The sequence below is a fragment of the Theobroma cacao genome, chromosome 4 (genome assembly GCF_000208745.1).
Source record: "Theobroma cacao cultivar B97-61/B2 chromosome 4, Criollo_cocoa_genome_V2, whole genome shotgun sequence".
NCBI lineage: Eukaryota > Viridiplantae > Streptophyta > Magnoliopsida > Malvales > Malvaceae > Theobroma > Theobroma cacao.
This window is the reverse complement of record NC_030853.1, coordinates 22,905,632-22,977,290: the sequence shown is the minus strand read 5'-3', so window position 1 is coordinate 22,977,290 and position 71,659 is coordinate 22,905,632. Positions and strand designations below refer to the sequence as shown.

Genomic DNA, 71,659 nt, shown 5'->3' with positions numbered 1-71,659 from the left:
ATGTAGTTCAATAATATAATATAACACAATAACAGAAATAAACAAAATGGAAACATATGTATATGGCAAAAAGAAGAGCAAATTGTTACCATAGTTAGACATCTCTGTTGGTATATGCCCTTGAGCAAATTGGATTAGTCAAGGAATATGTGTTGTCATTTAATGCATACTTAATCACATAACTATATGTGATAGAGGTTTTCCTTCATGTTAGTGCAATAATAAGGAGTTATTAAATACTAATTGGATGAAACTCATGAAACATAAAGGCCTTGTAAGAACATTATAAAATTATTACAATTATGATATCACTATACATCAAAGCCATGTTCCTAAAATTATTCTTGGTCATTGTATTGTCAAGACAAGGCATTGATAATGCTAAAAGACTAATACATGTTAAGCCTCCTTACTTGAAAAGTAAGTAATCGATCTCATATATTGAAGTATATGAGATACTTGAGGATAACATGTGGGTGTTTGTTAAAGAACAAGTTTACTGAACATGACTTACTATGATAACTCCATTTGGTATTTCACTCAAATGTCTATAGAATATGTTTTCATGTGATAATCATGCAATTAGTCCTCAGACTTGAGACATTAGATTATCTTGTATAGGGAATGACATCCTTTGATTTCACCACTACGGTTTAAAGGTGATTAGATGCCTAAACAAAATGTTTTTAGGCATGCAATGAAGCATGTGACTGTGAATGAGTGGTCAAGAAAGGATTCATCACCCTAAGTGATATGAAGGGATGTATCTCACTTGTTTTCAATTCTTGATTAACTTATATAAAGTCTTTGGGCAATGCATGATGAATTTGAGGAAAGTTAGTTTCCTAAATTCATAATGTTAGTCATGAATTATGAGAACTAATATGGAATGTTATAAGTAGATACTAAGTCATGCTTTATAACATATCCGAGATATTTGATGAAATGATTGTATTGCACTAAAACGTTTATCACTGAAGGGTTTTGTCAAATTCTTTAATTGACCCTTTAACATTTAGGTGGTTATGATGTATTGCTAAATGTCGCTCATGATTGATAAATATAAATTAATTATCAAATTACTATTTGATTAGGATTTGTATTTATTGTCAACATGTTAGAATTGTAATAGATCACACACATTAAGTGACATGATTAAAATTAAATAAGAATAATCAATTAAGTTGGACTTAATTGGAATAAATCAAAATAAACTGAGAAATTAATTAAGCTCACAAAGACTTAATTAAATTAAAATACAACTGTTGTATCTAGGATTACAACATAGTTTGGTTATCTAAATTTATTATATTAGCCAACTAAAACTCTAAGCCTCCAACCACTTCTTAGCAGTTTCATAAAAATAAGAAAAGAAAAATAGTCTTTTTTATATGACAAAAACAAGATTCGATAAGAATTTTTGGTTTTTTTTTTGTTTTGGAATTAAAACTTTACACGTAAAATCCTACCTTTGAGAAGATCTTATTTGGTCATTGTGTGGATTATTTTTAAAAGCCAAACATTTTTGCGACTGAAGATTTGATAAATCCTAAAAGTGAAGAAGCAAAGATTTCTCTTATCAGATTCATTGCTTCATCACAAGCCTTTTGGATTTAATTGGCTTTTGATTACCATATCTAAAGCAATGTATATAACTCTTAAACTTATGAGTGTTTATAATTAATTTGAAAATTACATGAAAAATACAAACATTAATCTTGTAAGATTCGATTGTTTTTTTGATTAAATGTTAGTTTATTTTTTTGTTGTGTTATATTTTTAATTTCTTAATTAATTTAATGTTTAAGCATAAGATCGAATCCCAACAATATCTAATTGTTGTGTAACAGTTTAAATTCCCTTAACATTTAGCTAAGTATAAGTCCTGCATCTAGAAAGTTGATATACATCATCTAACAAAAATGAAAACCTCCAATTCACATTTATTTTGTTTAATAATATATTTTTAATGAAAAAAAATTACTAGATGTTTAATAGAATTATTATCTTCTTTGGTTAAGTACTATTTTAAAATCATAAATGTAGAAGCAACTTTTAATTATTGCAACCAAAGCAAATAACTATCTTTAATTAATACTAGTTTATCTTTTCCTCTATCAACAAAAACTATACATTCATATGGTTGACTAATATAATATAGTTTTCCCTACAAACTTTTTTGATATATATATAACCTTTTAATTCATCTATTATATATTGCATTTATTTATTTATTTTATAATTAAGGGAGAGAAGATTCGAATCTTACTTTTTAAGTAAGAGAATAATGCACCACTTAATGAACCAAATACTCGAGTGCATATATTGTATTTATTTGATTATTGATAATTATATGGATGAGAATAGATAGGAAAGATAAAGGCAGAAATTGTAGGGTCAGCAAACATATCTCATATCCACATCTAAAATTATGTTTGATGTTTAGATTAGAGATGCAGGCAGAGCATATGTATAACAATAAAGTTTCCTCATTCCAAAATATATATAGTGATGCTTTATGGAATATAACTTCATAGTCTGATGCATCCTGTAATCTGCGTTAGTTACTCCACTGAACCAGATTGAGGATTTAGAGTTAATTTGGACAAAGCACCAACACTTAAAACACAGCATAAAGCAACTAGAATATTAACAGAGAGATTAATGGGATTTTAACCACCTAAGTATCCCACATAATTTTCGTCACGATCTTGAAATCCTCCCCGTGAGGCTGCCACCGAAGCATCCGTTCGGCTCCTGAAATCCAATGTTCTCCATGGCTCCGATGGTCTTAAACAAGCGCCTTTTGGTTAACTCTGCCATTACTGATCTGTGCAGCAATTGGCTACGTATGTCCACAAGTGAACGAATCTTGGTTAGCTTCCGCTGGTCATTTGAGTGAGAAAACCTCCATGAATTAAGTTGTGCATTCCTTTTTTTGTGGCTGTAAACACTCGTGCTTTCTGATGGACAGAATCTTGTAGCTTTGAGGGTCTTTGGAATGCAAGGGTGCTCTCCCTGTTGAGCACTCCATTCAAAGTCATCTTCATAATTCAAGCTAGAATATCGGAGCGAGTTCATGGAGCAACTGGAACTTGCATCATCATTGCTAAATACATCTTCTGCAATAATGAGCATGCCTTGTCAAATGTAGGACAGCAAAAGAAGACTGAGATAGCTATCTGTGTTATATTTTCAACCAAAGAAGCAAAATAATAGATTTTCAAGTGTTGGCCAAGCTATACCATACCTTGGGGCCAATTGCAACTAGAAGTCACATTTTTGCCATGACAAAATTGGGTTTCATAGGAAGAAAGGAAAGTTGGGATGGAAACTTGGGAGGAAGAACGGGAGGAGGTAGCATAGAAAGGATGGCGAATTCCGGTTTGGTCATCATCATCATCATCATCTTCTTCTTCATCTTCGTACTTGAAGCTGTGCTGATGATGGACTTGAGAGGAGCCCAAGTCCTTCCAAGTTGGAACAAGGGAAGATATCTCCTCCTCTATCATTTCAGCAATCTCCAATGGTTCCCAGTCATTAATTTCCAATTCTTTCACCATCTCCAAGGCAACATCAATTGCAGTGTCATTCACTACGTCAAAGGGAAAATAGATGTTCCGAGCATGACCTGTAAGAAAGGATCATTAATTGAGAATATAGAAGGCATACGGGATAAAAGTTTGCAGGCTGCTGTCGAAATTAAAAAATTTATATTAGTCCAACAAATTTTTTTAAGGAAGAAAGAAGTTTTTGATATTTAAGCCACTTAGGATGAAATTCTTCACTATGTGGACAATAGTACAAAAACATGATTACAAAAAGGAATTTCTCCACTACTTGAAGAGTTTTTCCCAATGTGTTAAAAAGAATCTTCTACAGAAGTCAAAGATAAACACCAAATCTTAGATTATCTCATATACACATGATGTTGATTGATGGCATTAATATGCACGACTTAGAAATAGATGCAATCACAAACTTCTGTTATCAACTTATCATATTAAAACCCAAAAGGAAGTGTGCAGCACAAGAAGTTTAAGGCAGTACCATCCTTGTCTGTAATCTGTACTTTGAGAAAAATAGTGTCATCTCCAGGATTCGTTGTGCCAGTTATTGACATATCGGTACTCCTTGTTGGATCAACCTCCACAGAAGGCGCCAGTTCTCTGACTGGGCCATCAGGAGTTAGCTTTCGGCTCGAGACTCTTGGGATTGGCAACGGACTTGCTTCCTCAGAGGCCAAAAATGGGTCAAGCAAGAGTTCATGGGCTGGCAACCTCTTGGAAACATTCTCCAGGCACTTTCCAACAAATCGCCGGGCTTCCTCATCTTGAATCCTGTAGAATGCCTCTGGCAACTTTCCCTGGAAGAATAAAGAAGCAATATAAATATAAAGGACTAATTTGGTGGTTAATATATTATTATTATTATAGTATTGAAACTAATGAGCTTGGATGCACTCACCGAAGTCACTTTCTTATAGATTTGTGCCGGATTGGAGCACTCACCGTATGGATACTCAGAAGTAAGCATTTCTAGTACACACATGCCAAACGAGTACACATCCACTAGCTCGTTGTAATCCTCCTCATATAGTTCCGGTGCCATAAATTCTGGCGTACCTAGTATTTTATGCAAGTTAAAGATAGATAAATATGCTAGTTAGAAATCAGAAACCTTTCTTAGGAGACGATGGAAATCGAGAGGTTTACCTATAACACTATGGGCATGTTGTGACCCACGAAGAATGGCAGCTAATCCTAGATCACCGATCTTGACCTGTCCAAGGTGACCATTGACAAAGATGTTATCACACTTAAGATCTCTGTGGATCACTGGAGGGTCATGGCCATGCAGATAAGCCAGACCTTGTAGAATTTGGCGAGCCCAGTTCTTAATTGCTCGCATATCCACAAGTTGGTACCTCTGTCTATACCTGTATTATATCTTACAATATATTAAAAAAAACACAACAATAGCAATTAATTAACTATCTGTTTAATTGACAGTAAGGTGCTGTGATTACTCTCTAAGGGTGCCAGAGGTGAACATCTCAGTGATGAAGTTGAAAGTTCTACGATCAATGTCTATCCAAGATGTGTAGAATCGCATGATGGAATCATGGTTGAGGTTCTTGAGGAGGTGAACCTCAGAGTAAAGTCGTTGCAATTCCTCTGGTGAACGGAAGACATCATTAAGCTTCACCTGATTCCACGCCACCTCCATTCCAAGGACCTTGTCAAATGCCCTATACACTGTCTTCATGGCTCCTTGACCAAGAATCTCTCCGAACTGCAAAGAAAATCTCTCGCATCATCACAGATTCAGGCATTTTAAAACTTAAACAATGCATAATTTCTTCATTTACATGTCTGCTTCACTAATTTGTTATGATCATGAAATTAATGGATCCTGTATCAGTATATTCTATGGAATCAAAAAATAAATTGCATGTCTCGGCATCTATCATATTGATAATTGAGTTCATCAACATTTATACTGAAAAAATCTACAAGATTAACATTATAATTTGTTGTCCGAATTTTCTAGGCAAATTGAAAGAATCTCTTCAGTGCATTAGCTAGATTAGAGTAACAGTGTAGTAGAGTTATTTACTTATTTTAGATATTACAGTATCTCACGACACCGTTGACCAAATCAAGTAGTTCAAATTTGGTAAATAATCCTAAACAAATCTATAATTATGAATTATGCTTATCAAGAAAATTACATGGTCAAGTTGTCTTCTTAAAAGCAGGCTAGCGTTTTACATTAATTAAAATAAATGAGCATTCATAAAAATTGTCAATATCACATCAAAGAATCAAAACCCCACATCTCCAAAAGAACTGTGCCAAAGAATTATTGTTAGTGAAAAGTGGGTATCCTCAAATCAATATGACCATGCAATTTTTCCATCATCATTGCAAAAGAGATTGGGATTCATTCCCACTGAAAAAGCTGATTTTGTGGGAGCCTTGAGCAAGCGAAAATCGTGTTCAATTCATATTCATGCATCAATCAAAAAGCAAAGATTAAGAGTCAAATGAAGAAAACTTACACGTCCATACCGACCAGATGCATCGGTTTCAACGTATCCAAGCTGGGATTGAACTCCATCGACACATCCTCCTAGACGTGTTTTGTACATGTCTGAGAGATAAGGCACCCTCAAAACCTCTCTTCTAGGTTCCAGTTTCTGGCTTACTGTAATATCCTCAAATCACTAATATACTTAATTATCTACTAGTATAATTCAAGAGCAAGGGGCGTACGGTAGGCAGGCAGGCAGAATTATAGATTATGGGCGAAATAAAGTTGACGGGTGGGTGATGTGCTAGATGATCCGAGGCTTTCCTTCATGATTTTCATAGGAAAAGACACCAAACAATAACCAAAAGAGCCTCGAGTAATCGACGCTGAGCATAATCCAAGCCATTTCCACAACTGCACGTGAGAAGTAGTAGTAGTCCTTGGAAATCATCTAGTCTTTGAGAGAGAGCGACAAGAGTGGAGAATCTATATATGCTGATATGCAGATACTGCCCAAGAAGATTTGAAGAGAGCCCCGAAGGAAACTGTTGAAAAACTGTTGAGAGGCTGGTATGTTGGGGAAAGGGAATATTTCGTGTCAGCCAATGGTAAAACAAAAGCTTTCTGTTGAGAGCAAAATCAAATCTGGTTTGTGGAGGAGAATCGTTTTCTGGGGAAAAAGATTAGATTTTCTACAAATTGAAAAGATTGTGATATGTGGGACTTGGGCAAGAAACTAGACTTCTAAACTTGAAGAACCTATGGCCACGCTTTGACAGCGCCATTTGTGGAGGAGAGTGCAATCTAAAGGATAGATTTCGGATGAGCAGAAGATCAAAGATTTGAGAGAGACAAAGTTTTTAGGATTGCAAATTAACAAGAAAAAACTGTGTCAAGGGAACAGATGGTGGAGGGCTCGGTGAAATATACAAAGAAGAATCAGAAGCTGATGATGGGCTGTGTTTTAGTTTTGGCTTTAGTTTGTATGCGGTGCGGTCCCCTCCAAATGACAGAGCTGATGCAATTTGACAGAGTCTTAATGACAGATTTAAATTAATACAAAATGAACGGGGTTAAATTAGAGTAGAATTAACTGTCAAGGTCAGGATTCAGGTGGCCTTGGCTGGCTGAGTTTATTAGCGATAATTAAGGCTCACATCAGAAGCCGGCTCTTTTATTTCCAAGCCATCGATGATTGAACCTGGATACATATATATATATATGCATAATATTGAGAGAAAGAGTTAATTTATTATGTTTGGTTTTAATATTAATTATGACATATCATCTAATAAAAATGGTCCACTCAACCTGCTATTGCCCTCTGTTTTTTTTCTCTCTTCTTTTTGGGTACATTTTCTTTCTTTAAAATGGTAATGGCATTAGTCATGGCTCTTAGGGCTCAATTATTAAAGGGGATCACAGTTTCCACCAGAAATCAGTAACTTAATTGGATGAGGGGACATCAGCTATGGCGTAGATTTTATGATCTTTACACGTTTTCTTTCCTGTGACAACAGAAAATCCATTGTTCCAGGCTTTGTTCACTTTTTGGCTTATCACTTTTTACACCAGAATGTTGCCTGCAATCTTCGAGAGACATCGGAGATCTCAATGGATACCCTTCTTTTCCCCAGAGATAAACTTTTTCGATCTTAAATTTAAACCCCTATGTTATCTCTCTATAAACATAAAAATAAACTTGTACAAAACAATTTACATATATATTAATTAAAAGAAAATAAAAAATATATAAGAAAAATTACAACAGTAGTTAATTAGTATCAGAAGCCTCATTATGTGTTTATTTTGTCTATGGTTAATTTTTTTTATTTATTGATTTATATATATATATATATATGTACATTTAAGAATTGTTCGAGTTTCTTTTATTTAGAAAAGTGAGATTCATGCACTTCTTATTGAATCAGGAAATGCAATATAATTGTAATTTCTATTCGTTTAGGTAATGTTATGAAAACCCAAAATTAGAGTGTTAGTATCAATTGTGAGGGTGAAAAGTATGTCAATAGCTGTTGATGGGCCTACAGATACCATGGCAATCGTTGACAAAAATAGCGGTCCAGAGAGGCAGAGACACCATAAATCATGATCAAATCTTCAATATTTGTCTGGAGAAGCCACCATCTGTCCCAGGTTCCAACTTCGAAGTACAGCATTAGCCATGAAGATAAAATGGAATAAATAAATGCGAATATTTTTCGTGTTAAGAAGCAGATGAATGAATATAATAAGAAAGATAAAATTGGGACAATTAGCAGCAGGCATATAGTATATATGCATTATTAGTTATTACGTGGTGTCAGTAATGGTAACCCTCCTCAAGTTCCTGCTAAATTGTTAAAGCGGAGAGAGATGAAAGAGAAAGAAGAAGCGTGCGATGTCCCATCTGGAAAACAGTACGGAGACATGATTGGTGATCCCAACCCACCCTCCCTTCGAGTTGAGTGATGTGTTGACAAAGATTGCAACCTTTCCCTTTCAGTTTTTCTCCCATTTCATTATACAAATTGCAAGCCTTTTTGAAGGAGTCCCACCACCTTTTTTATTCTTATCCTTGCCATTATCTCTTGCCATTGGTTTTCATAATACGCAATTTACATCATTATTTTCGTCACTTTTGTACAAGTGTAGGCCGTTGACCATACAGGCCCCTTAGGTATCACATACTACGTTTTTTGTTTTTTTTCTACAGCTTTGATTCTGCCATTTTCGTTTTTTGATTTGTCTCCTTGCCACATCAAATGCCAAATTCAAACGTTTAATAATATTTTCAGTTTCAATCTCTCCGATTATAATATTATTATTATTATTATTATTATTATAGTAAGTTAATGTTAGCCTCAAATCAATGGGTATTATCATATATATTATAATAATTATTTTGATTGGCAAGGAGTAATTTATTTTCTGATAATACAGTATCTTAGAAATAGTCATAAACTTTGATGAATTTAGACTTCCCATCCCCTCTCATCGGTTAGTTAGTATTATAATATGTGTATGGTGACAATAATGAATGATAAATGCATTAGAAGGGCCAAACCGATAACATTACAACCTACGTGCCTACATATGCTCCACTAATAACCCACAAAAGTTACGAGTGGAATTGCAAAAGAAATACGCCCAACCGCTGAGTTTGGCCATAGTCTACTTCATCTGCTCTGAGGGTATAGGCAGAAGCAAGGTAGAGATCAAATTGATTGAACACAACGATGGCCAGAACCAGAAAGGTGAAAACCATTAGAGCTGCTAAAGGAACACTATTTTGCAGTATAAGTTACATGAGCAATCAGCAACAACAATATCTGTGTCTACACTTTTTGCTACCAGTGGCAAAGATATCAAAACCTGGGAACCAAAAAAAGAAGCCATAATTCGACAATCCTATACATGAATAACTCGCTATAAAGTACAGCTACCAAGATTAAAGGGAAATAAATTAGCAGAATGTACAAATGCCTCTGAACTACACACAAAATAACGAACTCCATACATAGAGCTTTGGAATGGCTATCAAAGAACTATATTCACACAAGCTGAGGCTCAGGCTGGCTTGTTAGCATTAACTCTTCTATTCCTCCAAACTTTTCAACCATATAACTAAAGATCATTCCTTTCCACTGCTGTCAGATAGATAAAGGTGGAAAATCTTCTTCATTTTTTAAATGGTATGATCGTATAGCTATCCTGCATGTTAGAACAAAAAGCTCAGAGAGAATTGAATACATATTTACTCTGCTGCATACAGGTTCAGATCAAACACAAACCTGTCCTGTTCCACGCCCACAGTTGATTTTGACCGTTGCATTCCTGATGGTGGTTGACTTGCACTCAAGTTAAGAGCATGAGGGGAACCTGGATTATGTTGCATGTTACTTTCTGGAGAGGCCGGCCCCAAAGGTAGGGGCCCAATTGACCCAAATTCTACAACCCTTTCTGGATGATGCACTGAGCCGTTGGCATTAGGGTATAACACTTTTTCAGAACCAAAGTGGCGCAGATCTGAAGACCCAGATTTTCCACCACCCTGATGTGGCGACTGCACTTGTGCCAGCTCACGGCTGCTTCTCTCTGGTGAATTCGTCTCTGGGGATGTGATAGCACGGCTGTTGTTGCGAGGAGACCTTACTTGTACTTGGCTCCTCCCTCTTGCTGTCAAGGACCTATCTCTGTAATGGTTCTGCAAATATATTTAAGCATAAAACCACATTGAGACAAGAAGGCCCAACCAGAAAATTTTAACTGAAAAACAGAAGCAGCAAAATGACACCATGACGATGCAAGTTAGCCCCAGAGACTAAATTTTATATTCTCAGCATAAGTTTTAGAAGCCCAAATCCAAAGGCTTAGAATGAGTATACCGTGTTGTGATTGGGAAAGTATGTTCCTGTTCCTCGAGGCTTTGGCATTTCTTCCATTCCAAAGCCTGCAGCAGGTAGCATTGGTGGGTTCATGGGGTAGTACACTTGCCGTGGGACAACACCATTAGCATTCATTGGGGAAATTGCATTTCGCCTGAACTGCACTGACTGTCGTACTACATCCCATGAATTATTGCTCTGGAGCTGAGAAACCAAAGGTGTAATTGGAGAAACAGATGCATTGAAGGCATAATCAAAGCACCACCGGCCATAAGACAAACTACGTAAGTGACTATCATGATCCCCACAGAGATCTAAGAAGGAGCTCAAAGCTTCCTGACTTCCAGCAGCACTACTAGAAGTTGGATAACCAGAATATCCAGGATAAAGATCCTCTGATGACCAAGCTGAATTCACAACCAATGGAGGATGCTTTGATCCAACAGGGGACTGAACCCCTTGACTAACAACCAACTGATTCTCACGGTGATCACCATGTACATTAGTACCCATCTCATCACCAGTTGCTGGAAGAATACCAGAAGTCACTTTCTTTTCAGCAAAGCCAGAATTTTCTGGCTGTTTGCATTCTGCATTTCCATTCCTTATATCTCCATTATCCAAAGATGAGCTATAGAAATAGAGATGAGGTGCATGCCGTACATTATCTGATGGAGAAACATTCTCCTCTGAATTTGGATTGTAAGATTTATGTGCATCATTTGAAATTACAAGACCTTGAATTCTGGAGGTTGCCAGGTCTTTAGCATCCCCAGAGAGACGGATTTCTGAAACACCCATACCATTTGCAGAAGCTTGTGGTTCATTAAGGATTCTACTAAAATTTGTTTCCCTCCCAGAGACATTACCATTATCGACCTTGTGCAATGATCCCTCATTATCTGATCTATGATTCCTAGTCATGGTAATTGAATTTGAAGATTCTGTTTCATAAAAGGTTTGATCTTCTTGACATGACTCTGTACCTGAAACTGATGATGTTGCCCCAAATCCACTGAATCTAGACAAGGATGGGATACAATCTTGAACATCAGGCCTCTGTCCACTTCCATGCCTATCCAGAGTGTTTGAGAAAAACTTACGAAGTTCATCAGCCATGCTTTCTTCAGCCTGGGAAAGGATCTTTCCCAGCTTCCGAGCCCCATAAGTGAAAGCGCTTCTTATACGATAAAAGTTCCCTACAGAGGAAAAGCTACATTATGATTGACTTTTTAACCCTCTTGATCAGTCCAAGAATCACCAAATAACCATTAAAAGAAGCCTGAATATCCCTTTTGTCAAAATAGCTGAAGAACTATTTCTGCTATCCTCAAGGCTTAAAATGTTTTAAGTTAAAAATGAAAAGAATAATGAAATTTGCCTATGGAAAAGTGATTCTACCTTTGCTAACGCTGCGACCAAGATTATTGTTTTCTCTTAAGGGATCTACTATGTTTAGATGCTTTTGAGGGAATGTGCGTGAATTTGTCTCAAATCCCCTTGACGGAACTGAGAACATTTCCACACATTCCTTGAGAAAATCATTGCTAAGCAGTAAATCTCCCCCACCATTTTCAGGCGTCTCAACTGCAAAAAGAAAGGATCAATGACATAAGCATCTTAATCATGTATAGAGTAGAACAATAAAATCTGGCATGAAAGCAAAATGATGTTGCTCACCCACAACTTCTGGCAGGGAGGATATATGGATCGGACCATTCAAACTAATGCAGTAATTGTCCCAATCAAATTTGCTAAAGTAATCCAAAAATTTATATAAAACCTGCAACATATTCAATCAGTTAAATTTATGTCATCAATTGGTTTACACTGCCAAAACTCCTGCAGCACTCACCGCTAAAGGACCATCTAGTGATGAGTGGAATAGATGGAAAATGTACAGCACCAGAGTCTCCAACGCATATGTAGATATCAAGCCATGATGAGCCCCAAGAATACGGCTCTCATAGTAGCACCAAGCCTTAATCAGTATAATGCTGCGTTTAAATAGATGATCTTTTCCAATACAACGATCAACCTGTAACATTATCAGGGATTTCCAATTTTTTTAAAAAAAAAGACAAAACCAAACGCATTGCTTTTGATACCTAATACAACATAGCCACCCCCATGTGAGCTCTCCCAATATATGAATATATATGAAAAAGATATAATAATAGAAATCTTATGTCTGTACTCTGTAAATTAATATTAACATAGATCTGCAACGTTAGTACATAATATCAGGAAGGGTAAGAGTTGATTGCCATCTATTTCATGACAGAGAGAGATAATAACTGGGGGAAGTAGACACAACCTATTAATCAATAATGCTAAACAAAATATAAACAATTGCAGTAATTATCTGGTAACTCTCCTTACTTGACTTGGTAAGGTTTCAAAGTCTTAGAAGAATATATTCATCACTCAAGTTTCTCACTCAATCGCAATCGATGCACTTTTTCCTTCCCAAATGTGAAAAACAAAACATAAAAAGGCACCAAAGGGATCCCAACCAAGAAACTTAAAGAGGTGTGTCTGAATCAAAAAGGCTTCCAATATATACCAGCGATAGACACTGCAGATCAATTCTTTTTTTTTTTTTTATTTGCACATCAACTCAATTAACATGCAAGAAAAAGGCTTTCATTCACACCTGAATTCTCAAAATGCAGCCTACCTTCTCAAGAAAGCACAAGGTACATAGCCCCCCTAACTGATTGAAAGAGATATCTACCACAATGTTCTGTACTAGACACTTTACAAGCTTAACCTGCGACCAGAGAAGCGAAATTTTAAGATAAAAAGCTACATATGATATCAAATGGTTTCCAAATTGCAAATTGTTAATAAAAAAAATCATCTCAAATGATAAACATGAGGAGGATCTTATATAATGCAGGAGCAATGGATATGCAATCATTTCCATAATGCATACCAATCAAATCTGGGATGGTAAAAAAGAACATGCAGTAAAATTCTTGCCTAGTTAAAACACCAACATATTTTAATAAAGCCATGGATGTTTAATAATCTATTTAATGAGATTGATCTCCTACTCTCTAACATCACCAAGCTATAATCTGTTCATACTCCTCATGAAGCAAATTTTTCACTAACACCCTTGCTACACCTGTTGTTTACAGAGAAGGTTATTTAGTTGCTTCAATACTCTAGCTTACCCACACCTTAGTTCTTCAACATGCTGATTATTACTCCCAGAGTCAAGTTGTTCTGTTGCCATCTTTGTACTCTGACTTCCGATTGCTTTTTTGCTACTCTTCTTGTCTGGTAATTTCTATTGGGTTACAATGAGCAGGTCTGGGCTGCTGATTGACTAAGCTCCCTGATGCCTTTTTTGTTTGGTTTTGTGGGAATATCCAGTTTTCTTAATTCTGTAATAAAATTGTTTTTTCTTTTCATAAAAAAAAAAAGTGCTTACGCCATTTGAAAAGAAAAGTATAGACATCTGTCAATCAAACATGTGACAACTGACAAAATAACGTTTGAACTATGGGGAAACCAGGCAGGGATGACAAGATAATAATATACTTGTGAATACAATTAGAGCTTTCCTTTAAATGGGCCATACTAGTATAAAAGTAAATCATGCTAGGGGTTGTCTCTCCAATCACCTTATTTGTTTACTGAATAAAAGAAAATTCAAGTCAACTAAAGAAAAGAAAAGAAAAAAAAAACCTTACAACCCTCAAAAAATTTGCTCACTTAGAAGCTTCAGCAAGAGCAGTTCATGCAGAAAAAATTGTGATATAACATAGTCCATAAATTGACAAATAAGATCAACTTGATAAGCTGTAACAAAGGATATTTCTCTGGGGGAAAAACAAGTTCTTGGCTGCAAAAACCACTATCTAATCTTAATAAAATGAATGGTTGTAACAAATATCAGAATTGCACAAAAGATGAAGGGTTGAACTCTTACTAAAGCTTAGAGAAAGTATTTGCAAAAAAAATAAATAAAGAAATAAACTTTATTGATGGAGGATGCAATTATCCTAGTTGAGGGATTGAGTTATCTAGTACTTTATATTATTATATACGAATTTGGCTGTAATCTTTACATACATGTAGGCTATATTTTAGATGATCTAGGTTATTTTATATTAATTAATATTTTGTTTATTTTTGAAGTATTATGGTTTTAGGATTATATTTGCTATTTTGCATTTTATTAGGGTTTTGGGTTTATTACCTATGTTATTTTAGTTTTGATTAGGTTTTGGATGATAATTATTTGAGATTTTTTTATATTGATTACTGGGATTCTCTCCCTCTATTGATTCTTTCTATTTTTATCCCCTATGTTCTCCCACTGATTCCCTCTGTTCCTCCCAAATTGCACCTGTAGAGCATAGTAACATTTGCTCTAATCTACATCACTTAATAAAGGTTTTACTTCTGCTCTTGGGAAATTGAAATACAACTTGGAGACATGTATTTATAATTAATGATAAGACATGAGGCACAAGTTCCAAGGCAACATTTTACAAGTAAGAGCGAATGTTATGTATACCATTATTCATTGAATCAAACATTACTATGCTCTAGCGGTGAGCTTGTTTGTATGATTAAAAAGACCCATTTCTACCATATTCTCTGGCTCAAAGAACCTCTGGTGCATCGTCAAGGAAGCCAAAATACAGCCTTCACCAATCCAAATTTACAAGTCAAGTATAATGCCTTAGATTATTGTTGCCTCAATTATCTCTATACCTAAGTATTAATAGTACTTCAAATGCCTAGAATGAATTGATTTGCAACAACTATCTTTCTACTCTACAGGTGCAAAGAATGAAGGATTGTCCTTTGAACTTTAGAACACACCTCACCCTCTCTATCCATCTACAAATAACCCAGAATAATGACCCCATGCAAACAAGCTGGCAATGAGCTAATGCAACTACAACAGTCTGTAAGGTAAGTTTTTCCTTTGTCGATATTGAACTGCTCTTTCTACATTTAAAATTTTGGACCTTGTTTAAGAATGCCTTTTTGAACAAGGTTCAAAAACATACACGAAGGCATGAGAAGATTACTTGATCGTCAATTAACTTGACATAGGAGCTCCATGTAAGTATGCATAACTTCATAAGTTCAGAAAGATATTATAAGCAATGTTTGCAAATGTTCCATACAAACAGTTATCAGTTACATCAGTTGCCCCCATCAACCAGTCAAAACATCCAGCTCTCAATAATCAATTACCTCGTAGGTTCAACCCACCCAAATCAATCATTAAAGCCTCCATCAGGTGTACTAGAAATAGTTGTTACCCTCAACAATCATCAATAAAATGCTGCAGTTAGGAGAAACTGTTGAGCCGTCATCCTCCCAATTCCACCTATATAACTACAATTTCTGTTTAAAAGTAAACGTAAAATCTCCAAAACTCTAACCAGTAACAAAAGCAGAGATGACCAGACAAATTATGCACAAAGCCTAAAGTGGAAAATGTTAATGTGGTCTTCACGTGTATAACATTTAGTTGGTAGAAAATCTACCATGAGGATAGCATATATGTCTATCTGAGCATAGAAATCATTTGTCATTGTCTTTTTCCAGAAACAGCATTCATCAAAATGACAAAGGGAATACTTGTAGATGCATCAAAGTACTTTACAGCTCAGTTGACCAGGTAATAATGACACTAAAATAAATGGATATGGTGGGGAAATTCAAAATGCAGATAGATGTAAATGTCAACAAAAAATAAGGGATGACTAAAACGAATGTAAACAAGTTTGTCATTTATGCAAGCAGCAAATAAATAATTTGACTAAGCAAAGATCTGTAGAAACATATTAGTTGAAGTTAAAAACCTCTGCCCGAATTAATTGGACATCCTTCACCACAAACTCTGCAGCTCTGTTATGATCTTCTCTTTCAAGGACAGAACATACATCATTGGCCAGAGCCTCCTCAAAGTTTAGGCCACCAAAGGCAGTCAAATCAATATCTCCATCAGGAAGATAGGTCTTCAAGGGGACTGACCCAAAAGGAAATACCTGTAATAAATATAAGTAAGATAAATGATTAATATCTATCTAAACTGTTCACTAATTCATATTGAATGTTCTTACGTTCATGATCACATCAATAAATAACCATGAAACAAGAGACAAAAAAAAAGGAAAAAATTTTGAATATGAAATATATATTACCGTGGATATTATTGAAATAAAATGTACATATTACACAGTTATTAACAGCGAGGTTCCTTTCAGCTGCAAACATTAAATGATAACTTCCCCAATTGATCTTTACAATCTTAGGTAATTGCAACTAAGGGCTCTGACAACTTGAAGTGAGTTTAATAAAAATAAACACCCCCTTTATAACCTAACTCAAGGACTCAAGGAAAATGAACTGAGGTTGCCCAAAGTAATGCTATCACAGACATCAAATACTCAAAAGCACCCCACCAATAGCCTTTTCATTCCATCCCGCTCCCAATAGATGAGAAGTCGGCTAAATATGACAGTCATAAAATGGCACAGTAACATGATAGAAGCCTTATCAGTGTAACAGAATTCTCAAGTTCCACTTGGGTTAATATCTACAACAAATATTAGGCCTTATCAACAAACGTCAACTATAAAGGGCATTTGGTTATGACAGAACAATAGAGATTTACCAATGACATACACTCCACTTTCTACAAAATCAACTAATGGAACTTCACTTTGTCAGAAACCACATTACCTTACATCCAAAGAGAGGTTCTTTAAGCGTATTGAAACTGTTTCTTATAACAAAAACAAACCACCGCCATTCTTCATTTTAATTTAATCAATAAATACTAACCCTATTTTATCTTAAATTAGGTTTCTCTTTTCCCATTACTCCAAATTACAAAGAGTTCAGTTAAGCTCTACTCCTAAGTTCTTGCCCTAGTCAATATAGCAAATACGGTAGTAATTTCCAAGTAAATCACCAATTCAACAATGTTAACATTCTGTCACATAAAAATAATAAAATTATAGCACAAAATAATTGATAACTAAAAGCTTAAACTATGTTTGATCATCTGACCCCGCAACCAAGGTAATTCCCAATTAGTCTCTGAACGTAATCAATAACCGCTTTTCTTCTCTCTTCTGAAACAACGGTTGGCTGAACCTGGGCAATGATCCCCTGCGTCGCTTCCTCAGCCTTTTTCCAATACTCCGCAGCAATCCCCGCTTGATTCGACGATGAAGACGATGACGATGACGACCTCTCTTCCGAAGCGACGCCGTTTGGTTCAGGCGACCAATCTCGGAGATCGCCCATCAAAAACATCAAAAACGTCTCTCCTCCAATCGGAAACCAATTTCCCCCGTCACGCCCAAATAGAACGTCCGATCATCCACGCACTTCGATTCGCCGCCGCCCCAATCCAACGGCCCTTCTTGATCTGATAACGATTTCTTTTATTATTATTATTATTTTGGATATTTTGGTTTTGCACGATCAGGGTTTCAAAAGAAGGAGAACGGAATAAAACGGCAAGGGAAATTACTACAAAACGACGGTAAAAACTGTGGATTCTTTTTTGAATGGAAATTTTGGTGGTGTTAAAAAGGGCGAATCCAACGGGTGCGATCCCCCAAGTTATTAAAGATTTTTTAGGGATTTGTTGATTGATTGTTGAATGTTTTTCCTTTTCATACTATCATTTAAAAGTTTTATAAATTAACAATTACATATTGTCATTTATTTTTTGCAAAATGTTGCTATACATTTTTAATATTTAAAAACACCTTTGCTTCCTGAAAATTTCTACATTTTAAATAACTTTTCAAGAAAAAAATTATAGGAAAACGTTTAATAATTTATAAAAACACTATATAGTGGTTAAATAGAATAAAGTAATAGACAGTAACATCTTTTCAGTGTAAAACCTAAAAACAAAAAATTAATTGTGATAATATATATGTAGGTATAAACATCAAAACATACATATAAAATTTATTTTTTATTTAAAGAGATAATATACTAATCAATAAGTTAAGTACGTGAATATAAACACAAATAAACTTTTAATTTCATACGCTACAACAATCAAAATCACTATAGTCTTTAAGATAAAAATTCGGCATTTGTTCTTTAACTCATAATGTTCAAATATTTACCTAATAACTTTTTCAGAATGTTATTAACAACGTTAACAATATTTACTATTTTGTACGTATGGTACATTTTTTTTTTTGAAAAATTGCTAGTACATTTCTTTAATTTCTTCTTTCATTTTGGTACAAAATATTATTGTCAATCATTTATCAATTTAAGAAATCAACTTAACTTGTGATTTTTTTATTATATTTTTCTAAGGTATGCTCCAATATGAGTACAATTTAAAGTTAATTAAGATAATATTTATATTAAAAGCAGTAATCAATAAGAATATAATGAATTCAATATATTAAAAAATATTATATAATTTAATATGACAATCTTAAAAATTGTACTTACAACTCTGGTTAACAAACATTTTTTGTTTGTAACTAAATAAATACGTGTCAATCATATAAACATGTTTATAAAATTTACAAACTCCGTCATTAATGCATAAGATATTTTCCTTTTCTTTATCAATAAATATGAAGTTATTTTGGAAAGTAAATAAAAGATGAGTATCATTCGTTGAATAACTCAAACTTAATAAACTTTGACTTACACGTAAATAAAATTTTTTTATCCAAAATTTCACTTATTTAATTATTTTTTAAATTTTAATTTTACAAGCAATGTTAAGTTGTTGACTCAAATCTAGCAATTCTCAGTGCTTAGTCTCATCTACAATTCTATATATTTTTTTAAAAAAGCCTCACTAATACTTTATATTAGTTTTTAAATAAAATTTTTTTTCCTGCTCATTTAGTTGCTTTTATCATTGCAAACATATTTTATTAGGATAAAAAAGGTAACAAGACTTTAAATGTTACCATTTAAATGATATATCTAGACAATTAATCAAAAAGAATTCTTTTATTTGATCATGAAGCAAACTTTAAGTATCTCATAAACAATTTATGTTACACAAAAACTTCAATACACTTTTATTTAAATTATAAAACTTATTTACACTTTTATTTGAGGTGTAATTCACATGTGAATAATTTATTGGATCTTCATTTATTTTGGAAAAAATTTATAACATCTAAGCATACATTTAAAGGAAGCTTTAGTGTATTAATTGAGAGACAAGGGAAACCATTTTGGATATCAAATGCCTTGCCTTGATGGATATGGGTGCATTACATCGGGGCTATTGGGAGCACCAACGAAGTTAAAGTAGTAGCCATCTTTTTTTAATACTTAATTATTATTACTATTATTATATATAAAAAATTTAAAATATATAGTATAAGTTTTTTATAATTATTTTTTAGTCACCTTCATATAAAATCTAAATTCGCCACTAATTGGGAGGGTGTTTCATGGGGTGAAAGTTTTGGAGTGGGGTCCTTGACGGTTTTTTTTTTTTTTTTACATTCTTCTTCCANACTATTCTTCTTCCATTATATATATATATATATTTATTGGCTTTGACTTTCGAATTTTGTAATTTGAACATTTTAAAGAGGAAGATTGCTTTGATAATAGATTTATTTTCTTCATTTCTAATTTCATTTATTTTCTTATGTTTACAAAATATATTTATTATTTTGTTCTTTTTGCCTAGTTTTAATGTTTAAAAATGTATCATTTCTTGTCTAATTCTTTTAATAAATTTAAGAAAATGTATGTTAAGGATGTAATATGTTGGTGGAGATCCATTTGAAACCTCTTGTTTTCAATATATATGTGTTTCGATTGACTAAATAACTCCTGTGATCCCCAAACTTATAATGTTATAACTAGTAGAACCTTTGGTTTGCATTTTCCTCAAATTAGCCGTTAAATCCTAGCTTGGATGATAATGTGATTCTTAAAATACTGAAGTGATTAAAAAATTTGGATTTGTTAATTGATTTTTTGGAGTAACTTTTTGCTTTTTTAAATTGGTTAATAGTCAAAAATAGCATCAAAATCAATCCACAAATATAATATTTTTAACGGCACCCTTACACATGTTAGTATATTTGGACATTTAATCATTAACGATAAAATTAATGAATAAATAGGACAACCTTTTAGTTATCTGTACATATATTTAAAAGAAGTGCCAAAAAGCTTTTGCCTTGACATTTGATAAGATTTTGGCTTGACATGTGATTGGGATTTTGAAGCGTGAGCTTGAAAACCTAATGGAGTTAGGTTTGTGATTGGATTTTTGGGACGTAGACTTGAGGTTTGATGAGGTTAAGTTTGGAGGGTTCTGGACTTGACATGTAGTTGGGTTTTGAGGCATGGACTTGAAGTATGATGGGATTGGATTCGCGGTTGGGATTTTGGAACATGGGCTTGAGGTCTAATTGAGTTGGATTTGGATTAAATTTTTTTTTCTCTCATAAATGATGTTATAGATTTTTTTTGACTTTTCATACGTGGGACACATAATCTATTGAATTTATTGGCGGTCACATGCTTTCAGATTCTTCTCCATTTTCTACATCTCTCTTTCTCATTTATTTTAAGTTTGGAGATTTTATTTAAGGTTTTATTTTACAATGAGACTGCTTATAGGTGTGTTTTTATATAGAAGCACCACCACAAATATCACCATAATGGCTATAGTAATAGTAGTTATATATTTTGTAAAATAATATTTTATATATGTCAATATACACTAACAATTAGATATAATAATATAATTACTATTGCATATCTATTTAACAAAAAAAATGTCAATTCAATTAAAAAAAATTTCTATCTCGTACCCATCGCATGAGTAGAAGATTAATAACATTAAGAGTTTTGGGATCGATAAATAACTGTTGGAATTGTAAATACCATACATGATATATGATCCAAATTTTGAGAGCCATGGGTACTATTTACTAGTTAAAATTATTATAAATTCAAATATTTGTCAATTTAACATATTAGATCATAATAATCAAGACGAACTTAACCAACTTTTGTTGGCGTCAAAGAAGAAGAATAAAAGTTAAAATTTATAAAACTAATGTGCACTCGAGTATTTTGCTCATTGGTTTGTGCACAATCACCCTTCCTAAAGACTATGGTTCGAATCCACTCTCATCTAATTATAAAAAAAAAATTTTAAAAACTAATATGTTGAATTTAACCAATAATAAAAAAATTTATAATATAAAATAATTTTATGTAACATATAAATAAAAAAAATCAAAGCTTATAATAGTCCTTTAAGAAAGTTGTACTTGACCATGTTTCTTAAATTTAAATTCATCAATTATTGATTATATACTAAAAACATTCATTTCTTTAAGATTGAGTTTTTGATATTTTGATTCACATTACTATTGTACTTGAGTTGAAATATTGAGATTTGGTGGCTCAAGTGTAGGAAAATTATTGAATAGTTTGCATATTTTATTTTTAAAAAATTTATCAATTATTTTCAACTTACTTAGACATTAATCAAATTTGAAAAAAAAAATTAATCAATCAACTTTCAATATTCTTATTTTATTTATATTTAAACTTATAATATTAAATATAAAACTATAATATATAAAATATAATTAGTTAAATACAATATACAAGATTAATAATTTTTTGTTATATGATCAAGATTGTTTTAAAACTATATATTTAAGATAATTTTTTTTCAACTAAATATAAAACGTTAAACATATAAACAAATATATACTTAAGATAATTTTCTTTTACATAATCAAAATTAATTAAACATGATATATTTATAAAATTTTAAGTAACAGTATAGCACTACAATTTATATTTGATAATTACGTAATATTTTATTAATTTTAAAAAAATAAAATCTATATAATAGAAAAAAGAAAAATATGACAAGTAAAAGATAAAACTCACATATGACATAATAAAAAAAAAGAAAATATATAGTAATAGTTCGTAGAAATTTGGAGAAAAAAATCTACAAAAACTTATAACATATGAGCAAATACAATAAAAATGAAAAAAATAAACAAATATAATATAGTGATAGTCGAAAAGGAATACTTCTCTTTTATAGGCTCTAGCAAAAAAAAATTGAACAAAATGATGAAAGCAGAACAGTTTTGGGCTCCTGGCTAACCATCAGGCCCTACGGCCCAAGCGGATTCGATCGAAAAGAAAGAAAGGAAACAGGTGTTTCGTATGGGCAGCATTTGGAATTCCATAGCAGGGGAAGAACGAGAAGCTGGCGAGAAAATTGCACAAAAATGGCGTCTCTGCTTCTATTAATCTTTGTGTCATTTTCGCTTCCTTTAATCTCCGTTGCTTACAGGCCTGGGGACATCGTTCCCATGAGCAAGATGGGCCAGTACCACTCTGTTAGTTCTCTTTTAATTTCTTTTTTTTTATAAAATTTTAATCTATACTTGAAGTTGAGATCTTTCAATTTTGCGGTTTCAGTCGAGAACTGTTTGGCATGACGTAATTGGGAAACATTGCCCCATCTTTGCCGTTAATCGCGAGGTATTATTATTCCTTTTCTACCTTGTCCATTTTTTTTTCTTTAAAATTTTGGTTTACATATATAAAAGAATTGCAGGTGTTGATTCCTATAGCAAAGCCGACTGGTTACACGGGCGCTGATCCCTACAAAATGTGAGAATTTATTCAAATTATGACTATGGTTTATAATTTAAACCTTAACTTTTTAATTGTCGTAATTTGTAGGGTTTCGCTCCTTCGATAGTAAAATGATAATAATTTAGAGAAAGAGGAGAAGGGGTTATTGCTTACAATTTTTAGAGTTTAGCAAGAAATGAAACTATTGAATTCAATACCTCGGATTCAGAATGAAATATTTTCCAAAATGTTGTTTAATTCTTTGGTTTTTTTTTTTTTTTTGGAATAAGCCTTTTGCAAGCTGTGAATAACGAGTCTGAGATTTAGACTCTTGAGTGAACTTTTGAGACCCTTTTCTGTTATATTTTTATCCTCAGCTTTCCACTCAAAAAATGCTTTCATAAGCTTATGTTAACAGTTTGGCTAAAAACCGTACTTTGCTTCTGCATAAGATGATTTTTCTAGATCATGAATGAATAAGTTTGGGATCATTTTTTGTTTAGTTTCTTTTAATTATTGTAGTGATTCATGCCTTATAATGTTCGACTTACATGTAGATCATTCCAAGTTGGGAAGGAGAAGTTTCTAATTCCATGGCTTTTTTTGATAAATCGTAAGAGTTCCGAAGTTCCAATGATTGATATGCATTTGGTAAGATATCTTTGTAGTTTTAACCCCTTGCTTTTGGTAATTGTAACTTCCTCGAACATCATGTTTCTTTTGGGGACTGTTTCTGCCTATTTTGCATGATTTGACTTAGTTTTTGAACTTCTACGTCATGCAGAGGTACTCAGGTGGCGATTTGCATGGTGTCACTGCTAAAATAGTGGATATGCCTCATCACTGTATGTAATATTATCTTAATTTACGTTTCAATGTAGTACTAGTTTGCCAAGAAATTGAGAGATTTATCTAATCATGCTTGAAGATATGCTATTCTTCCCCTACTGAATTTATTTGATATGATTCTCTTGGGTATCTGTGGAACTTCATATGACCTGTCAAAAATAGTGTAGATGATTTTTACTTATCAGAAGTGGCATTATTTTTTCCTTTTAAAAGAACAAGAAGGCATTTGTCCAGGACTATTCCCAGTAACATAGGGCACAGTGTAGTATTTGTTGCTTTTTTTTTCTCCTCTATATGCTCTATTGGAAGTTAGAGCTTGTTCAGAATTTAAAATGGTTGCAACATTTTTAGAGAACTCGTGGTCAAATTTGTTCTTGGATCAGGAGACATGGGAGGATAATTGCTTTGAAAATAGATTCACAGCCTTGTTGTACTGTGCAATTTGGTTATCTGTGAATATCGAGCAAAGATTCTCTTCATATTTGTTAGTTTCAGAATAGCATATCCAGTGCTTCCAACATATAATAGCAGTTCCTATAATTCTTTTACAGTGAGTTGACCTGAACCTCTGATTATCTTTGTCTTCAACAGATGTTGAAATTCATCCAAATATTCGTAAACAATTCTGGGATCCTCAACATTGGCCTAAACATGTGCTTGTCAGATACACCTGGTCAGTATGTTTGTTGTTGAAATGTTTCTAACTTTTTCTTTTGTTAGGCTGGATTTGAAATTTAGTCTGCTTTTAAGTTTCAGAAATTTGTGAGGTGATACTTTGAAAAAGATATTATGATTTAAAGCAAAGGAGAGAGTATCTCTATTGTAGGTTAATATGCTTAACAATACCTGCTTTAACCTCAGAAACCATGACCATGTTGAATGACTAAACTGAAAGATTTAAATGCGGTGGAACACTAAGTTATTTTTGCCAAATTTTGTAATGTCATAATTCAATGATGCGCATGGGAAGCTCAATTACACATACCTTTATATGGAGTTGTTTTAATGTTACTCAGAGTTTACTTTTGGAACATTATATTTAGTATACCATGGAATTACCAGAATAAGTCAATACTTAGGAGGTAAGATTGAACTTTATTTTTTTCTTATTTCTAATAAGATGTAAGTAAGCTCCCATTGTTTGTTTTGAAGTGTGACATGGTTGTGATGGTTATATGGCAGGGAGGAGCAATCGGAGATAGATGTGGCATCTGGATTTTACGTTCTGTTCGGATCAGGTAAAATCTTTACACTTAATTTAAGACATTATATCTGTTTATTATGCTCTGTGCTGGTTGTGCATTCTAGTTCCTGAAACACAAAATGATCTGTTAAAATTATGAAATCATCTAAAATGCTAGCATAGCCATTTGTGATAATCTTTTTCTTAATAGGTTCCTCTCTCACATAGTAAGCTGTAGCCACAGCTAGTAGCAGCACTCATCATCACATATGTTTCAATTTAAAAGAGTTTTCACCCATATTTGTTTTATTAGTGTATGTGAGGACTCTTCTTTTTCCCTGTAAAAAGTGAGGCATATTATGATCCTAATAGCAGGTCATCAGTTAATGCTTGAAGAATGTCACCTTACTGAGGGGAAGCCTATGATAAGCGTCCTTTTTGTCAAGCCATGCTAATTTTAGATCTTAACAATGTATAATAAATGCCTGAAGAATGTGAGAAATTATTTGCACTACCGCCACTAATTCTTATTTTTGTGTGTGAACAGGGCTGATGCTATCTTTTATTCTCTCAATATATATCTTGCAGTCATCAAGAGACAAATTAGCAAGGTAACATTTTATCTTATATGTTGTTTATCTAAATAAAAAAATCCGTGTTCTAGGTGCAAATGGTTTCCAATTGAGATGGTCTGCTGCTTAATATCTCTGTCTCTGTCTCTCTCATTTCTCCTGAACATGATATATTTGTTTCCCAGGTTTGTAAGGGAGACTGTTGCAGAAAGCAGTGCGCCTGGAGTCGGAGTGGCAAAGGTTGAGTGATGGAACCTTCAAAATGCTGCAATCCTCCATCTTTGAGAAAAAAATGTGGTCGTTCGGAGATGCGAAATTATGAAGGCAACCAGGATGTTTAACAGCAAGGAGTTGGACCAAGGAAATGAAGGCTACTTGGTATCGGAATATTTATGTAGAAGGCAGTTGAGTGAATTTGGAATCCCCACCGGGCACTGAGATAATTAATTGCTAGCTGAATGGTAATTAGTAAAAAAACAAAGAGTACAAAGAGCTAATACTTTGTAGTTTTAACTATAAACTATTCACATGATGTATACCCCCAGAATTTTCTTCTCCTTTGGTTGTACACACTGTTTCAAATTTCATGTTGAATACCCACATTCATCCTGCCCTGGGTCGAGATAGAGTTGAAGTCAGTGAGTCATTGTTCAGGCTGTGTCCATTTTGTTGACTTTGTTCTCAATCGTTGATCTCTTAACCAGGGATCAAACAAACTCACCACATTGATCTCTTTTTCTCTCTTTGATCTCGCTATCATTGCCATGTTAGCACACCGTGTGTCAAAGTCTGTCCTTGTTGGGACCAAAATTTGACGCCATGAGTAACATGGTCAAAATGTTGGTACAGGGATCAAACACATACTCTCTTTTATTTCAAGGACGAGGCTGGAGATGTTTTTGGTTAAAATATTAAAGCAATGGAGAACACAAATTGTAATAAAAATTAACGAGAGTAGAGAGAAGAGAATACACAATCGATCTATAGTGTAGTTTGATCCTATACAAGGTATTTACGTTCAAGGTTTTTGGGAAAACAATTTAATACTTTTGATGCTTAATCTTTCCAATCTCATTTTCGAAGGCCAAAACAACATTTAGACCAATTTTTGTTATAAAAAATTGACAATTGACTCTAAGATGAAAATTTTTTACCCTTACAAGTTTGAGAAGACATGATAGTCTGCTCTGTATTTACTATTTTAATCATAAATTGATACATGCTCTTTCAAACACGTTTAAGGTCAATATTTGCTCACATCATTTTTTTTTCTTTTTCAATTAATTTTCATCTCTCTTATTAAATTTAAAGCTATTAAATTTCAACTATAAATTAATTTTAATTTATATTGATCATTTTCCGATGAAAATAGTGGATATCTTCACTATTTGAAAGTAGTGGAGAGGTTCATTATCCCTCTAACAGTCAACTCTTTGACCTGTAAAATGTATGCAACTGTTCTTGAATATTTTTTTCTGCATATTCTTCATCATTTCATAGGCAGTCGACTCTCCTAACTGGAATTGTAGTAGACTCTGATCACTGTAATTCCATCATTTCTTCACTTTTTCTAACTCAAATCCTTCTCTCCATACGTAGGGAGAGAACAAGTAAGTGAAGGGTGTTTGAGACAGAGGACAAAACTACAGGTGACTCAAAACAACACCATCTTCTTAATGAGTTTGTCATTTGTTTTTTCCTTAACAGAAGATGGATTGGAAGTTTGAGTTGTGACATTTTATTTTAAGTAATTAAAATTTTTTAGGGTTTTTATGCAGTTCATCCCCTAGAGTAAAATTGAAAATTACAAATGTTTTTAATTAGAAAATTTTGGTTAAATATGGATCTAAGGACAGCAAAAAGGAGGATTAATATCCAAATTGTATAATCTATAATTATCACCTCTAATGTTAGTAAAAAATTTCAAAGGGCTTATGCATCCTATAAGTGGTGAAAGGCCACCAAAAGGAGAGAAAAAAAAAGTGGTGAAAGGGCTAATCATGTGGAGACCATTTGCTGAACAAATCAGCTATTTAATTAATGACTTAAATTAAATAAGAAATGTCAAGTGCTTTAAATTAGTTTTTATTATCTTCAAATTGCGTGGAGAAATTAAAGCATTGTCGAAATAAATTAGCATAACCTCGTAAGTTTCAAAAGTTCTAATCATGTCATATGCAAAGTATTTTTCTCAATTTGCATAGAGACAGGATGATTGAGCCGAGCTTACACATAGGATGGATGAGTTTCTTTTATCAAATGATGAGATAAGATAAATTATAAATGGATTCTAAGCAGCCAATGGTTAGAAGCTATAGTGCTATACGTTGGCAAAAGCCATCATCATGCTGTTAAAGACACATTTCCTAGCTTTGAAAAAGAAGGAAAAAAATGCCTTGTCCCATACCATGCATCCATCCAACAAGAAATCACCTCCTCTTCACATTAATCACCAAATTTTGAATCCTCAAGCTTTACTTACGATCGATGCAAATATTACCTCTGAACGTGTGGGTCATGAAGCAACTTGGACTGCCATATGTACAATTATAAAAATAATTAGTATTGAGTTACACAATAAAAAAAATTCAATTTTCATCTCGTAAATTTTACTTTATTTATTTCAAAATTCAGATTAAAATCTTATATAAAATTATATCAGTTTAAGGACGTTCGCTACGACAAGAAAGGCAATAAAGAATTGTAGCAGCAACTAACAAGTTGGAGCAACTGTTTTTCGGTTCCCTGAGAGCATATGCTGAAAGATTGGTTGGTCCCGTAGGGCATCTTTCGTATAAAGGAGGGGGTCCTCAAGCCCTCCAAAACGTGATGGTCCCGATAGAAGGCAAACATGGGGATGGGAGGGGTGCAATATTTGAGATGGCACGCCTGCATGCGAAAAGTACGGCCATCTCTCATCTTAATTCGCTTTAATTTCTTTATAATTCAATGTCCGGAAGCAAGTGCAAGATTTCAGACACTTTGTTGCAATTGAAAATTCAGTATATAGGTTAAGCTGAGCATCAATGGATATCAAGTTGGACAAAAGGTTCATGAATGATTGTCAATGTCTCTATTCAATGGAATATATACGGAACCCCTTGTTGCCGAAAGTTACCAAGATTTTGATGGGGAAAAAGAGAAACAAATTAACATTGGAAATAAAATAAAAAAGAATAAAGGAAATGGCTTGGTCTCTACTCATGCTGTATTTTATCTTAAATGAGGGTGTTTTATAGGGCAATCGCCATCAGCTGCTTTTGGTTTGATTTGTGTCACTTCTCATTGGCTCCTATGTCAAAGTAATCCCCATATAATAATAGAGTTAAAACTAAAGTTGTCTCTTTCAAAGTGTCATGACATCCAACCAAGTCCTAAGACACTTGCCTGATTGAAAGTTTTGAAACTTGACAAATTAGGTGAGTGTAGGGGAAAGGCGGACATGGCCATTATCACCCATCATTCTGTTTCTTAAGCCCACAAATAATTGAAGCTGGGAGAACCAATGAAAAGGCGAAGCATAACCCCATTATCATTTACTTTCAAAAATAAAATTAAAAATAACAATAAAAATTAGCATTTCACATTTACCTTTATAGTTTCTATAATATTAGTTACTTAATTCCCATGACGAAAATTTCTCTCTTTGTAGAGGCTTTCAAAGCTTCAATTAGAATGCTATATATACACACCGTTTTGGAGAATGGAAGAGCCATTTTTAATAAAAAAATGCTTTGCCTCTAGCTGTCATCCTAGGTGGAAAGAAGCCACCAAGAAATTAAAGTCAGTGATTAGGAACTCAGTATTTTAATTGTTAGATCACCGATTGCATGATTCTGTATAACCTTTAAGCTGAATTTTAGAGCCTGAAAAGGTCTTCAACTTCAAAAAGCTTCGGCTAAGAAAATGATTTGATATGACATAAGTATTAAAGAATTAAAGCACCCACTCACAATCTTGATTTCTTCTTAAATTAAACCCATCCTTCAATCACAAAACAAGAAAATCTGACTCAGGACCATCGTGTAGCATATTATTAAACTAAAAAGGAAATGTACGAGAATAGAAATTATTCTCTATCTTTTTCTCTTGATAATTTGCCCTGTAATCAAAATTAAGTAATTGTCAACATATACATAAATATTATATCAAAAAATTTAAACAAATCTAAAATTAAACTAAATCCACACATAATAAAATTTAAATGTAAAATCTAAAAATTGAAAAAATTTCTTTCTACCTATGGTTTCTTGTCCTTTTTTTTTTTCTTGCTCAAAGGGTAGATAAAGTCACTACAACAAATTTGACCTAAGACAGTGTATTTTTAAAATGTGCTACTAAAATTATTTTTAATAACACTTTTTTTTATATCTTTTAAAATAATTTTATAAATCTAACCTCATTATATAAATTTTTAGATGCATTATAAATAAAATATAACGATAGAAATTACATACACTGACAAAGATTACATTTTTTTTATTACTACTAAATGTGAAAAAAGTGAAGCTAAAAGTTTAAATAGCTATATTTTTTAAAATTTTACTATAGAAAAAAATATATAACCTAAAGAAGTGTGATTAAAACTCAATTTTTTTGTAGTGAGTTTTACATTAATTTCAAATTCCTAGATTTACCCATAAATTGTATATAGATATTTAAGTGCTTGAAATTTACTCTCGTGCTTAACTAATATATACTATTTTTTGTACGTATATAACATGAGGAAAAAAGCAATGATAGTACGTAGAACAGCTAAGAAAGAACTGAAGAACACTGAAAGCCATGGTGGAATGTAAGAGCCACATTGGAAAAAGGTGAGCAGTGACCAGATTGACATTGAGGGACAAATTAAGAAATTAAATTAAGCAAACTGAATAGAATTAATTCTTGTAATTGGAATTATGTCAGTGGAGAAACGGTCTCTATTTCAGTTTAGAATTAAACTGAAAAAGGTAGATTATTTTTCTTAATTTAACAATTCTTCTATTTTTGTTTGTCTTTGCTGTTCCCTTCCCCTGGTGGTGGGCTAGACTTATTCATCCACTTCCGCTTAAATTATGATTTCCATAAAGTGCTAAACATTCTTGAGTTAGGTACAGTCGGCAAGTGGAATGCATGATTTGACTGCAAAGTAAAATTTATAATGCAAGTGTTTCGTAAATACTAGTGCTAGTAAAAGTTTAACTATATATATATAGCATGACGTTTCTGTCAACATTTTATCTTGATTTCTGGCTAACATATTTTAGGCCGCCTAAGAAACTTTTAATTCCACTCACGTCTTGTCATGTCTGGGGACAATAATTAAAATTTTGTTGCCAAATGGGTTTTAATTTATTTATTAAACTGTATAAAAATATTTAACCTCGGGCTCGCTTTCTGTTTTATGCTGATTATTCAGAGTGTGTCAACATTTTTTTTTCTAGATTCAAAGTCTCCATGGGTATTTGGAATTCCTGTCATTGGCTACATTGTCCTTGACAAACTTTATTTCAAACAAGCGTTTGATTACTATATTAAAATGTTTCAAATTATTGGCCAAAAAGAAAACCATGTTTATCATTTGTAGGTGACAAAACATGTTAGTAATTATGGAGCACCATCATTATAGGACTCTTTAAGGAAAACCAACCAAACTTTACCCACATCTATTTATAAACCATAAATCTTAACATCACATAATTTTTATTATATATGTTAGCAATAAAACTTGAGATTCTAATTTGAAGGTTTTACATGTATAAAAAGTTATATAAATAAATAATTTCTTCTTCTTTTTTGTATTTTTTCCCAAAATCTATAAATCATAAATCTTAACACTTGAGTTCTTTCTTGATCCATAAGTTGTAAATCATGTGTTTGAAGGAAATATTAAATGTATTCTTTAAGTACTTGTTTTAGCTATACATTTGCTTTTAAAATAATTAAATGCAACTAAGTCATTTATTTTAATTAAAAGCTTTTTTTTTAATCATGGTAGTAATTAAATTCAGGGTATGTTTTGTTTTTGCATTTATTTCATGCTTTTTGCTACTTGCTTTTTTGTCAAAAAAAAAATTAGCACACTATTTTCATAAATTCAAACAGGAATAATATTTTAATTATTAAATTTTTTCTATATATACCACTTAACCAATGCCTATATTAAAAGTTAACAAAGATAGATATATTGTGGAACCAACCTCAGTTATTATAAAAGAAATGAACAAATTACTAAAATTTAATATTAAAATTTAACGTAATTAACTCACTACAAAAAAAAAAATTAATCAAATTACAAAAGATGTAGCCGACGTCCCAACATTCATAAATGCCAGCAACTAGTATGAAAAGTGCTCTAGACTCTGATCACTTAGTGGGGTTTCTGTGAATAGCCCTAACTAATGCGGACCCCCTTGCTTTGTTACGGTGACTATTATATAGAAAATTAAAATCACATAGTACTATTTTATTTTTTAGATTCTTTAACGATGTTAATTTAGTTTTATAAAAATAAATGCATGTTTTGTTTTGTTTTTTTACTTATAAAAAGCATAATACAAGTAATAAAAACATACAAACTACATCTAAGAAAACTTATTAGTAAAATTTTCTATTACTTTTTCATATTACATTGCATACAATAATAATCAACTTCCAGAATAATATATATAAAGTAAGAATAAATCGATCACAATTCTCTTTTTTTTTTTATTCTCTTTTAATTATTTTTTATGTATTCATATACGTGCGTACACGCATATATATTTTAAAACAATTATATAATTAATTGTATACATTAAATTTTTTTTAAAATTATGTTTGTATGTAAGTATGTGAGTATGATGTTTAGTCATTCCTATGATTATCGTCGATGTAATGAGAGAAACTAAGGTGAAGAAAGGTGCACAGCATGTGGACTTGCTTAGAAAGCCTTTGGAAGTACCTAACAAATGAAGGGTAGGTTTTGTTTGTGATTATGTGGAGTACCTAACACAGAGTCAGCCTGTCCTTGTAGACGGAGGACTGTCTCATTATTCGACTCTATGGATGTCTTAACCCTTAACCTTTAATTTGTTCCCTTATTGAAATGCAAGCAAGCATCTTTTTTGCTTTTCCCACATTGAACTGTTTCCAAGTACACTAATGAAATTCCAGCACTTCCAAAAGTAGTAGGTAGAAATACAAATGATATTGCCATAATCTACAAAAAAAGAAAAAAAGAAAAAAATATAATCAAATGAAGCAAACCCAAGAAAAAGATAAAAAATCGTGTCAAATACCTCATATAACATGGTTTGATAAGACAATAGTTGAGCTTCTTGTCGACTTGTGTTCACGTGGTCTCTTGCACATACTAAAAGCACTAGCATGGAATATCCATTCTTTCAGTTTCTAATATTGCATGCACCTTGGATTTTAACCCTTGTTCAAGCTATATCTGTGTTCCCAATCCTTAAGGATGTTTAAATATGAAAAATCATAGCTTATATAGGGGTATACCCGCGGCAATTAAGTAGCAACTTGAGATTCCAATTTAAAGATTTTAAATATAAACATTAAAGAAATAAAGATGAGATTTGTAAATAAGAAATTATTTATAAGCTAAGATCCTCTATATAGAAATAAACTCCTCCTGTATTCTTTGTAGTTTCAATTTATGAACACGTACATTTCCCATATTTTAACTCTCGAAGCATGGACAAATAATGGCTAGGTCAGGTCTCCTTCTGATCTTCCCTTCACTCAATTTCTCACCCTTTACGAAAATGCTAAGCTTGAAACAGAAAGTAATGCTTGAAATGTGCAAACTGGTTATCATATAGGGGAAAGCAGAAATGACTTCCTCTCCGGGCCAAAACTCAAGAAGAAAGGAAGCCTACGCTCATAAACACGTATGACTCACATAATTTGAGATGCTTTGCATGATTTCGTTATCTGTTGCTTCCAAATACACTTGTCATTTGAGAACCCTACTACACTGAAGTGAACTTCACGAATCTACAAAGACATACACATATATATATTTCCAACTGATTAGCATGTAGCTTTTTAACTATACAATTTCGAGTAATAGGCACTTGATGTTACAAGTACATATGCGTGATTATTTAGGGTTCTTCTCTTTCTTTCTTAATTTCCTTCTGTTTTTATTTTAATTAGGTGAGTGATAGATGTCTCTCTATTTCTTTATATATACACAATTAGATAATACAGTAATAAAATAGAATGTCGTGTCAAGCACAAGGATTGATTATTAGAATAGATTGATTATATCACTAGACACCATTGTCGATAGTTTGTTAAACTTTATTAGGAGGGGGGGATACTGAAAAGGAGGCCACCACTCCACTGCGTTTGGTTCAAGAATTTCGTGAAAAGATGAATTAACATGCGTGTGTGTGTGCGTGTTTCCTCGTTTGACACCAATAGTATGTCGTGAAGCCCCAAAGGCAACGACAGCTTCCTTCCGAGTAAGAATTGAATATGAAACATCCCCCAAGACATGCGTCAAATTGCCACGGAATTGAGTCCCCACTCCACTTTCTTCATACTTATTTCTCTTCTTAGACTAATCGAATTATTTCCTAAAGACCTAATTGCTTTTATATTGATGTTATGCTTAATACGTCACTCGTTGCGTAAAAAATTGTACTAACTAATTTTATTAGGTAACACTTTTCCATTGATAGGCAATGATGGTACCATATGATATCAAAACCAACCTAAAACCACTAGCCACTACAAACTCCATAATATTCAAGAAGATGATACATTTATAAATTACTTTTGTTGTATACTCCTACTGCCCATATAGTCCAAATAATTTTTTTTAATTAGTTTAAGAAAAATAAAGGACTAAAAACCTCACTTTTTGACCTTATAAATATGTATATATATATAGTCTATATATTTAAATATGTGAATTGTTCTTCATGTGTGTGTATAATATATTAATAAAGGGTTGCTTTTTAGCGGTATATATAAAAGCTTTACTACATGTTAGGTCATATAATGATAATCTATCTCCGTTTCTATCATCTATTATGTATAAATTACACTCCCGGCCTTTTAAGATATTTAAACTTGAGACCTCCTAGTTAGAGTTACATATTTTAATAGTTGGATGCCTATGTGAACTTAACTAGGGTTACTTGTGTACTATAAAAACTAATTATTGAAATTGAATAGCTATTATTTTTTATTTGTACTTTTACGTACTACTTTTAAAAAATATCAATCAAATTAAGACGAGTGAGCTTGATTAAAATAAATCAAATAGAAACAAATAATTAGGAAGTATATGTTTATTGCACTAGTGTATATGAGCTAGATAAGATCTCGGTTGACTTCTTTAAACCTTAAACTTAAATTTGATACGATCATTGAAATTATATTTATTATTTAAATATTAAAAAATATTTCTATATTTTTCTCTACTTGCCCCCTTCTTACCCTAAAAAAAAAAGCACCTTGCGTCCTTGAACCGTATTAATATTTTTAAAATAAAAATGTAATAAAAAATTATTTATTAATATAACAATTTTCTCAAAGCTAATCAAAATCTAAAATATCATGTACAAACCCGCAATCTTGACGGGTAACCTCGCCCTTTTGTTGTCAAAATAAACTCAAGAATGCAAATTGTGTTTTGCAAGTGGAGGAGCTAGAATGCGTCCATGCATGAATGAGTGCATTAATTGAAGGTTTCCTATTTTAACACCAATAACAACAGCTTACTTACTCCCTTCTCTCCAATATATGAAAATGTGACCAAATAAACATGCATCACCTACTTTATGCTTTAATTTCTAATTAATTATTTCCATGAAGAGTCAATAAGTTTTGCTAAAAGAGAACATAACTTATATATATTGTGCTCAATTAGTCACAGACTACAAACAATTGTACTGGCTAATCTTTTTTTATTTAAAAGTTATACACCTTCTCTACCAGCCAGAAATGAAGGGCAACCCTTGCTGTAGCACGCGCCTTGGCCTCAACCCTGTAAAGCTAACTTGCACAGAAAAGAAAAAGGGAAGCACAAAAAAGTTCATTATATAGTCTAATGATAAATCTCATATAAACCTGTGTTACTCTCTGACAGATCAACTCGACAAACAACAGTTCCCAAGCAATGTCCAGTTTCTCAAGTTTTGCTTAAGACAATGGAACATGGGCAAGACTCAGCTTCCTTAATTACTTAACTTCAAAGGACTGATCAAATCGCAATGGAAAAGCTTTTCTTTTCTTTCTTTCTTTTTTTTCTGAACAAGCTGCTCATTCTCTTAACTATAGTTGGTGCAATCTACTTTTTATTATCAGACCAAATTTTTAGAGTAAATTGCACCACTATTAATCGAAATGTTTTTACAATTAATGTTTCATTTTTACTCATAACTGAAAATTTTTAATTTTTTTCATTTATTATTTTTTTAATTTATTTCAAATCAATCCATATCTATCTATCGATACGCATTTAGAAATTAAACGAAATTTATCAGATAAATGTCCATGAAAATACTATGGGAATATATGGATGAATATATAGATTTAGAATAATATCAAAAGGCTACAAATGAAAAATATCGAAATTTTAAAATGACAAGTGAAAATGAAATATAGTAAAAAAAGAGCATGGACTAATGATGTAATTAAGTTCAAATTTTATGGTTATTATTCCTATATATGAATATATGTGTTAAAGTAATTCTTAATTGCCTATAGTATATTTTATTGACCCAAGGAGAGAAAGAAGGGGAAAGAAAAAGAATTGTCCTACTTTCAGCAATCACTTTGTTATGTTCATTAATTTAATCATTCCTTTTCCACAAGCTGATTGACATTGCATAAGACAATAAAACTAGAGTCGTGGGTCGTGGGTCGTGGATCAAGCAAAAAAAGAGCTGGACATAACATTCAACTCGATCAGTTGGAAGAATGTATATATAATTGAAGTTAAAGGTGGAGGATTAATTAGTATTTGTCGTCCTTCTTTTCTGCAGTATATCAACAGTAGATATTCAGTGTCCATAACCCAGGAACAAACTCCAACAACAGCAGAGCAGTGGACGGCGCTCAGCCTCTGGGAAAATCAAGGTTACTGTCTATCTTCTTCTTATCATTATAATTATTATATCTCATTGCAGCACGAAGTGAAACAAGTATTTCTGCCATTGCATATAAATAAATGAATAAATATATATATGTGTATATGCATATATATATATATATATATATATATATAAATGCCACTTGGATATGCAAAACTGTGTGTATTTCTTCACGTTTTCGGTTGTTGTTGTGGAATTGCTTCTTAATAATTATTTTGGGGGTTGTTTTTGAGGATTTGTAGGTTTTGTTTTGGGCAAACTCTATCGGTTAAAAACATGTGCCCTGCAAGTGATATTGAATCTCGAGGAAGTAGTACTAGTGTAAATGGTGATCAGCACTTGCATTCGAGGAACTACAATGAGGAAACAATGAGAACAAGAAGTGCTGAGGATAAATTCATTCATGGGTTTTTACGAAAGATTCAAGTCAATCAACTTCTCAGATGGCTGCCACTGAACGAGACAAGAGAGCCTTTGAACCAGGCAAGCCTTCCGCCCCTCCCCTCTCAGTTTTTTTCTTTCTTTGTTCATCACTCTAATGTTACTGTCTCACCAAAAATCCTCTTGCATAAAAATGAGTTTATAGTCAGATTATCAGTGGGAGAAGGAATGTGATGTCCTTTTCTTCAGATGAATCATGTCCCACGTTCTCATTTCATTGGATGCATATTGGTTGTTGATGTTGCCAAAATAAACTTTTTTTCAAGTAAAATCTCGGACTTGTTTTCTTACTATTTCTCTTCTTAGGGAAAGATTGAGTTGTTTCCTTTCTACTTCTACTTTTTTTTCTTGGGAATAAACCAATGCTATTTGAATTCCTTATGAAAGAGATGCTTAGCCTGTTTATAGAAACCATTTACGTACAATGCATATATATATAACAGCATACTCAGGAGGTTGTCTTTTGGCTTTTGAATGTTAAGTGGACTGTGAAAGTGACCAGAACAGCTTTGCAAGTATTCCTTTCGTTTTCTTTTTCTTTTTTTTTCTCTCTTTGATACACACATCAGGAGGTCTAAGGTGAGAAGGATTCGATCCTTGGACATTTCCATCTTAAGAAAAAGGTAACAACCACTAGACTTAGTTAACTACAAAATTTACTACATTCCTTCTTTTATTCATTTCAAAACCACCACTTGCTTTGTTTTCTTCAAATTTATTGGTTGATTGTCACTGGATTGTGTTTTTCCTTTTTAGAAAAATATATCTTCATTTACCTTTGGGCTGCTGAATAGATTATAGGATCCACAATTAATTCCCAATTCCACATACATAAAGGTGGCATAATTTGAGAATTGTGTGTAGTAATTCTTCTCATAATTATTCTCATTGTGGAATAACACTAAATTTAGCACCACAAGCATTTCTTTTGTTTTTTCCCAGGAGGTATGGGGCCTGTAGCTTGTTTCACGGGATTGAATTTTGTAGCTTAATTATTTTAAGAAATATAAAAGACCAGCCTTTTATTCATACGAGAAATTTTATTTTGAGAATTTAACATTAAAATAAGGTGCAGTGGAACCCATTAATGACAGTCTAAAATTGTCTTAGGGAATTTATCCTTTTTCTAAAAGATTTCCGCTTTTCAGTAAAGTTGATGTACTGAAATTTTGTTGTATAGAATACCAGGTATAATAATAAAACTTCATTTTCACTTCACTTTTTGGCCACTTGCACTTTAATAACAAGGCAAAAGTTTAAAGTTGGTTTTATTTATTTTTTTCTTTTCATTTCCTTTTTCTTTCCCTCCCTTCCCCCAGCTGGCCATGTGAAATTTATAAACAAAGGAAAAAAAAAAAAAAAAGAAAAGAAAAGGGGGGCTTTGAAAGGAAGCTTAGGAGAATATGCACATGAACATGATAGAATTTGTGAAAAGCAAGCCAATGAGTGAACGTGAATTCCATGCAGGTGGGAGAGGAAGTGCTGTCACTTGGAAAGATTGCAGGCCCGATAATAATGACGACACTGCTGATACACTCCAGATCAGTTATTTCCATGCTTTTCCTGAGCCATCTAGGCAAAGAAGAGCTAGCTGGGGGGTCGCTTGCAATGGGGTTTGGGAACATTACAGGGCTCTCAGTCATCAAGGGCCTGTCCATTGGGATGGATCCCATCTGCGGTCAAGCCTATGGAGCCAGGAGATATTCAGTCCTCAGCCAAACCTTCCATAGAGCACTTTCTCTCCTGCTACTTATTTCCATTCCCATCGCCATCCTTTGGTTAAATGTGGAACCCATCTTTCTACGCTTAGGTCAGGATCCAGAAGCTACAAAAGTCGCCAAAGTTTACTTGGCTGCCTTCATTCCGGAACTGGTAGCTCAGGCTCTCCTCCATCCCATGAGGACTTTTCTGAGAGTCCAGGGCATAACCACCCCTCTCACAATTGCTGCCATATGCTCAGTCCTCCTGCACCCTCTGATCAACTACATTTTCGCAATATATTTTCAGTTAGGGGTAAAAGGCATCGCGTTAGCTCTTGCTTGTAATACATTCAATCTTAACCTGGGTTTGATAATATATATGCTCATGTCAGAAGCTCCTTTAAAACCTTGGCATGGGGTTACAATTCTCTCAATCTTTCAAGGTTGGCGGCCACTGCTAGCACTAGCACTGCCTAGCCTCCTTTCAGTGTGCTTGGAGTGGTGGTGGTATGAGATCATGCTGTTCCTTTGTGGCTTACTCAGCAACCCAAAGGCTAGCGTTGCAGCAATGGGCATCCTCATCCAAACAACAGGCTTATTATATAATTTTCCATTCTCTATAAGCGCCAGCATTTCAACAAGAGTTAGTCAGGCTTTGGGTGCTGGTCGTCCATCCTGTGCCCATCGGACAGCGATAACTGGCCTCCTCATGGCCTTTGCTTTTGGCGTCTCAGCCTTTGTTTTCATGACAGTCCTGAGATCATGGTGGGGAAAGTTGTTTACGGATGAACCACAAATTCTTGATTTGATCTCAACTGTGCTTCCAATTTTGGGGTTATGTGAAGTCGGCAACTCTCCACAAACAGCAGCTTGTGGGGTCTTAACAGGGACTGCACGTCCAAAAGATGGCGTCCGCATAAATTTATGTTCGTTTTACCTTATTGGATTGCCGGTTGCAATTCTCACAACATTCAAATTCAATTTCGGCTTTAAGGGCTTATGGCTTGGGCTTTTAGCAGCACAGATGTCATGTGTGTGCATGATGGTGTACACATTGATTCGAACAGATTGGAAGCACCAGGCTAAGCGGGCGGATGAGCTGACTCTTGCTGCAGGAGTCAAAGATGATTTAGAAACCAGCCTACTTACCACAGATCATTGACTTTCAAATACAAAATTGGTTGACAGAGTTTTTAACAGAATTTTTTTGGTAGACAAGATCATTTAAATCAGTAGAAGATATCCTTTTATTGAGAATTTGCAGAGCACTGACAGCTTAAAACTAAAACAAATGCTAAATTTCTACGTCATAAATCCTTAAATTATTTTATTGATTTTATTATCCAAAATAAATAAATAAATGATTCACTAAGCCCTCATATAGGATCGTTAAGCCTTCTTTTACGTTATAAAAGATATGTTATCTTCTAATTTGCATAACAACACCTGACTCAGAAATCCAGTCATCATTGCACTCAATATTATAAACAAGTAGCAAAATTACCAAAGAAAACAGGGGAAAGGGAGGAGGGTTTAGTATTAATAACAATGTGAAAAAGGAAACAATTACCTTGTTTAAGTCTTGATCACTACAGTAAGTTAGTAACCCATCCTGATAAGCACAGCAATAACAGAAAAGTTCGCCATGCTAATTGCCAACACGGGGATTAAAAGATGTAACGCGCCGAATTCAAGAAAGCCAGCCAACATACAGTTAAAAGAATATATCTTCCAAAAATATAGACAAAAGCAAGCAGATTGACAGTGTTAAAACAGAAATATCATGAAATAACAGGAGGAATGAGTCAGCAGCAATGAAACAACTACTAATGCCCTATGAATGATGATATATAATTTGGCCAGGAAAGAGACTGAAGGAGGTATTTTGTGTAATCAAGATGGAGAGAGATTTAAGATTTCCAGCCTGCTTAATATAGCAAGTAGTGGCACATATAAAGCAACTAAAGTCTATAATCTGATGTAGGACAAAATACTGTTTTGTGCACTACACCCAGTGTCACAGTCTTATTGTGGAACCATGTAAATCTCACATCGGAGAGCAATGCTCCCAACAGGTAGAGCCATAAATCCCACATCAAAGAAAAGCTCCTAAAGGGGAGCTATGAATCTCACATTAGTTATGTACTAGAGTGATATTGAATATTTAATGATTCACACCACCTTCAACTTGTAAAGCGCCTTTTGTTAGACAAAACAATGAAGCCAGCAGGCCAAAGTAAACAATACCTCACAAAAGTTGATGTGGACCGTGACACCCGGCCAACAAGTTCATAGGGCTATTGGATCAGAGATTTCCAGTTTTTTCTTTCCTTTTATGGACCTTAGAAAAATTACTATATATGAGGAGCAACCAAAGTAAGAACTGTGCTGGTTAATATACAAGATCAATCTGTGTTTGTAGATAGTAAGAAACAAGCTAAAATGCCTCTCGGTCACAGCAGGCAAATTATTTTTTTTTTCAATTTTATATATAATAAATAGGTATAAAAGTAAAACAGCAAGGAAAAAACAGATAAGCAGATAGTGAATTGATTGAGGATCAAGTATAAAAACTAAAAAGGAGTACGACACTACTCAAAAACAATCCAAAAACCTCAATGAGAGAGAGCAGCAAAACCAAAAACTTATCGGCCCAAAAGGAGTAAAAGAGAGTAACTGTGAAAATTTGATTGATAAACACTTTTCACATTAGTTGATACATTAGTAGGGGGGCAATTCATAATTTTCAATCAAAATTTCCATTATTTTGTTTAGTTGTAATGTTATTTATAATGTTCACTTGAGTGATTTTTCTTATGTTTTAAACTTGATGGTGTAGGAAATATTGGCAAAACATCAAGTCTTATGCTTGATATTTTAATCTCTTAAGATTAAACGCACACTAAAATAAATCAAGAATAAAATCAATAAACTAAAAAGTGATAATAAATCCCATTTTGAAAAAAAAAAGTAATATGGAATTAAGAAGATGAGATTGAAAACAATGCGACATTGTAAAAAAAAAAACCCTCAAAACGTAAAATGATATAAGCTCAAGAATGGGCCGCCAGAAAAAATGAAAACTTTGACAACACTAACAGGCTCAAACAAAAGAAAATGAATCAAGAATAAATCTATAAACTAAAAAGTGATAATGAATTTCAATTTGAAAAAAAAAAGTAATATGGAATTAATAAGATGAGATTAAAAACAATGTGACATTGTAAAATGTAAACTTAAATAAGTCAAGAATGGGCCACCCAAAAAAAATTGAAAGACTTTGACGACACTAACAGGCTCAAACTTTAGTATATATTAGTTAATTAATAATAGTAAGAACTAATTCTCAACCCACCTGCACTGCATTCTCTCAAGTATCATGCAGCTTTCATAATTGCATGTATATAGGGGAAAAAACCACAATTATTAACGAATTTAGCAATAGAAATCCACAACATAAAACCCTGCTCGCAGATGAATATATCTATCATACCCAAAAAGAAAGAGCAACAAGAACTAGTGTGATTGTATAAGGAGCAATCTTCCTTTGATTTAGAAATCCAAATTTAAATATTGTAAGTGCAAAGAATAGCTTTTGTGGCTCAGGATCTCAATCTAGCTTTATAAAAGCTAATTGGTGTAGATTCCTACAATACCAAATTTGAAAGACTACTCTTAGCTTTCTGCGAAAAATGCATACACCAACTACATATAAGTTAGTTACATTATTGAGATGGGTGCAACCATACAAGGAGTTTAGCATGACAACTCAATTTGTTCACTCTCAAATCTTAACCAAATGCGTTGTAATGCATGTTTGGAAGTGCTAAAGTTCAGAACAATTCTATACAATTTCTCCAACTCAACAACAAAGCACAAAAACCAGAAAAAAAGACAGACAGCAAGAGCCATGCCAATTTAAATGTGGTAATTCTTTGAGGCTTCTTACTGGAGTATGAATTTTTACTTTCATTGACCCAAAGAATGTTTACTGATTTTCAAAGCTCACCTGATTATTATAAGCCCATAAGAGGCTGCGACAAAACTACGCTGCCTCTTATGCACCCATACATCTATGAAGAAGTTCTTCAAATTTTCAATGAATTACCAGGCAGAAACTTATCAAGAACCCTCCAGGATTGGATAACCAACATCTGCCTCTCCAACAAATACTGCAGTTAATAAAAGCTTGAAACTCCGGTACCCAAATGACAAAAGATTAAAATGTCATAATGTAAAATAGTTAATTGCTATTAAGTGTTAACCTAGAGGTATGGATTGTGTGGTTGAAGTAGTAGATAAGTTATTTAAGATGGAAGGAATCAGGTGATAAAAATGGGAAAATAAAAATTTATCTATGAATGGCAACTTCCTGTGAGCAGAATTAACAACATTGATCGGTGGCCATTTCATAAGGAGGAGAACAATTGCATCCAAGATTGCTAGATGAAAAATACTTAAGTCAATACAGACAAGTTGAATGTAAACATTCTCAATAAACAATGAAAATGACAGCTAAAATCATAATTCTATTTTATTTGCTAACCAGACTTTTGTGGACTGCTTGAATTCTTACTTAACACCATGTGTTCCAATTTAGATAAAAGGTAATTCATGGATCATGGTTCTGCTTTCTTATATCTTAAGAAAGAGATGCACCTGTACTACTTAGTTTCATTACATGTGTAACACTCCGTCTTTGTTCCAGGGAATTCTACCATTTATATGAGAGAGAGAGAGCACAAAACCTGAAAGTTTATCTATGTGAGGCACTTGATTTTCAATATTCTAAACAAAGAACAAGCACCTTTGGAAAGAAACTGAACACAAAAGAGCTAAAATAGTTGAGTGCTACATTCTAAACATTGCTTATCTAACTGAATTATTGTAAACAGCATGCCCACTCAATCTCTAATAGCTATTCGGTCAATCTCAACCTAAAAAGCTTACTTCAATCAGAATTTTGGTGCTTATAGTTACCAATTAGTCACTTCTACCACTACTTAAATGTTAAATCAACTTTTTGGCTATTTCAACTTTCAGTTAATGATATAAAAAATCGGGATCAATACAATCCTCTTGTTTGATACCAGCATTTATATATCTTATTTAACAATGGATCCATTAATAAACTTAATCCTGGTTAGTCCCAACTTTTAAAAGATCTATGAATCCACATACGCCAGAAGTAAAATTGCATCTTGCTAGACTAGTATGAAGTATCTGTACCCAAGCACATAAATAGAAGTTCCTTAGTTTTGATGTTGAGAAGGTATAATGCATCAACCACAAATCAAGCAACACCAAAGCTAAAGAAATCACAACTTGTCCATCTTCATCAGATGAAACAAGACAACACAGCAGACCTTCTTCTTTGGCAACCAATGACAATAACTGAGAACAGATTCCTTTAATGGGAAACTTGAAAGTTTCCTTTGATCAAGTTGTATCACGATCTCTTTTTCCATTACAAACTGAACCAAATTCAATAGTTTACTTTTCTGTTTGGGTAAGTACTGAACTAAATTCATCCAGGCAAAGGGGAAAAAATCAAAAATAAAATAAAAAACAGATAAATATTCTAAATACTGCAACAAACTCAAGCAATTCTAACTCCACTATTTGCTTGCTTTATTGCCCCAAGAGCTCACTAAACATAAAACTGAACCAAACCCCCAATATTCTGGATCTGGAATATCTTCTCTAAATTGTAAACAAAATAAAAATAATACTATTAAGTCTCCACTTTGTCAGTTAAATTTTTGAAAAAAAAAAGAAAGATATTCTTACCTCGTAGTTTGACAGACATCTGAGAAGAAAACCCAGAAAGCAAGCCTGCAACTGATTGGGAATTGAAAAAAAAAGAGGTAAGGATAATGGATTTTCAAGCAAAATGTAGTTATTTAATCTTTTTTCTATTAGAGACCTATTGGATCTGCTTGATGCTCCAAAAGTGAAGAGAGAGTACTGGGTTTTCTAATGAAAACAGAGAAAACAAGCAACCTTCGATTTGGTTTCACAGCTGCAAACATTGAAGTTTCTGCAAAAGTCACATTCCAGAAAGAGAAGAGCAAAGAGATTAGATGATGGAATTCGAAACCAACCCCCTGCAACTGGCTTTCGCTTCTCTTCTCTTTTCTTCCACTACTATGTAGTGTGACTTAAAAGAAGTCCCTACGTGTTCATCCTTGAGAAAAGCTACTTACATATTAAAAAAAATTATGCAATTGTTCAGGTTTTTATATTTAAATATATTTATAAGAATTAGTAAATTAATTAATTATTAAACATATTAATTTTTTTTTTTCCAAATTATGCTTATAAGATGGCAACCCGTCAAATAAGGTTGTTGCCTTCGGGTTTCAATCACCTCAAGTTTAAGTAGGGTTCTAGTGATTTCCAAATCTTAATTATAGGCATTAGGGAATTTTTGATATATTTGAAATTAATTAATAATTAAATCAATTTTGGTTCTTTTTTGACATGTACAATAAGGTCACATTTGGCCTTATAAGATGAAAAAAAAAATCTAATGTAATATAAGTATTAAAAAATGTTCTATGTCAAATTTTCATTAATTCATATTATCCATTTGTCACAATGTTTAACATTCTTAAAAAATATAATTTAAAAATAAATAATTAAGCACTTGAATATTACATATCCCGTTAATTTCATGACAATAAATCGATATATGATACCTGACGTAGTTTGGTAAGTTGATACGTCAAACTTCCTTCTAAACAAAATTAAGAAAATGTTTAATATGCTAAATAAAAGTAAAGTTGAAATACTTAATTGAATATGTCTAAATTATAATTATCAAATTTAATATTTTGAATATAATTATGATATCGATTATGTAATTAATTTTATTACATATAAAAAGATTTTTAAAAATTTTAAAACAAAGTAAAAGTTCAAAAAACATAAAAACAAAAAATTTAAAAAAATTAAGGAGACGAGGGCCACATAACCCTTTTTTTTTCATCACGTCATTGAACTTATAAAACAACCTCGAATTTATTTTTAAAATTTTTCTTTTGCTTGAAAGAAAAATTAAAAAATTTGTAATTTAATGATCAAATTTCCTACTATCTTTAAATTATAGTTTTATTGGATTAACATTTTTTTTTTCATCCTCCATTCCTCCTTCAAATTAAAAAAAAGGTTGAATATGAAAATTATACAATGCACAAGGGCAAAACTTGACCAATAATAACAAAAGAGTACGAGCATGAAGGATGATGAGATGAAACACCCAACAAGATCCTCCAGGGACCAATGATTTTTGGGACCCACAATGCCCCGTTTTAAGACACTAAAACAAAGTACTTTTTGTGCTTTGACTGATCGGAGCCTACCTACAACTACAACAGTCTCTGCTCACGTTTTTGTCAGCTGAGATGGTCACATCAAATTCAAAGGTCCTCGCCGACATGTCGTCCACCTCCCCGGCCGAGCCCCCCACCGCCCCCCCCCCCCCCCAGCGTCTTCTAACCGGTTCCTTTTCCATGTGTTTAACCGGTTGTTCGGACTTTGGAACTTTGGGAAGGGAGCGATCAACCAGATATATTAACCACCTTATCCTTCCACTATTGCAGCTGCCTTATTGTCTGAGCACGTGTCACGATATTATCAGAACCTTTGCTCCTTGATCATGGGCCCTTTCTTTTTTGTTGGAGGGGTCAAGGGACCCATCATTGAAACCTTTCAGCCCTTCGTCGATTGCCACGTAACAGAAAAAACGAAAACTAATTTTCAACTGCAAAGATTTGATGAGTTTATCTTTGCTCTCTATTTATTATATATATATATATATGTAATATTTATAAACTAAAAATAAAAATAAAATGATGATCTCACATGTAAACTAAAAGCTAATATACACTTTATATTTTCTTACAAAAAAAAACTCAATAAGGTACAACATTCAAATACTGTCTTTTCTAATTTGTTATGTTTCAACCATATAAGCTACAAGGTTGGATCATAAAAGTAGATACGAATCAAATATGAAACAATATATAATAACGTAAGAAATTTGGCTGTTGAGAATATGATAGAATACCTTATCCTAACTAGGAAGCTACCAGATGCAGAATTATGTATCTTTTGTCAAATATTAAGTTCTCTTATATATATATATATATATATACAGGGAATCAAGATTCTTGATACTAATATTTAATAAACATATTAAAATTTTAAAATTAAAAGATAATATCAAATAAAACATCTTTGGGAATAGATATACACGATAGCAATTTCTATTATTGAGTTTATTTATGATATCAATAGAGAGAAAACGGTGTTAGTAATAGTTATTTAAAAAAATTAGTATATGTTACAAAATCATGCACAAATATTTAAAAAATAATATTTTTTATTAAAAAAAAGATTTGAACCCAATTTATTGAACGATGTTTAAACTTAAAAATAAAAATTTATATTTCATAACCATTACACAAATATTGACGATCTGATTCACCTACAGAGGCACTTAAATATTAATTTTAAATATATTTATTTAATTAATACACTATTTCATCAAATTAAAGAAAAACATAATAATTATTATAATTTCTTTTTACAGGTATAAATTTTGGTTGGTGTGTGAAGTATTAATAGACACTTATTAGCTTTCCTTTTTATACGTACATATTTAAATATTTATTTTTTAGACTTTCTCCTGTTATAGATGCATATTTAATATTTTTTTCAGACTTTCTCCTTTTATACGTACCTATTTAGACTCTGGGGAGGAGACAGGAGACATTATGATATTCTTGTACATATTCATTGCTAAAGCAATTGAGCCGCTTGAAGAAGCTCGGAAGCCGAGCTAAGGAAACTGGGCACGCCCACCAAGGTGATAACCATTAACACTCCACTCAAAACCTTGTTTTTAGTTTTTTTGTTTGTTCTTCTTTTTCTCTGTTTTAAGGTCAGAAGTCAGAAGCCTCCCCTCCAATGAATCAACTTTCAAATTTCAAAGCTAGATAGGAGCCATCGCCTGCAGCCTCTCTGGCTCTCTCCTACCCACACTACATAAATATCTGGCAGAAAGTAGTTCATATGTATTATTGGCAAAGAAAACTAATGAAAATACTTGGTGTTTGTAATCACTAATTACACCATATTAGTGTGATTGGGTATTTCATGTTTAGTCAAAATGTTCATTTTAGAATCTAGTATTTGTTAAATTATCACTTTATGGTTCAATTTATTATTTTATTCAACTTAAGATGTAATTTTTTTTATTTTATATATTTAAGAAAATTGATTATAAAAATTAATAAATTATCATTATTAAAATTAAAAAAATTCAATTTGTATTTGTTATGAACTATCTTCACATAAAAATCATCAACTTTATTAATTGTATTTGCTAACTTTTGTAATTAACTTTTTAAAAAATTAATAAATTCAAAAAATTACATTTTAACTTGAATAAAACAATAGGTTAAATTTAAAAATAAAAGAACGATAAATATTAAATTTTAAATAAACATTTAACTTTCATATTAAGATTGAATTCGACTTTGACATACTTGTAGTTGACTTAATTATGATCCATTATTGAGTTAGATTTAGTTTTACCGGCATAGATTTGGTCATGGTTTTTAGAGTTTGATAAATATATAGAATGTCTTGCTAGAGTTGAATTACTCATTGACATATCTATATCTGGTTTGATCATAGTTAAATCTTATAACTTGGCCGAGATAAATCATAAATCTGGCAAAAAATCAAGCTACATTTGGCCTTGTCGGCATAAATGGACTAAATCTGCCCTTGTTGGCATTATTTCAGTGGTACAGATCTCCCTTGGTCGTGTGTATTGTCCACATTGCTTAAAAGAAGAAAAAACAAAGAAGTAAAGGGAAGAAAATGAGGGACCATATTACAAAAGGAAAACTTTTGGAAAGGTGGAGAAAGACAATATTTTTTTTCAAATGTAAAAAAAAAAAAAAACAGAAGACAAATTAAGAGAAAAAATGAGAAAAAAAAAACAATGTGCATAAAGTTGGAAAAAGCAAACGGTAAAAATAAAGACGTAAATATTTTTGGACATCTTTAATCTTATATTTGATATTTTCATTTTATTCTAACATATAAATAATTTTATTAACAATTCATTCGCTATACTAACTTATTAAGAGCTTTATTATCAATATAGATTGTAATTATCTTTTTGTTTTCTAATTTTATTCGCCTCATTTGAAAATCACGTTCACGTTTTTCTCGCGTGAATTTTAGAAATTAAGGAAAATAGGATATTTTTTATTTTTTGCACGTGTTCAACAACTTGAAAACAAGTTAAGGTGGAGCCCGCAGTGTGACATGTAAGCAGGTGGTTCACACGAAGGATGAGATGACAGTGTCAGAGCCATGGCCCCCTTCTCTCTAATAAGATGGCGAATTGCTGATGGAGAAGTGTGGGGTATACCTTTTCCCACAATTTTTGATGGAGATGTCAGACAGACCCCACACCCACAAATGTAGGCGAATCTCTCCCCCACGTACTTGTCCCATGGCTGCGTGGTAGAAGCCTTACATCCCCCTTCAAGCCTCCAAAGTGCTTTTCACATTTATCAGCGGAATAAATTTGTCAACGATTTCGATGAAAAAGTGTTCAAGTTTTAAAAATTACAAAAAAGTAGATATTTCCTCTAAACTAAGATTTTTGATCTTACAATAAACTTATTTTATATCATATGTAGTAGTAGAAAACTTTCATAAATTTGTTTTAAATGGCGTTATTGTATACAACATAAAAAACTTACAAATAGATTTTTTTTTATTTGGAGGAAGATATTGTTATTTAAATAAATACACCTATGATACGTGCAATAAAAATGTTGTTTGAGTTAATATTCATAAGCAAAATATATATATATATATATATATATATATACACGAATGTTGCTTTATAAATAATTTTCTATTCCTTTTTACATATATATATGTATATATTTAATATTTAATTTCCTGTCTGTATTCTAAAAGTTACAAACACAAAAATAAGATTTGAAATCCGTTGTCATTAATTTAAAAAAATGTAACAATCGGATGGTAACTTTCAATGGCAGTCCCACCATTTTATTTTCCTTTAAAAAACGAATCTTTCATTTTTTTAACAACAGAAGAAAAAAGAGAGTATCAAAATAAGCAAAGGATAAGTATAAATTTAATAGAAACTCTTTGATTTCATATTTTCATTTTCTCTGATTTTTTATTCAGAAACATGTAAATTTGAGATTTACCGATAATATTCACAAATTATATAAACTTCTAAAAGTATGAGAGAAAAGCAAGTAAATGATCTTTTTTTAGACATAAAAGACATATAATATATTATTTTATGTTTATAATTTATGATAAGTTTGTATACATCATAATAAGGTAACGATGTTTCTATATAATAAAAGATATACAAGTAACTTTTTTTTTTTACTATACTATGATTTATTAAATGAAAATAACAACTGTGATTTTGTGACTATCATGGTGGATAAATTTTTTTTTCATTTGTACATACTCTATTTGTGTTGAAATTTTCATGCTTATTTTATTTTCATGAAGATTAAGAACAATTAAGAAAGAAAATTTTTTATTTTAGTAAATTTTTGTATTAAAATTTTAAAATGTTTTTTAAAGTTGGTATACTCAAAAAAGTAAAAATTTTGATAAAAATAATTTTGGAATATAATAAAAGAAGAGTATAGATATTAAAACAGAAAAAAGAAGATTATTTTGAGACATTAAAAGAAATTGAAAAAATAACACTATAATATATACATATATATATATTTTTAATCTAAGTCTATCCTATATATAGAATGGTTATCGGGTTTGATGTTACGACTCAATTGAAAAATTGACAAAAAAATATAAAATAAAAAATATATAATAATAAAGTTATATTAGTTATTTAAATTTTCTTGAAAGTAGGGTTGCAATTCATGTTTTTAAATCCACTTCTGTGCCTACTTTAAATCTATTTTTCTTTTTTTAACATAATTATATATATTTTATTTGTTGTTCTTATTTTAGTAATTATTTAAATAACAAAATTATTTATATAATTCATTCACGTAGACATATATATATCAATTAAAGTGCGTCGCTTTCGGGTAAAAGAAATAGGTAAAAAAATTGAAGAACGCAACATTTGCGTGACTTTATCTTTATGTAAGAAAAAGAAAATGCTACTGACTATGTGTGACTTTTCTTGTAGCAGGGCCGTTTTATTCCCAAGAAGTTGGTTTACCACTACAAATTTTTAAATAAAAAATTTATGCACGAGCCAAAATGAGAAAAAGGAGAGGGAGAAGCTTTAGATTAGAACCAAGCCGATTTCGGCCGTCGAGCCCAGCCGAGTCGAGTCGAGAGAGAGATGGATAGAGCTTGTCTCCGTACGAGAGCCCCGTCAGAGGCATCCTGGACCAACCATGTCCAAATCGCTGATGCTATGACCTCTAATAAAAAGTCCTGTGCTATCCACGTGCTCTTCTCTCATTGGCCCTTCACTCTTCTCCAAACACTACGCCTTTCCTTTTTTTCCCATTTCTTTTACTATAGTATTATATTATTTTTCTTTTTTAAGGAGAAAAAGTAGTTAATCAAACCCTCGTCGGAACAGACACAAAAAAGTTTCTCGGAATATTATCTTCTTCATCGGAGGAGCTTCTAACTTAGCTAGATAGACAAACAAACCTCAAACTGACTCTCTTCACTTTCTTTCTTTTTTTTTTTTTATTTGTCTAAAATTATTCTTCCTTTGATGAATTGAAACTTCTCTGTTTTAAGTGAAAGCTTGAGCTCCATGTGATTACCAGTCTTTTTTTTTTTTTTTTGCTTGGACTGTAAGTGGCTTTTGTCTCATCTTCTTCTCCTTTGTTAGGGTTTCATTTCTTTATTATTTTCTTGTTATTATCTTCAAATAGACTTGGAGCTCAAGCGAAATTTCAACAAGGTTTCAAACAAAGAAAAGAAAAGAAGAAAAAGATTATAAAATCGGTGCGGGAATTCAAAGAGCCTATTTGGATGGTTGGTTTGGGAGGAGAAAGAGGAATCGGAAGGAGTATTTGGGTTCGGTGGTTTGAAGGTGATGTGGAAATTGAAAGAAGCCTTTGGTTTTTAAGATAATGCAAAATTTTAATTTGATTGATGAAATGAGGAATTCGGGAATAATTTAGAAACCAAAAAAGGAAACTAAAGGTAGCAAAAGTTGCAACTATGAGTTGCAGTGAGGAAGAAACAAGAAGCGTCGTCGTTTCAAATGGGTCGGTAACGGCTGCTCAAGAGTTGACCGTCGATCAAAATTTGCTCATTGACCCGAAATTGTTATTTATCGGCTCCAAAATCGGCGAAGGAGCTCATGGCAAAGTTTACGAAGGAAGGTCAGTCTCAAACACTTCTGTAATAACAATAGTTCTAATTTACGCACAATTATTTTGTCAGACGCCAAAAAAAAGGAGCCATAGTAGTTTAGTGGTGGGGAATTTTTTTCTTAATCTTCTTATTGTAATCCGGGCCTTTGTAGTTAATTATACCCCAAACTAACAAATTTAAATTTTTTTTATTAGAAAATACATTTTTGATGCTTGTGTGGATGTAACAGGAGAAGTCAATATATGAAGAACATTGTTTTCCCTTTCTAATTATCACTTTTTCTTGAAGATTTTTGGTACAGATGATTTTTTATTCTGTTATAGAAAAAAGAATGATGGAGATAGTATTTTAATTTGTAAAGTTTTTAAGTGAAACCATGTGATGGGGATCAATTGTAAAATTGTGTTTGTTCACTAAGGCTGCTGTCCTAGTTACATAGGGGTGAGTCTAATATTTTTCCAGGTATGGTGATCGGATTGTTGCTATTAAAGTTCTTCACCGTGGGAGTACTGTGGAGGAAAGAACTGCACTTGAGAGTCGTTTTGCTCGTGAGGTTAACATGATGTCTCGAGTAAAACACGAGAATCTTGTCAAGGTGACTGTTCAAAACGTGAAATGCAATATGCAGCAGTATTTTCTTTGATGCTTTTAATATCAACTGTTTCATTGAGGGAATCTACGGTTTATCTGATTCTCACCCGCAATAGGGAATTTGTTGCCTTGGCAGTTCTTTGGAGCTTGTAAGGACCCGCTGATGGTAATAGTAACTGAGCTATTACCTGGAATGTCCCTCCGCAAATATTTAATTAGCATCCGTCCGAAAGTTTTAGACTTTCATGTGGCTTTGAATTTTGCGCTTGACATTGCTCGAGCCATGGAATGTCTGCATGCCAATGGGATTATACATAGAGATCTAAAGCCTGGTACTTCTTGAGCATCCTTCATCAGTTATAAGAGAATGCTATTTTATAGAAACATTTTTTAGTAATTGGATAGGCTTGCTTGGAATAATTCAAAGGCCATCAATCATTCCTTTCATAGCAGCATCTGGAATGTGGATATTTCATTCTGGTTTATAATCATCTTTTCACTTAGGGATGGTTTTGTGTGCTAATCCGGTTTCTCTCTCTCTTTCTCTCTTTCTCGTGCATATTTGCATGAAGTCTTCACAGCTGTCAAATTATTTAGTAAGTGTGCAGAAACTGAAATTTTTATACTAACTAGGATGCAGTTTGTCCCTTTTCCTTTAATTCTAAATTCTTTCTCTCTGTGCTGTGCATTAGTGGGTTTAGATTTTTTTTTTTGAATTATTTGCTGCTGCATTGGTCTCTTTATTTGCGACTGTTTTTCTATGTTGCATTCAATCAATACTATCCCCAATTTTATATTGGAATTGGGATGAAAACTTTGAAAACTGAAACACCTGAATATGCATTACACAACTGTTCTATGCTTTTAAATGCATTCACTTTGCGTCTGGAGTTGCAGTGGCTGATGCCTGTATCTGATTGAATCTGTGCCATTGAAATTGTGGGCTGTAGTTCCCTGTTTGATGTAATAATATTGTCTAGATTAGTATCTATTTCTTGATTCCTTTGACTAATTGCAAATTTGTATGGAAATTTATCAATGCAGATAACTTGTTGCTTACAGCAAACCAGAGTTCTGTTAAACTTGCAGATTTTGGTCTTGCAAGGGAAGAATCTGTGACAGAGATGATGACTGCAGAGACTGGGACTTATCGCTGGATGGCTCCTGAGGTTTGTGCCAATTTGTTTTAGCGGAATGGACAAACAATCCTATTTACAATGAAGATTGAAGATTTTTTTTTTCTCTCTTCTTGTTAGTTACAATAATTTTAGTTACTTTCCAATTTCTTGTCAACTGGTGATATCCTCTCCCCTCTGTAAGTCATCAATGTTCTTTAGAGGCAATAAGTCTATTGTCTGTGACACAGGTATAGTTTCAAATATCTAGATTACCAGATTTCTGAATGATGTAAGTTTATGAAAATCATCAAGTCTTAATTAGGAGGGGAAAATTTATCATTTTCTCTGATGTACTTCCTCTATATTGATAGACATTTGTATGCAGAGATGTTTATATATATTTGGGTTTTTTTTTGGTTGAATACTTAGTAGCGAAACCTTAGCTGCATACAGAATAACCCTACTCTATTTAAACTATTTGTGATCTCTGCAGTTTTCTTAAGAGGTTGCAGGGGAATCCATCTTTTGGTAATTCATTTATTAGTCTGCATTGATTTATTGATTTTTGCTCAAATGAGTTTGGCATATTTTTACCTTGTAAATTAATGTATTCCTCGATCATTTATTAGAGTCATATTTAATAGCTGACTGGATTAATAGACATAAATTGCTCTTGAACCCCTTTCTAGCCTGTTTTAGTTTTGGATGGCAACTAATAAATTACAATAAAGTAGGACATTTATATTCTGCAGTTGGTGAAATTCCCTCTCATCATACTCTACTCATCCTCCTTGCTGAACTTTTTGTCATCACAGTGTCATGGTTATGATCCATTCATGTAGCAAAAATTAATTCTGAGTAGATTAAGTTTTGTACACCATTCTACTTGCATATTATCACTCTTTTACTGTCAATCTGTCATTGTAGTTGTATAGCACAGTGACATTGCGTCAGGGAGAGAAAAAGCATTACAATAACAAGGTTGATGTCTACAGCTTTGGAATTGTCTTATGGGAATTGTTGACCAATCGCATGCCATTTGAAGGCATGTCCAATTTGCAGGCAGCTTATGCTGCTGCTTTTAAGGTGCAAGTCTTTTGTTTTTTTTGAAAGTTAAGGTGCAAGTCTTTAATGCACTGATTTGCTATGCACGATAAATATTTAAATGAACAGATAACTAACTAGGTTGATGTCATATGAGTGTGCAGCAAGAGCGACCTAGCCTTCCAGAGGATATATCCCCTGATCTGGCATTTATCATACAATCATGTTGGGTTGAGGACCCTAACATGAGGCCCAGCTTCAGCCAGATAATCCGTATGCTGAATGCAATTCTCTTCACACTCACACCACCTTCACCATCCATACCTGAATCTGACACCAGCGAGACAGCAGAAACAAGTAATGGAACCATGGCTGAGTTATCTGCTCGAACAAAGGGGAAGTTTGCTTTCCTTCGTCAACTGTTCACTGCCAAGAGGACAAGGAACTCACAATGAGGGTAAAATTTTGGAAAAAGTTTCTTTTTGTTCCAACTTAATATAGTTGGGATGCGATAGTAGATACATGTTTTAGGGTAATTCCTTGGCAAAATAAAAGACATATAGGGCACCATTTACGTTGTCTAGTTGACTTTGTTGTAAAGAAGATACATGGTTTTGACATTTTTCTGTTCATATCAATGTTACCTTCTTCAGAAAAAGGCTATTACAGTGCAAATTAACAATTTGGTTTTAGCAGCTGTAGTTAAAGTGATTGCCCAAGATCATTTTGTGCGTGTGAGTGAAAAATATAAACGAGTGGGTATTTCATTCTTGTTTCTGTTTCTGAACGTGATGGCATTCTTTCATGTGATATATTTAGATTTGATGGTTGCTTGGATTTGTGCCTTAGGCATTATTTATGATTGATGCCGGAGTGCTTGGGAAATAATAGGTCTCACATCATGCTGTTGGTTCTCATGACACATGTGGAGCAAGAGTAGGGATCTAGGAATCGTGGTAGACTATTCTTTTGTCCATGTTTGCTTGTTCATATATACTGCCTTGTGCTCGGGCCTGAATATGTGGTACTTGAAAGATGTTTTGCATAGTTGCTGTGAAAAGCTCTAATAGGAGCAATTACTGTTACAGAGATGTAAATCTAGTGGGGCAATTATCAGTTGCATTTGTTTCTGTCACCATTAGCATCACATTGGAGCGAGCTGAATGCATTGTAGAGGATGGTACCTGAAGCAGGAAATGAAATTTTTTGTCGGGGTGGCTGGAGATGAGAAACACACCAGTCTGAGGAAACTCTTTTGGAACTGATGTTAATTGTCCACTAAAGGTGGAGCCTGACTGGATCTTTGAAGCTGGTGTCAAGGGTGCCTAGTCGTAGACCTCAGAAAATGGAAGTGTATGCTGATGCAGAGGAGTACTGCTTCAAATAAAGTGGAAAACAACCACGAACGGAAGAAGGTTTCCTCTCAAACTTTATTAAGCTGTGGGGTGAAGTCTGTATGACCCAAAGCAGACGATTAATTAATTAAGATTTAAAACTCGTCGCATGATGTAACGTTTTAACAAAATATAATGTCATGTGTGACCAGCGGTGTAGACGAAGAACGTAATTGTTTTGTGTATCCATCGACAAAATCAAAGTTGTGGTCTAGCGTCTAGCAAGTTGAAATTGAAGGGATTAAACCAAACCTTGTTTTGTATGTTAGTCTATGTTCACTTGGAACAAAAACTCGGTCAATTTTGGTCCCTTCCTAAACTGCCCCACTTTGCGTAATACTTACTTAATACTACTAATTTTTGTTTCAAAAGAAAAAAAAATCAATTTCTGCAGAAATGAATTTTGACCTAATAAAATATAGCTCCCGATTTTTCAATTCAAGGACAAAATTAATTCAACTTTGAGGTTATTTTATTGTTCGGTCATGCAATTTTGTTATTTTTCCTATCTCAAATTTTTTTTTGTTTATTTAATAAATTTTAATATAAAAAAATAAAGAAATATTAGTCGCATGTGGGTGAGGTAGTGAAAGATAGGATACGTTATCAAGTAGTGTCATGCATTGGCAATTTACCCCTCTGGACTCTACAGTATGCTGATCTGGGTAGAGATGTGCAAGCATCATAGAAAGTTCAGCTTTTATTAGAAAACCAGAACCCAAATGCATTAGTCAACTACTTGGAAGAAACTCTACATTAAAGGGGTTAATGACATGAGGTACTCATAAATTATTTGGATTGGACTTGAAAGTTAATTTCATTTATTCATTATTGAGTTGAATTTGAGTTGATTTCCCTCTAAAGTCTTGTTTGGTGGCATGAAAATGGAGGACTTTTCAGCCCCCATTGAATCCTTGATCTTTCATTAAATCCCATGACACCGTCTCTATACTATCAAACAGGTTCTAAACAAATGAGAAAAAGAAGGAAAATTTCTCTACACAGTTTCCTTCCTGTCTCCCCAATATGAAAGTTGTGTTCAAGTAAATATTTTCCTTTGGCTCTCCATTTTCTGTTCTCTCGCGTGAGTGAGAGAGACTATAGTCCGGAAGAAATGAACGGCTAGGATTTCCATGGAAAAGTACACGTCACACTGTATATGGTCTATTTGCCCAAAAAACTTTTGAGGCAGTCAATGGCTTTGTGGGACAACATAGCCGTAACTCGTAAGATAGTAGAAAGTACACAGTAGAATACAAGGGCAGATTTCATTTTATTTTTTAAACCAAACACAATAAGAAAAAGAGAATTTCCAGAGAAATCATCAGATTGGATATTGTCTTTCAGATCCTCTGCAAATACAAAGTAGAATTCTCGATTCTCTCCTCGCCGTATCTCTGACGTATCTTTTCTTCCGTCTCTCAGTCAACCTCACATTCTCATAGACGGAAGAAACAACCATGTGGTTTGACCATCAGCTCATCGCCCTCGTTCCCCTCCTCAAAATATCTTAACCTATCATTCGATTTCTTTGAAATTCAGTAGATGGAGAAATTGGGTCTTTGAGATGACCTTATTTGGTGAACTGGTTATGATTCTGATCAAGGAAAAGCTTGGAGGTTGAAAGGGAATTGAAAGGAATTCTGGTGATGAAAAAATGGGTGAAAATGGAAATGGAAATGCAGCTGCCTTGCACACTGCAATGAACGCTGTGCAGGCATTAGGAAGGGGATTTGATGTTAACTTTGATACGAGGTTATTGTACTGTAAAGGCGTGGCAGGTTCTAGGATAGTTGAAGTTGATGAGGAACATGGTAGGGACATCTACTTGGACGATCATATTGTTCTGTCCAATATTTCTAGAGATATCAAGAACTTCCAAGAGCCTTTTGGCCGTCACAATTCTGGGGTTTGCAATTTTCATGAGGTAACGTTGTGGTTTTGTTTTCTGTTTGTTTGTTGGGCTGTTTTATTCATGAATTATGCCAGCTTGTTGATTTTTGGCTTTAGCTCAAATTTACACTTGTATGTTCTTGTGTTTCTTCTGGGGCTTTGGTAGATAGGCATAGTAAAACCTTGACTTTAGGGTTAAAGGTTTGGAACTAATGATAGTCAAGATATCATGAGTTTTTATTGTTTTGGCGATCAACAGAAGTGGTAGTTGGACTGATAAAAAAAAAAAGAGAGAAAAGGACCAATTAAATTTATCTTGATATTGAGAAGAAATATGTAGAACAAACTCCAACCATGTGCAAGTAATTAACCCTGCCTGAAGATGAAGAAAATTCTTTGAACTGTCTTTTCCTGCATCAAGTCTCTATTATAATGGCTTGATTAAATTTATACCTCGCTTACATTAATTCTTATTTTAATGTTTTATCTTGGTTATATTTATGAGTAAACCGTTCTATTAGTACAGCCTTTTCAATGACAGCTCATCTTGTTTCATCCAAACTTTTCTTACTTGGGTTGAAGTTATTTCTCCCATTCTTTCCTCTAGTACATGATCATTGAATAGTTTATATGCACTATCTTGTTAAGATATTATTTGACAAGTACAATTGTTCATGATGCTAATTGTTAGCCTAAGAATCTCTGGTAATTGATTCTGTTTGGACTTGTGTATTATCTCCTACCAAAGTATACTAAGGTCATGTTTGATTGTTAGTGTTTGATTCCCAATTATTTTGTGACTTTCAAATTGAGTTTAAGGGATTAACTTCAGATCAAGTGTTGATGCTGAAGATTTAGTCAATGTGTAAGATCTTGAATTTGATTTTGATGGCCTAATTGTCTTTTGGGACAAAGAGAGAGAGAGAGAGTGTGTGTGTGCTAATTTAATTGCAAAGTGCACTGTGATCAATAATGAAATGCAAAATTAACATCACTAACATTTCTGATCTTAAGAGCTTTATGTAGACTATTTGCAATGATTTATCTTTCTTTGATTTGTTTCAAACATGATTTGTATTGCTTTAACATTTTCTAATTTGCTTTTCTTAACTGCCAACTGCAGATGCTGGAATATTTTAATAAAAAAGCAAATGTGTCCGGTGGTTTTCCGCTTGGCAGTTTCATCTCTGCATTTAGCTTTACTGGTTCAACAAATATTGATGCTGCGACCACGAAGACACTCTCTATGGATGGGTTTTACATTCCACTTGCCAAGTTTCAGCTTACAAAGTCCCCATCGGTATTGCAAGAAAATGTTAAACGAACTGTCCCAACTTCTTGGGACCCATCATCCCTGGCAAGGTATGAACTATTTGTTGTTAAGTGTAAATACTTTTATAATATAGGTTAAATTCCTAATACTGCTTTATTTGACAGTTTCATTGAAAATTTTGGGACACATGTCATTACTTCTGTAACTATTGGTGGTAAAGATGTGATATACATCAAACAACATCACTCTTCACCTTTGTCCACCACGGAGATTAAAAACTATGTCCAGGATATTGGAAATCAGAGATTCTCTGACAAAGAAAGTCATACAAGTTCAGGTCAAATCAAGTTAAAGGATAAGGCTAGTTCCACTATTTCTTTCATATTTCTGTCATCTTTCATCTGTCTTACTTTCTTGCCCATTGCTTACTTAAGATAATTTTGTGCTTTACAGGGTCTTGATCCTGGCTTATTCAACAGTCAAGGAATTTACCCTCAGCCTACCAGTGCACCATATCTTAATGGGAAAGAGGTATTCAGATCTCGACAGTTTATTAGTGGAAATCAATCTGCATATGAATATTTAATATTTTGGGAAGCTGTTTTGTAATATACTGTGCCCAGACTTCAAAATTATTGAAAAACTAATTTTCAAAAGAAAGATAGCTTTTGTTTATTGTACACGTAAGCGATTTAGCATGTAGGACATCAAGCAATAGGCAAAAATAGTTATTTATATAGAGATCCATGACTGAAACCACTGTACCAGTCACCCCACTGCATTTTCCTGCTCATTTCGAAAACTCATTAGTTAAGCATGTGAGTTTGTACCTGTTGGTTTGGCATGGTTATACGTTGGTCATGGTTTGTTGATGCGATAGCTTCATGACTGTTTTTGTTTTGGGGTGGATTTTGTATTTTCTGTTTTTTTTTTTTTTTTTTCCATTGTTGAATCAGATCCATGTAGCAGATGCCATGTAGTGGGAAAATGCTTTGTTTGTTTGTTTGGTCATTGTGGTTGTTATATTTCGTACTATTCCTCTTAAAGAAGGTCCAAATGCAATGATATTGAACACTTATGACATCATTGATCATGACCAAGCATGCAGGAATGGCTAATATGTAAAACTTCATTGCTTTGTTATTGCCAAAAGATATTCTAGCTTGGATTGCTTTAGCATTAGGTTGTTGGTGCATCACTTTTATAATGATTGATCATGCATATTTCAGCTTGCCTCTATTGGCCAAGCGATTTTATTTGCATGATTGATGGAGCAAACTTACTTGCTTTCTACCAGAAATTTTTTGCCTTTTAGTGTTAATTTTTTATTTATCATTTACTTTTTTCAGTCAATTCCATATGTGTGACTTGCTAGACTTTGTTTCACTTAATCTCCATGAAGCCTTGATCTCAATTTTCTGGAATTCTTATTGTTGCAGGATGTTACGGTAATATTTCGGAGGAGGGGAGGAGATGATCTGGAGCAAAACCACACCCAATGGGCAAAAACTGTCCGGTCCTCTCCTGATGTTATTGAAATGACTTTCTATCCTATTACTGCTCTGCTTGAGGGGGTAGCTGGAAAGGAGCATCTGACCCGTGCCATTAGTGTTTATCTTGAATGTAATACAACTAATTTTTTGTGGTTGATGAGATGCAATCTTTTCTTTCTCATTTGTTATGTTGCTAATTGTAAACTATTTGTCCTAACTCAAATATTTGGTCTGATTATCCGCAGACAAGCCTCCAATTGAAGAACTAAGGTATTTTCTAGAGTTCCAAATTCCTAGGATATGGGCTCCTATACGGGACAAGATTCCTGGCCACCAAAGGAAGGAACCTATTTGCCCATCTTTACAATTCAGCATGATGGGGCAAAAACTTTATGTCAGCCAAGAGCAGGTATAGGTTTATGCAAACATAGCTTTTCATCTTAAAACTCCAAGCTCTTCCACTTGTTGGTGAGAGTTGTTCCTGAGAATGGAAAAAGAGAACAATTGTCTGCATTATGTTGGTTCAGGGATAAAGGCTTCATGTTTTTGAACTGTATGCCGATGTGCATATGATAGAGGATTCCTGATGGTTGTTGCAGTCCCTGGAAATTTGAAATAATAGCATTGTCCTGAATGTTGAACAATGAAAACCACCTTCCTTTTTACGTCTCCCATTATGAGAAACTTTACCAGCTTTAGTAGCTGTTCTCTTTCCTCCTGACTATTGCGCTTTCTCTAGCTTGATTTGGCCTTTAATAGAGGGGTTTTTGTTTTATATTTTTCTTGTTTGTTCATTAGCTGGAATTTTCTTTGCAATTGCATAATGATAGTGGCCATTCTAAGAGCCATAATGTGGTGTGGCATATGACTGAAATGCAATCCCTTTAATGATTGAAGGAAGCAAAAGTGGGCCTTTAGCTGATATCCACATAAGAGGGTCCACTCTTTCGGCTTGTCGTTAAATAGTTGATTGGCCTTTGTAGACTAATTTTAAATCTTGAGAAATTGTTTTGGTCAAGGGAAATCTTAAAATACTAGGAATTTTTTTTTTTTAAATTGAGTTATCAGTAATGTTTACCGTTTATAGGTTGTGTTTTTGCTCCTGCTAATATGCCTATCGACTCACCTTAAATTTGATTTATAGTATGACAATTTTGAGATGTTGGACTCTATAGGCTTCATAATTAAATACAATAGAGGTGTTGGACTCTATAGTCTTCATAATTAAATATAATAAGATATTTATCGTTATTACTGCTTTTTCAACAACCGCTGCTTGGATGCTTGAGACAAAATATCTGAGATAATCCATTCATTGTTTTGGGGCTTATCACCCCATGAAACAACTTTACTTTGGTTCTGGAGTCTTTGAATATAGAACATTGATCACAAATCACACCATGAAAGTTACTGGGGTGTGGTAACTTGAATCCTTATAATAAGAATTTGCATCTAATCTGGGCTCAATGTAAATGCAGATCTCAGTTGGACGTAAGCCAGTAACAGGCTTGCGGTTACGCCTAGAAGGAATCAAGAAGAACCGTCTGAGTATTCATCTTCAACACTTAGCTTCTCTTCCAAAGATCCTACTTCCACACTGGGACACCCATGTGGCAATTGGTGCTCCCAAGTGGCAGGGACCTGAGGAGCAAGATAGCAGATGGTTTGAACCTGTGAAATGGAAGAATTTTTCTCATGTTAGTACCGCACCAATTGAAAACCCTGAAACCTTTATAGGTGACCTCTCTGGTGTCTACATTGTCACTGGAGCACAACTTGGAGTCTGGGATTTTGGATCGAGAAATGTCTTGTACATGAAGCTCTTGTATTCTAGGCTTCCTGGTTGCACAATACGAAGATCTTTGTGGGACCATATTCCAAATGACAAATCAAAAAAAGTTGTTGCTACTGTGGGTTCTGCCAACTCCGGTGACTCAAGTTCTGGTTCACAAGAAAACATTGTAAACAAGTTGTCAAAATTTGTTGATATGGCTGAGATGAGCAAAGGGCCGCAAGATCCTCCAGGCCATTGGTTGGTTACCGGTGGAAAGCTTGGTGTTGAGAAAGGCAAAATTGTTTTGAGAGTGAAGTACTCCTTGCTGAATTATTGAATCTCTTGGAATGGTTTTGTACGATTTTTGTGCTGTCTTGGCTGTTCTTTAAGTGGAGGCGGTGCTCTTTGTGCATGGCCATTTGTGTTCATCATGCTTGTAAAGAACTGTGCTTTGATGAATTTGGTTTGAGTAGGTGAGGATGTGTATGCAGGATATGAAGTTTCTGCCAGTTTTGGGAGCAATTTCCGTCCTCTTGGAAGTGCTGTGAATTTTGTAGAAAACCTGTGAAGATGTCTCTTTTATCTAACATGAGAAAGGGGCTTGGACAGATCACTGTCTGCGTAACTTATAGGATAATTAGACTCCTAATTTCTTTTGAGTCATTTTCTTACTGTTCCCATCTGGATTTTCAGTTTCCCTTCTGCCTTTCCACTCTTCCCCTCTAGTGGTTCTTCGTCGTTCTAGTACTACTTTTGCACAGTATTCGGCAGGGCTCCTGTGAAGAAAGTATGTTTCTGCATGTTAGTGGGCTTAGGCTAATAGAAAACCCTGTCATGATACCACAAACTGCAGCCCACTCACCACCACGATCGAGTGTCTCCTGACTGCAATCCATGCTTGTGAGGATCCAATCCTGAATCCTACTTCTCGCTAATGCCTTGGGAGGTAATTAGCGACTGCTCTAAAGGCAGGGCACTTTTGAAGAATATTATATTAAGTATATTCTCTCATTATATGTTAATTTTTTCTTATTAACAGTTACTTATTACATTTAATTTAAAAACAGTACTACAAATAACATATTAACTGTAGTCTATAGGCACTCGTTATCAATACTTATCATAATATCTGAATTTGAAAATTACAAAAGAAGCGTGCTCTGATTTTTGAGATACCATTATTTAAAAATTTTAAGTATTTTAGTCATGAAAAAAACAATAAATATTATGGTCAAATTAACAATTCCCGACAGATTATCTTATGAAAAATTCAGCTTATTCCCCTCCAAACTTTAACAGTTGGAGCCACTATATATATATGTACCTATGTAGGCTATGGCACTGGCTCGCCAATTTCACACATAAAGCTAGCGGGTGCCACTATGCTACCTCTGCATAATACGCTCATGTGCCTGATATATATATATATATATATATATAGAAACAATTTCTCTAGAATTGATCTCCTTCATAAGTTTGTCCAAACTGCCAGCCAGCGGGCACTACGTTGTACTTGGTGATAGTCCTGCCATCGCTGGCAGTCAGTTTGAAAGAGAGGCTTTGGCCATTAAGGTAGGCATTGTTCTGCCAGTTTTGACCCCAATTTCTTGACATGGGTAGCCACCCTGTTTTGGACCCCTTGATGGAGGCGGAAGTTATGTCCCCTGCACCTCCCACATTTGTTATCAAGACCAGGTTGAAGTAAGAATGGCCATTGAGGGTGAATCTGATGCCTCCTTTCTTCACGCAAGAAACCCTGCAAGTTAAAACAAGGAGTTTGGTCTATTAGGAACGATCTTTCATAATGAAAACAGGTGAAGATAGAGTGTGATTTCAATCGAGTTGTGGTTTAAAACTTACGGAAAAGGAAGGGTAGTTGCTTGGTTTTAGGTATAGTTCGGTGAGAGTAACATGCCATATTTAATTACTTTGTGACAGTTGGTGCTATTAATAGAAGTAAAATTTGGGAGAGGATTAGCACTACCTTCTGAAGAGAACAGGAACAATACCAGCTCGATATTCTGCAATCTGCAAGAAAGCAGGTTCTGCCAAATCGAAGTGTTCTCGAGGGGGATTGCACCACCCACCATTGTCACTAGATAAAGCATAATTAGGTGGACAAAAGTTGGTGGCAGTCACGGTTATTGTTCGAGAAATGCACCATTTCGGGTCGTCATTGCACCGCAGCTCGTAGCAGGCACCACAGGTCAAGCCATTGTTGAAAAGTGCAGTGCTCAAAGCTGCGGTGGTCGTTCCATACCCCTGGCTATACAAGTTTCCATAACCACATGCTCCCCCTAAAAAAACCATCACAAATATCCCAGAAATACAGACCATCAAAGATCAGAAAAATTCAAGTAACGACATTTATGTGTTTCTCAAGTCTGAAACTCACCCATTGTGCCGGTAGCGTCAGCACCACCATAGAATGTGGCATGGGCAGTTTGCCAACCTCCATCATCTCTGTTAGAGCCATGGAAGCAGCTGCAGATACCGAGCAGACAGAATAAGAAGAGAAATGACAATGTAATTTGCATTGATGTGGTGGCCATTTGAGTGAGAGCAAGCTCAAACAATAGGGGTGACTTTATTGCTTGGAGCAAGGCTTTGAGGATTTGAGGGAAAAGGGGTATAGCTATTTATACAAATTCACCGTAAAAGGGAAAAGACTTTGTACTAAGGAGGGAGGCTATGATTATTGGGACCAAGTTTGCCAACCAACTGACAAGGATACTAATTTGGGTAATAAACTATGCAGGCATCAAACGCATATGCAAATTTTTATTTCATCGGACCCTCTTGGCTCCGATTATTGTACCACAATATTCACTATTTCTCAACGCCTTTTTTTAATGGATGCAGTTACTTTAATGTATATTAATTAATGTTTGTTTCCTAAACAAAGTAAAACGAGAAAAAAAAAAAAAGATGATTGAATAAATAAATTTCCTTTTTATATTTCTTACACATTTATGATTTTCTCTAGACTTATGAGAATCTCTGTTTCTTATATGCATTTTGATTTTTTATAAGAATTCTTTTATTATTTTATATAAGAAATAAAATAGGTATTTAGAAATTGGAGAGGAAGTAGGGAGGGATTAGGCAAGGAAGTTGAATTTTTTAATAAAAATTTCTCAAAATCAGGAAAAATTGTAGATATAGGGCATTCAATTATAATTATTTTACTAGCGTTGTTATTATAGTATGTCTTGTCAGTGGAAATCTTATTGCAACATAATTTTAGAATTATGTGATGCTTCATTGGTCTCAAATTGAATGTCTGGTTTTGTCCTATAAAATAAAAATTAAGAAAAATATTTTGAGTTTAGTATTTATTAAGCTTAAAAATTTAAAACTTTTATAGTAGTGATATATTGATATGTAATACTAGCTAGCTTTTAATATTAAATAGTAAAAGGAATATATATATATATATATAAGGAATTTTTTTCAATATCTATTGAAAATTGTGATTAAATGACTAATATTTGGAGACGTCTTGTTTTGTACACATTAGGGGTGAAGATTTTATACCGATATGTTTCCCTTTGAAACTTATAGGGCACGCAATCTCACATGTTGTGGGCGGGCCAGTTTTTCTTTGATGAAATAAAATGATATTATAATTAAACAAAAGGGCTAATACTTGGATTGACAGGAATTACTCCTTGACGTGAGAACTAAGGGTTGAGATTTGAATCCTATTAATTGTTTGCTTTTGGAATAAAGAGGGGTGGACTTGCATGTAGCGGAGGGTGAGACTGACAAGCGTGGTATAATGGAGAAGGGTTGAGCAAATGACTCCAGCAAGCAATAGCTGAGTTGTTCCACGCGTTTTTGCACCTTAGGGCACTAAAAACTCTTTTAACTCCAACCAGCTCAATAATCTGTTGCACCAAAACCCCAATAAATTGCCTCCCATCCCATAAATTTTCATAAAGAACCAGAAATGGTGCCTACAAAAGAGGCACCATTACTTAAAAACTGTACATATATGTTAAGGTTTATATTTCCTTACCAGATGGTAAAAATAGGTATGCGATTGTGGGTGAATTTGATAGCACTAGATTAGTATATTGAGTTTTTTTTTTTTTGTTTTTTGGATGTATGTGTATGTAACAATTCATTGAATTACGGACTACACTATAATAGTTAGGTAATATTTATATATATATGATCATAAAATCCATTCTTTCTATATATTTCATTGAAAAGATCAACGTGAAGATAAATTAAAGCATTAACGGCGATGTTTCTTCCATATCAAGCGGCCCCAAATCTTATTTTACATGAAACAAAAGAATGAACAAGCATCCGCTGTTATGTATGAGTATGACCAATTAATTTCATAAAAGTAAATAAAAAAATACTTTCATAATCAAAATAAAAATGAGTTTGTTATATTCCTTTATCACATGTAATTAACTGGAGTTCAGGTGATGTGTTGGTAGATTTGGGGTTAATGCAGCCATCCAGCCAATCACGTCTTTTCTTTCAAGGGCTGATCATCAATGAAGGTGTGCACAAGTCAGTACGCTTCACATGCATGATGATGATGCATGTGCAAAAACAATGCGAGTACCCGCTGAGTCCTTCACATGTTACTGCTTATAAATTTAATATATATTATTATAAGTTTATTATCTTCACAATTTCAGTCCTTCACATGTCTGGGACCTTGGAGCTTGACCCATTCATTTTGGTGTGGGTTCAAGCACTTCTTCCTCTGATGTCTCTTCTCTAATTGGATAAGTAAGGCCCTTTCGATAAATGTAGATTAGGCCCAAGTAATTCAGTGGATCAGTTGGGCAATTGGTTTTTTTCCTGAAATTATGATCTCATAGTATATCACTCACCAAAATCATCGTGAAATTAATTAATTATAGGAAAAGTCTTAAACTATATGTTGAGAAAAACAACTCAACTTTGTTTGGTTGTACGGATGGTTTAGCAATTACTCAATCAGAAAAAAAAAAAGAAAGTATGAAGACAAATGATTGTGGAAATAAAATAGAAAATATAAGTCGGAAACACAGTAAAACAGACAAATGATTACTTAATCTTTACTCCCGTTACCTCCATTCTTTCTACATTCCTTCTGAACTTGAAGAACGTAAGTGATGGTGCAAATTTGTTTTTAAGTACCAGTCTTTGTAACTCTCTGATGTCGTTTTAGGGTGAAGCATCGTTTATTTAAGCATTTTTGTGCTCAATTTTAAGCCTTTTGTGGTCAAACCATGACTTTATTTACTTTAAAGCCGTTGTTAATCGTTACAAAACTTCAAATCAAACAAATTAATTAAGAAAGTAAGGATCAAAGTGAAAGGAAAAAAAAAACTTTAAAAAGTCAACACATAACTGATACTTTTGATGACACATAAAGTGTTTGAATTTGAGTTTCATATTTTGTTGGTGGATGATCCAAATGGAGAATTTTGAGCTACTTTTCAAAAGGGAAAGCAGCAGAGGAAATTACATATCATAAGAAAAATAACTTAGCTTTGTTTATCTTGAAAGTGCATGATGTTGATTAAGCATGAATTTCGACAGTGTTAGAGTAAAGAAAGAATAATTATGAGAAAATTAATTATTTATTCCCGAATTATCATGATGAAAAGGTGATTTCAATAATAAATGCTGATTTGTTCTTATTAGGAGTTCCACACAATTCCAATTAGGCAGAAGAAATTAGATAATATTTCTTAGATCACATGTTTGTTTGTGGTTTCATTAAAAAATCAAATACAAAGTAAATTTAAAAATAAAATCCAACAATTGATAGAGTTTAATGAGAATATCAATAATATGTAAAAAAATAAATTAAAAATAATGGAATAGTGAGAAAAATCACTTTAAAATAAAATGCTTATTTAAACAAAGCATCAAAATTTATTCAATTATTTCAAAATTTGTATACTTGATTTATATAGCAACTTTTGAAGTTATTGGTTTGGATTTTCAATTTTAATTTTTATTCAATTTGTTGTTAATGATGAATTTTATAAACTTGACTTAAGAGCCTTATGCAAATTTTGCACATTCAAAACAACAATGACAGCAAAAATAAGTGAGATTTTTTTGGTCCATATATGTTTAATGTGTAATTTCATACGTAATCATTTTATTTTATCTTAATTAATTTAATAAAAATATAATTGATAAGTTATTTTAATAAAATAAGAACTGATATCAATTATTTTAGTTGAAGTTTCTAATCAGCTACTTTTTGCTCAGGTTTTCAATTTTTATAATTTTTGACCTATTTAAATGTTGTTTTTTTCTAAAAATAAAAAATTATTATTATTATTTAAAAAATATTTTTTATTTTTTAAAACATAATAAATGGGAAACATGTTGTAATTTCAAAACATATATAGTTGGAAACTTGTTGCAGATAAAGTTTTTTTTTAGAATAAACTTTACATAAACTCTTTGTGGTATGATATTTTCTCAAAAGAACATCTCAAAATTATTTTTTTTCATAGAAAATTTGGTATTTTACTTCTATTCTCAAAAGAATTAATGGTGTTAAATTTTTAATTAGAATTTTTCATAAAAAATAATAATAATTTTGATCATTTTATAATTTTTTATTTATTCAATTAAAAAAGTTTGAGCCTTTTTTGATGAGATGATTGTGAAAAGATTTAATCCATGGTGATCAAACTCATATGCATGGCTAGATGATCGCTTTCTCTTCTTCTTTTAGGATGGTTGATAAAGAATTGTTCATGTCCACATCAGCTGCAATGCGACTCTTTAAAAAAAAAGAAAAAAAAGCTGCAACGCGACTCTACTGTTTTTTGTCCCCGAATTATAATTCATGATTAATGCTCTAAAAAGAGTAGCTTTTTCTCGAGAGTTGCATCATGCTCGAGGCTTAACCACAATGAGGCGATGGACCCAAGATAACTACCTTTTTATAAAAAAATTAGTTGAAAATTTAACAAGATATCCTTTTTTAACAACAAAAATAAAATGCAAGATTTTATGAGAGAAAAAAAATAACCTTCGTTGCTATTTGATATAATTCTATATCATAAGGGTCTATGTGGAGTTTACGGTTTTTTTCTTTTTAAAATTCAGAACTATAACTTTGTACAATAAAAACAAAAATTTTGTAGAATTTTGAACGTGTTACAATTTTATTGAGTGTTTTTGAACACATCATCTATTTAATTAATAATATTAATCAAGTGCAATTAATGAAAAAAACAATATTCAAATACGACATTTAAAACTTTAAGTACCAAATTGGAAATTTGAAATAATTACAATGATAAATGTCTGATTATCCATTTAGAAATGTATATAAATTGTAACAATTTAATATACTAACATTAATAACCTTATAAAAAGTAAATGTAAAAAAATCAGATCAAATATGATATATTATTATACAATAATATACAAATATATTGCAAATAAAAATATATGATATGATTTAAATTTCAAACCTCCATTACAATATATAATATTATTTTAACATTTAGTGTAGTATTATTATATTTTAAATAAATAAAACATTAACTAAATTGTGACTTGTGGCGCTGGACTCTAGCGTAGCGTCTAGAAGACTAGAACTATAGGATTAGAGCTGGCACCATGGCATGGTTAGACTAGAGGGGTAGATGTGGGAGTTTACTGACCAGTCCGTACTTTAAGATCAAACCCACATGTTTACGACACGTGTTTTTGTCTTTGTCTGGGCGACGGTGCTCGGAGCCTCAGCCTGCCTTCCCCTCATGGCAATTGGGTTTTGCCCATCACTTTTTGGGTCCACGTGCCTGCAATATCCTTGCTCATTCTCAATTCTTACGGTTGACTTTACTGCTTCCACATTAATATAGCCAGCGGTCAATAAAAACAAATTGATGGTATATATATATATACCATATTCTTTTGTTTTAAGAATTAATATAGCATAAATAAATAAGTTACATTACTAGTTTTTTTTTTAAATCTTACTTTCTTCTTAATAAGCTAAAAATCAAAATATCTAAAAGAGGAAAAATTATGGATTACTCTCAAATTTATAGTTCTACGTTAGATGATGAATCGAATTTATCACTTATTTCTAAAGGGGTACAATTTTAACATTAAAAATTTAATTTATTCAAAAATGATAACAAAATAATTGTAAAGAAATATTCCCGTTGTTTCTAAAGAATATTTTTTATTGTTAACTCTTAATTATTTGTTAGTCAAATTAAAATTAAAAGTATGCTACTCTACTTTGAAAGTACAATGAATTATTATCATCATTATTATAATCAACATCATTATTTAATAAAACCCAAAAATATATTCAGTGGTTAAAAACACACAATTTGAATCAAGTTTCGTGGATAAATCACATATATTTTATTATCCCAATTTAAATTTGGTTGGTGGTTTTTCTTATAATTATAAAGTTAAGGGAAAAAAAAGTATACAAATTCAAGAATGAGTTTAGTATTCAATTTTGGTTTTAGAATTTGTTTAAATTCAAAGAACACATCGAGGTGACTGTTTGTAAACGAAAATGACTATTTCGCAATTGTATGAAAACATTGTTAAAGGAAAGCTGGGGGATATGTGCCACTCGAACGTAACTCAACAGTAAATTTGGGTGTAAAAGTTTCAGGTTTAAACCGTCCCTAAAAGTATTAAAGTTTTAGGTGTTCTTGGCAGTTAAGGCAATGTCCCCACACTAATCCTCAAGGTTCGCTAAAACTTGTGCGTTGCCAATTATGCATGACTATAACCATATTAAAACACTCAATTACATTAAATCTTTA

General features: G+C 33.0%; 7 protein-coding genes across 8 annotated transcripts; 4 read left to right on the top strand and 3 right to left on the bottom strand.

Moving 5' to 3' along the window:
- On the bottom strand, positions 2,468-7,018 carry LOC18602239 (probable serine/threonine-protein kinase WNK5). Its single transcript, XM_007033497.2, has 7 exons — positions 6,065-7,018; positions 5,030-5,295; positions 4,716-4,939; positions 4,468-4,625; positions 4,051-4,366; positions 3,251-3,631; positions 2,468-3,122 (listed from the first exon to the last, which is right to left on the bottom strand). The coding sequence occupies exons 1-7, from the start codon at positions 6,152-6,154 to the stop codon at positions 2,704-2,706; spliced, it is 1,854 nt and encodes a 617-aa protein (XP_007033559.2). The 5' UTR covers positions 6,155-7,018; the 3' UTR covers positions 2,468-2,703.
- On the bottom strand, positions 9,304-18,037 carry LOC18602238. Its single transcript, XM_007033496.2, has 9 exons — positions 17,478-18,037; positions 16,265-16,450; positions 13,105-13,197; positions 12,280-12,462; positions 12,105-12,207; positions 11,826-12,011; positions 10,425-11,623; positions 9,831-10,243; positions 9,304-9,750 (listed from the first exon to the last, which is right to left on the bottom strand). Exons 1-9 carry the CDS (start codon positions 17,724-17,726, stop codon positions 9,690-9,692), a joined length of 2,673 nt encoding a protein of 890 aa, XP_007033558.2. The 5' UTR covers positions 17,727-18,037; the 3' UTR covers positions 9,304-9,689.
- On the top strand, positions 22,627-26,334 carry LOC18602237. Its single transcript, XM_007033495.2, has 9 exons — positions 22,627-22,813; positions 22,896-22,958; positions 23,035-23,090; positions 23,612-23,705; positions 23,839-23,899; positions 24,495-24,576; positions 25,086-25,141; positions 25,634-25,697; positions 25,844-26,334. Exons 1-9 carry the CDS (start codon positions 22,703-22,705, stop codon positions 25,905-25,907), a joined length of 651 nt encoding a protein of 216 aa, XP_007033557.1. The 5' UTR covers positions 22,627-22,702; the 3' UTR covers positions 25,908-26,334.
- LOC18602235 (protein DETOXIFICATION 53) lies at positions 38,398-45,082 on the top strand. Its single transcript, XM_018120393.1, has one exon. The coding sequence runs from the start codon at positions 38,657-38,659 to the stop codon at positions 40,055-40,057; it is 1,401 nt and encodes a 466-aa protein (XP_017975882.1). The 5' UTR covers positions 38,398-38,656; the 3' UTR covers positions 40,058-45,082.
- Positions 51,494-55,741, top strand: LOC18602232 (serine/threonine-protein kinase HT1). 2 transcript variants are annotated; one of them, XM_007033490.2, is made up of 6 exons: positions 51,494-52,304; positions 52,788-52,891; positions 53,024-53,219; positions 53,932-54,056; positions 54,933-55,091; positions 55,214-55,741. In XM_007033490.2, exons 1-6 carry the CDS (start codon positions 52,283-52,285, stop codon positions 55,502-55,504), a joined length of 897 nt encoding a protein of 298 aa, XP_007033552.1. In that variant the 5' UTR covers positions 51,494-52,282; the 3' UTR covers positions 55,505-55,741. The 2 variants fall into 2 exon arrangements, with proteins under 2 accessions (XP_007033552.1, XP_017975545.1); XM_018120056.1 differs by having other exon boundaries at positions 52,759-52,891.
- On the top strand, positions 58,101-63,484 carry LOC18602231 (MACPF domain-containing protein CAD1). The gene is made up of 7 exons (XM_018119858.1): positions 58,101-58,370; positions 59,460-59,698; positions 59,774-59,969; positions 60,063-60,140; positions 61,049-61,232; positions 61,348-61,511; positions 62,581-63,484. The coding sequence occupies exons 1-7, from the start codon at positions 58,101-58,103 to the stop codon at positions 63,211-63,213; spliced, it is 1,764 nt and encodes a 587-aa protein (XP_017975347.1). The 3' UTR covers positions 63,214-63,484.
- On the bottom strand, positions 63,698-65,613 carry LOC18507088 (expansin-A4). The gene is made up of 3 exons (XM_007099462.2): positions 65,272-65,613; positions 64,861-65,173; positions 63,698-64,632 (listed from the first exon to the last, which is right to left on the bottom strand). The coding sequence occupies exons 1-3, from the start codon at positions 65,426-65,428 to the stop codon at positions 64,329-64,331; spliced, it is 774 nt and encodes a 257-aa protein (XP_007099524.1). The 5' UTR covers positions 65,429-65,613; the 3' UTR covers positions 63,698-64,328.

Excerpts from the sequence above, each read along its gene's own strand:
- LOC18602239 (XM_007033497.2), bottom strand. The coding sequence starts at position 6,154 with ATGTACAAAACACGTCTAGGAGGATGTGTCGATGGAGTTCAATCCCAG. Across the intron at positions 4,940-5,029 it reads ACCTCTGGCACCCTTAGAGA|GTATAGACAGAGGTACCAAC; the intron begins GTAATCACAGCA and ends GATATAATACAG. Across the intron at positions 3,123-3,250 it reads TAGTTGCAATTGGCCCCAAG|AAGATGTATTTAGCAATGAT; the intron begins GTATGGTATAGC and ends TCATTATTGCAG.
- LOC18602238 (XM_007033496.2), bottom strand. The coding sequence starts at position 17,726 with ATGTTTTTGATGGGCGATCTCCGAGATTGGTCGCCTGAACCAAACGGC. Across the intron at positions 12,012-12,104 it reads CTCCCTGCCAGAAGTTGTGG|TTGAGACGCCTGAAAATGGT; the intron begins GTGAGCAACATC and ends TTCTTTTTGCAG. Across the intron at positions 10,244-10,424 it reads ACTTTCCCAATCACAACACG|AACCATTACAGAGATAGGTC; the intron begins GTATACTCATTC and ends ATATATTTGCAG.
- LOC18602237 (XM_007033495.2), top strand. The coding sequence starts at position 22,703 with ATGGCGTCTCTGCTTCTATTAATCTTTGTGTCATTTTCGCTTCCTTTA. Across the intron at positions 22,959-23,034 it reads TCTTTGCCGTTAATCGCGAG|GTGTTGATTCCTATAGCAAA; the intron begins GTATTATTATTC and ends AAAGAATTGCAG. Across the intron at positions 23,900-24,494 it reads AGTGGATATGCCTCATCACT|ATGTTGAAATTCATCCAAAT; the intron begins GTATGTAATATT and ends TGTCTTCAACAG.
- LOC18602235 (XM_018120393.1), top strand. The coding sequence starts at position 38,657 with ATGCAGGTGGGAGAGGAAGTGCTGTCACTTGGAAAGATTGCAGGCCCG.
- LOC18602232 (XM_018120056.1), top strand. The coding sequence starts at position 52,141 with ATGAGTTGCAGTGAGGAAGAAACAAGAAGCGTCGTCGTTTCAAATGGG. Across the intron at positions 52,892-53,023 it reads AACACGAGAATCTTGTCAAG|TTCTTTGGAGCTTGTAAGGA; the intron begins GTGACTGTTCAA and ends TTGCCTTGGCAG. Across the intron at positions 53,220-53,931 it reads ACATAGAGATCTAAAGCCTG|ATAACTTGTTGCTTACAGCA; the intron begins GTACTTCTTGAG and ends TTATCAATGCAG.
- LOC18602231 (XM_018119858.1), top strand. The coding sequence starts at position 58,101 with ATGGGTGAAAATGGAAATGGAAATGCAGCTGCCTTGCACACTGCAATG. Across the intron at positions 58,371-59,459 it reads GGGTTTGCAATTTTCATGAG|ATGCTGGAATATTTTAATAA; the intron begins GTAACGTTGTGG and ends TGCCAACTGCAG. Across the intron at positions 61,233-61,347 it reads CATTAGTGTTTATCTTGAAT|ACAAGCCTCCAATTGAAGAA; the intron begins GTAATACAACTA and ends GATTATCCGCAG.
- LOC18507088 (XM_007099462.2), bottom strand. The coding sequence starts at position 65,428 with ATGGCCACCACATCAATGCAAATTACATTGTCATTTCTCTTCTTATTC. Across the intron at positions 65,174-65,271 it reads TGACGCTACCGGCACAATGG|GGGGAGCATGTGGTTATGGA; the intron begins GTGAGTTTCAGA and ends TGGTTTTTTTAG. Across the intron at positions 64,633-64,860 it reads GTTCCTGTTCTCTTCAGAAG|GGTTTCTTGCGTGAAGAAAG; the intron begins GTAGTGCTAATC and ends TTTAACTTGCAG.